The 51,302-nt window shown below is 40.4% G+C and overlaps 3 protein-coding genes across 5 annotated transcripts; all 3 read right to left on the bottom strand.

Annotated features, from left to right (window-relative positions):
- Positions 1 to 7,323: 7,323 nt before the first annotated feature.
- tars2 (threonyl-tRNA synthetase 2, mitochondrial) lies at positions 7,324 to 22,633 on the bottom strand. 2 transcript variants are annotated; one of them, XM_084943217.1, is made up of 18 exons: positions 22,525 to 22,633; positions 16,334 to 16,515; positions 16,139 to 16,253; positions 15,685 to 15,806; positions 15,204 to 15,312; positions 14,723 to 14,787; positions 14,560 to 14,638; positions 13,857 to 14,003; positions 13,676 to 13,774; positions 12,799 to 12,968; positions 12,560 to 12,722; positions 11,955 to 12,092; positions 11,461 to 11,538; positions 9,448 to 9,548; positions 8,128 to 8,229; positions 7,953 to 8,025; positions 7,691 to 7,805; positions 7,324 to 7,587 (listed from the first exon to the last, which is right to left on the bottom strand). In XM_084943217.1, the coding sequence occupies exons 1-18, from the start codon at positions 22,576 to 22,578 to the stop codon at positions 7,445 to 7,447; spliced, it is 2,055 nt and encodes a 684-aa protein (XP_084799343.1). In that variant the 5' UTR covers positions 22,579 to 22,633; the 3' UTR covers positions 7,324 to 7,444. The 2 variants fall into 2 exon arrangements, with proteins under 2 accessions (XP_084799343.1, XP_084799342.1); XM_084943216.1 differs by lacking the exon at positions 22,525 to 22,633 and adding an exon at positions 17,792 to 22,518.
- On the bottom strand, positions 22,602 to 39,050 carry rprd2b (regulation of nuclear pre-mRNA domain containing 2b). Its single transcript, XM_084943213.1, has 10 exons — positions 38,819 to 39,050; positions 30,583 to 30,712; positions 30,260 to 30,453; positions 29,114 to 29,166; positions 28,864 to 28,990; positions 27,402 to 27,577; positions 26,935 to 27,220; positions 26,535 to 26,792; positions 24,730 to 24,894; positions 22,602 to 24,637 (listed from the first exon to the last, which is right to left on the bottom strand). The coding sequence occupies exons 1-10, from the start codon at positions 39,012 to 39,014 to the stop codon at positions 22,602 to 22,604; spliced, it is 3,621 nt and encodes a 1,206-aa protein (XP_084799339.1). The 5' UTR covers positions 39,015 to 39,050.
- A 165-nt stretch (positions 39,051 to 39,215) lies between these two features.
- prpf3 (PRP3 pre-mRNA processing factor 3 homolog (yeast)) lies at positions 39,216 to 51,056 on the bottom strand. Of its 2 annotated transcripts, none has more exons than XM_084943214.1 (17): positions 50,876 to 51,056; positions 50,297 to 50,450; positions 49,613 to 49,743; positions 49,038 to 49,205; positions 48,844 to 48,930; positions 48,452 to 48,738; positions 48,214 to 48,332; positions 47,925 to 48,112; positions 47,655 to 47,821; positions 47,475 to 47,557; positions 44,958 to 45,101; positions 44,767 to 44,866; positions 44,559 to 44,672; positions 44,324 to 44,442; positions 40,201 to 40,278; positions 40,052 to 40,107; positions 39,216 to 39,953 (listed from the first exon to the last, which is right to left on the bottom strand). In XM_084943214.1, exons 2-17 carry the CDS (start codon positions 50,439 to 50,441, stop codon positions 39,804 to 39,806), a joined length of 2,136 nt encoding a protein of 711 aa, XP_084799340.1. In that variant the 5' UTR covers positions 50,442 to 50,450; positions 50,876 to 51,056; the 3' UTR covers positions 39,216 to 39,803. The 2 variants fall into 2 exon arrangements, with proteins under 2 accessions (XP_084799340.1, XP_084799341.1); XM_084943215.1 differs by having other exon boundaries at positions 48,452 to 48,714.
- Positions 51,057 to 51,302: the final 246 nt, after the last annotated feature.

Here is a 51,302-nt window from a genome sequence, read left to right as displayed (position 1 = left end):
CCGATGAGAAGCAGGATAGGAAATCAGGTCAGCAGTGTGCTGAGCATAGCAGGAATACTTTGGAGCAGTCCGAGGCCAGCCCGAGACTGTACGCCACTGTGCCGAGCTGCGAGCTATCTGTTTGTCTTTGCGAGTGTGACTTCCGCAGCTTGGCACAATTTGTCGGCTCGGTGCGAGTGTGTACATGCTGGAGCATCCATTACTTTGAAATTAGTCTAAAGCCAAGTGCAAGGGCACGTTTGAATCAAAGGCGAGAACGGCACACTGGCGGATTAGAGTGGAGCCCGGCTGACGGGTGGAGAGAGCAGCCAGCTCAAATAAGGATACCCAAAAACTCTTTGAGTGTAAACTAAGAGATGGCTCTTAGCTGAACAGAGTTACTGGACCCGGAAGAATTACTGGAAATGGAGATGGAGAGAAGAGAGAGCAGCCTGGGTGGGCTGAGGTTTTGGGGGTATCCAGTCAGAAGCAGAAAGCTTTCTGACAGTTTTATTCCGCTGTCCTATTAAGAAGTAACTTTTCTTTTTTATTTGATTGTTACTCAGCAGCGCACACAAGAAAACGAATCCCCTCCCCACCCGAGTGCATGATTTGCTTGCACCGATGCTGCAGTGCCGTCATATGTTTGCTTGAAACTTTTACCCCAATTGGCACACCTGTTGAACAGAGTATAGTACTAATGATCTAGGGATATTCCCTCAGGTGGTAATTTACAAGCCCCTATCCAAACATTAACATGACTCAAAGGCATGGGAGCATGCACGTGCACAGACGACGTGCAGTACTGAAGTGTGGAAATTGGAGGGAGTGGGAGTTTACTGCAGGTTAAAGACTCTAAACTGGGAATGTGTGTTAGGAGAAGTGGTTGGTCGAGGGTCTCGACCGCTGGGCTCCTGTCACCGTTTGGCTGTGAGCCTCACAGACCTCCTGTCATTGTTTTCAGTGGCTTCACTTTCTAAGAATGCTCTGGCAGTTCTCATATTTGTCTCCCTTTTCTTGCACACACTCTTTCTTTCTTACCACTGTCTAAAACACACACTAACATGAAATGCATGAACACAGGCTGCTCGCACATACACACACACACACACACACACACACACACACACACACACACACACACACACACACACACACACACACACACACACACACACACACACACACACACAGGTTATTTATAACAGGGTGGAAGGGAAAGGCAGCGCGGCCTTGCAGGGCCTATTTTGGGAAGTTGAGCCCTTCAATCACTCAGGCTGACAGCTTTTCAGTGATACCAGGAGAACAATACAGAGCAGCTTGTTTATCTTCCTCTAGCCGTCCTGTTAGACTCTGCCTCCATGCCTGGGTCACTGCCTCTCAGCCTGCCTGCCTCCCACCAGGGAAACGGGACTTCCAGGACAACGGCGATCTCCAAATCTGACATTTCACAACCACAAAGTGATTTTCCATTATTACCTCCCCCCAGCCCGGATGTTTACAGTAAGCAATGGCTTCAAACAAAAAACCAAAAAAAAACCCAAAACAAACATCTTTAAGTATTATTTAATAAAAGCTTAACGCAAAAACTAAATCTGCTTTTGGATCATATTGATCCAGCATTAGAGCTCCTGCAGATTAACTACCTTAGTGACCAAATTATGACCGTCGTCATTTCTCAGATGTGAGGATTGTCCTTGTCAAAAATGATTTCAAGTGAATCTCTTTGAGATTTTTGTCCAAAGATGTCACCTTGGGTTCTGGGAAACTATGTGAAGCATATTTTTTAATGTCGTTAGAGACCGATTCAAACGTCACTAAATCTTGATCAGACTTTAAATCGGTGAGAAGGAAGTCCACGTTATGTGACCTTACATCCAAACCCTGTTACTTATTTTAAGAAGATGGAGAAAAATGAAACAACTTTGAGTAGATGAATTAGATATGGACTGGCATTTAAACAGTGCTTTTCTAGTCTGAGTGAGAACATAAAGGTCTTTACATTACAGCACTTTCTTCTGGGAATTTTAGGATCTTTATCCAGCTCGCATCCACAGATACGGCCAAATCAGAGTCACCCATGAGCCTAACATGCGTGTCTTTAGACTCTGGAACAGATGGACAGTTCTTTATGACTTTCCCATCGGGCTTATTCCAACATTAAAATGCTGAAGATATCCGTTCATGTCATTATGAATGAATTCTCTTCACTGTCCTTCCAAAGCAAAAAGCTTTTCCGCAGCAGCCTTACTTGTGGTAAGTCTCTCTAGCTAAAAATAATTTCCTGTGAACTCTGTTCGACTCCACCAGTTGAATGAAGGATTGCTTTGTGTGTGTGTGAGAGCAGAGATAGTAATGATGGAGGATGGGCACAGTGGGGATGTGAGGAGTGCAACAGGAGGCTGATATAGTTATCTGGTAAAGATTAGAGCGGTGTTTACTGGAGTTAATGGCCTGTGTCATCACTACGCAACTACTGTGCAATGTTGGCCGGTGGCTGTGCCGTCTGGGTCGCATTTATCGCCCCATTTTGGACAAAGCTTCCAGCAAAGAGAGCCCAGCCTTGCAATAGACCTATAATCAACGTGATGAATACTGCAGGACATCTAGGATCGCAACTGTTTGAGTCACATTCGGACTATTCAGAGGTCTCATCAGTCTGACAAGTACAAAGATGTTCAGTTTTCTGTTATAAAAGGCAAAGGGACTTTTACAACTTCGGTTCAAAACCTGTGAATCAATAATCCAATAAAGCTGATTTTCTAATAAATGACTAACACAGTGTAGTGTCTCTGTGTAGCTGTCTGCTTTAAAAACAAACCAGACGCAAACGTATAAAACCCAAACGTCCTCTAATGTTAACTGTTATCATTAATCAACTATTCATTCCATGTTTTCAGACATTGTTTCAGCTGTATATCATGTCTGTGATATAATAACTGAGATTCAGGAGACAAACATGTTTGATAAATCCTGTAAAAGTACAGATTGAGTTTATGAGTCCATTTAGATCCGATTTAGGTAAAAATGGTATCTGCTGTATTGTAAGGCCGTCTGGTTCTCCGCTACAAGCAGCTACCATAATCATCTAAGAGGCTGATAAGTTGTTTAAACACAAGGACAAAGTACAGACTCCTTTTTTATCTCTTTTATGACTCAATATTTTTTTTTAAACTATGTATAATACTGAGTTTGTTGGTTTTCTATTCTTAAACAAAAAAAGAACAAAACAAACCCCCTAACATTTATCACATGTGTTATATCGATTATTCAGAGGACCAGGGACACATTGCTTCTGTTTAACCATTAGCTACACTTGCAGCATTGCTAATAAGATTGCCAGTCAATTCACCCAGGGGATGAATCTAAGTGACTTTGTTCTCTGACCTTCCTACAGGCACCAGCAGTAAATTATTTTTTAGCATCAATGTAAAATGCAGTCATGCAAAAAAAAAGTTTTCACAGGACTCTATGCAGCCCAGGGAAACTGCAAGAGTAAAGTGCACCCTTAGTGCAGAGGGTAAGTAGCAGCCAAGTGCTGCTAATCAACTGATCATCAGCACGCGTGAGCAGCTCTATAAAAGCTGATATTTTGGCAGGTTGAAGCATTCAGGTTTGTGGAAACACAATAAAACAATCCAGGAGCAGATGTCCCAACAAATTCCTCTCAAGGTCAGACCATGCAATGGTCAGAAGCTACTTTTGGCTGCTCCCTTCCCACAAAGGGTCACCACAATGGATAACTCTGAATTTTACACTGGATACTCATCAATGGTGACCTTTTGCTTGCTAGGCAAATGTTCAAACTATGGAGCCAGTGCAAGAAACCCAAAAACCTACGTGTCAGACTGTCAGTTAGCATGTTTAACGTTAGCGTTCACGACTGTACAATTAGATAAAGACTGAACAAACATGGCTTGTTTGCAAAGGTTTCCAGGAAAAGGTCTCGTCTCAGCACGACTTAGAGTTACAAAGCTACATCTGAAGAAAACATATCAGCAAAAAAACATCATACCAGCTGTCAAGCACGGTGGTGGAGGGGTGATGATTTTGGGCTTGTTTTGCAGGTATGGTCGACCATGAACTCCTCCATATACCAAATTATTCTAGAGCCATACGTAAAACCATCTGTCCAACAGCTAAAGCTAAAAACTGGGTCACGCAGCAGGACAGTGGCCCCAAGCACAACAGAATGCCTTAAAAATGAAAAGTACTGCAATGACCCAGTCAAAGTTTATTGCTCCTAAAACTGGTTCCAAGAGTTGTTGGGGTGCACAGTCCTGTGAAAACTTTCCCTTTCACATGACTCCGTTTCTCCACTTACTAGTTGGGCAAAAAGTTTGTGGGACAATGAAAGACTTTAAATTTGGCTATATGTAACGTAATAAATAGACACCATTGACATTTACTTTTTTATAATTCAACATTCCCAACTTCTCACAAGCATACAGTACCAGCCAAAGGTTTGCCAGTCACCTATTCTGACTCACTGCAAATGGAAGTTAAGCTTTCTTATTATTGTCTTATGTCTTTGTATTTCTCTTTAAGCCATTAGCTGTTATTTCAGCTGCTGCTCTGTCTGATAATCATTTTTGGGTCTCAGCGGGGATGCAGCCACAGCTCAGCACAGCTCTCTTTCAGCCACAGGTTTCTTATGAGACATGTTTACTTTTTAAAATAACAACCGGCAGAGATGTGTGACAAGAAGTAGGTGCAGCTCCGTAGAGCTGTCAGTGCGGCTGTCATTTTTCAAGGCTGTTAGCACAACAAAGGATATTTCCTTCACCTCCGTTGTATTAGAAAGGCCACAGATCTCAGATTTATATCTCAGCAATAAAAAAAAGAAGCAAAAATAACTAACTGGCAAAAAATGTGTTTAATGGTTTTTCTATGCAGTCTAATGGGATAAACGTTCCCATTAGAATCATTCTCTGTTGGGGTCACAGCAGCTTAGGTGGTAGAGCGGGTGGTCTATCATTCAGGAGGTCGGTAAATTGAATCCCAGCTTCTCCAGCCTGTCATACTGAACCCTAAGGTGTCACCGGTGCATCCATCTGTGTGTGAATGTCCCTGCATGAGTGAGACTTGTGGTAAAAAGTGTCTTGTGTGCTCTAATAAGCTCTACATAAGTACCAGCTAATTTACTATTTGATGCTCAAATTACCTGCCTATGTTTGCACTCTCGCTTCTAGTCAGATCTGTGCTTCAATTAAACGTACTTTCAAACCAGCTCCAGCAGAGAGCTTTTTTCAAATTTGCCCCAGCTTCCCTCTCTGCGGCCCACTAAGCGATGTCGGGAGGACCTGAACACGGTCACTCTACCTGTCTCACAGAGTGCTTTGTTGAAGCGGTTGTTTTTGTCCAGTCAACTCAGATTATTCTCTCGGGGCTCACACCTCCCACTCTCCCTCTGTGTCATTGTTGTGACTGATGTCTTTTCCATCCTGCTGCCCTCTCTCAATTAAAAAGGAAAAAACCTCCAATTCCTTTGACCTTTACCTTGACTTGGCTGTTTCCACTAAACACACATGAAAACACACAGCCCTGACACGGCTGCTCTCTCTCCTATTTTAGTCAAATCTCCCTCTGTGTCCTCCCTTTCTTCCAGTCTTTTAAAGGTATGCCCGGCTTTCTGCTCAGATAGCACCGCGCACACTTATATAAGCAGGAGGTTTGCACGTTTGATGGCTTATAGGGAACAAATTGCATTGGTAGCTGAGTAATGCCACAGCAGTATAATCTCTTCAGTTCAGTTCCTCCTTCCCCAAGGGACCGCTACCCTAGCCTTTACAACAGGTAGCTCCACCCAAGTGACTGACCCTTAAAGTCTAAACCTGGATAATCTCCATAAGAAACTATATAAAGAACATTTTAAGCATCCTGTTGAAGAAAAAGTGAGATTTGAAGAGTCTGGGGTTTCATCTGTACTTCTAAACTCATGGATGGGACACTGAATTTTAGCTTATGGCCTTTATCAGTATACCAGTTAATTTTAAAACTCATTTAGCTTTTCTAGACTCAACCCTGCTCTCATTACATTAAACTAGGCGAGGGCTTTTATTGTGGAAAGGTGTATCATTTATGTTTCTTTATGGGGTTTCCCCACTTTTCCAGGACTGTGTGCCAGTGGAGGCTCTTAACAGGTTGGTTCTTTTCCACTGTTCCCATTATTAGGCACTCTCATTCCTACTGCTTTTGCTGGACTTTCAGTTTTTCTCTGTTGTTTGCAGATGGCTTATGAGTCACTTATAGCAGGAAGTGTGCTGTGACCTTGTTATCCATCATTGTTCCAAGACTTTTAAATAGATGTGTGAGTCATCGAATGCAAATTGTTAATTATAGCATGTATTATTATTATCATTGTATTATTAATGAATGTGATATAGAGTAAAACTCAGAGAAAAGATGGAAATGTAGCTCTAGTGAAATTCATTCATTATCCACTTTGTTAGAGAAAATATCCAGTGAGCAGCAGTTTGAGGCAAAATGCTTTTTTGATGTCAGAGAATGGCCAGACCCATTTGAGCTGATAGTAAGAAAATATGACACATCATTTCATAAAGCTCATATCTCAAACTGGTGTCTTGAACATGACATTGAGTTCAATGTATGCAAATGGACTCCACAGTCACCAGATCGCAATCCAGTACAGCACCTTTGGGATGTAGTGGAACAGGAGATACACATCATGGAGGTGCAGCCAACAAACCTGCAGCATGTGTGATACAATCATGGACCAAAATCTCACATTTTGAATCTGTCATGAGGAATTAAAGCAGTTCTGAAAAGCAATAGTGGGGGTGGTGCAGGTACACACGTGTACCTTATCAAGTTCATTACTGTAAGTTTGTAATAAAAATGCTTAAAAAGAGCCAAAAACTGTAACACAAGTATAAAATTAAAAGGTTTCATTTTTTATGTGACATATTTTAAGTGTGTTAATTTCTTGGTTACTAGTGATTATACTGCAAACGGTTGTGTGTCCATGAGGATATAACCTACTATAACTCACACATTTTTGTGTAAACAGTAAGAAGTGTTGGATAGCACTGCCAGAGACGGGACTGAGTGTAACTTTTCACATTTCTTTTGTGTTATGTTTCCTCTCAAAAGGCTGACAAAAGGTTGGAGCAGAAACCACAAAGGGTTCTCCTATGGGAGCAGGTGGTAGGACTCTGTGCTTATAGTTGGCACCATTATTTCTAAGAGTGTGGCGATCCTTAAATAGCCTTAAATCTCTCTCTCTCTCTCTCTCCAGTCTCTTTTTTGCATGACTTTGCAGGACAGTTTAATCAGCAAATTCCATTAAAGGACAAAATCAGCAATGAGTGCAGAACATAAACATCAGTGTTTTATACTTTTATTCCAACTTTAACCAGCCGCTTCTTCAGACAAAGGCAAAGTGCAACAGGCTGAACATGTAAAACAAACATTTCATCAGTGAGTCATTATTTCCAGGACATTATCAAAACTCATCGAGGTTGCTTCTGGTGTCCCGTAGCTTTGTGAGGGACATCAGCACCTCCTCTGTCGGCCTCCTGCCCAGCTGTTTACCCCCTCTGCTCCTCACGTTCACTGTTCCACTCTCACGCTCCTTATCACCCACCACTGCACAGAAACACACACAAAAGACTGTCAAATATGTCAACAGTACTGAAAAACAGTCACAGTCTTTAGTATTTTAAGTAGCCTCTTAGTTATTCATCTTTACCAAATATGTAGTTATACTGGGCGAGCTGAGCAGAGCGGATCTTCTTATTTAAGGTGGCTCCCTCATCGTCATTCAGATCTGCCATAAAGCCAGCTTCATGGAACTGCTGGACCACCTTAACAGGAGAGAGAGAGAGGGATTCATTCTTTTAAGACTGTATCTGTAATCTAACTCTTATATTAAAGAACAAATTAATCATGGCAGGATGAAAGTTCACTTTGTCTGCTTATGCACCCGAAGCAAATTTCCATCAGACACTGACCTGCCTGCCGTACGACTCATTGTTGCCCCCCACAGGAATAACTGCGACCTGAGCCGGAGACAGCCACAGAGGCCTGGGTGAGGCACAGAGGGGGGTGACAGGTTAGCGTACAGCTACAGGACAATAATCCCACTAACGGGGTATATTCAGATTTTGTGCATTATCATCTTCTCACCATTTCCCTCCAAAGTTTTCAGCCAGTATGGCCATCATCCTCTCCAGCGATCCCAGCACTGCTCTGTGGATCATTACTGGTCTGTGCAACTGTCCGTCTCGTCTGAGAGAAAGGTTACAAAAAAAAGAGATCAGGAGGTGGTGCAGCGTGGCAAAGCTACAGACACAAATACTCTTCTTGACAGTATTGTGAACTTTACATTATACTGAAGTGAAGTAGCTGAGTGGAAGTAAATATGCAGATCTCTGTTGCTTATTTCTAACCTACTTTTCCTAAAAACTGTTCTACAATGTATGGAAGCCCGTTTCCGCCACTAAAAAAAAAAAAAAAAGGATCCATAACTCAAAATTCCGAGTTATTTTCTCGAAATTCCGAGTTATTTTCTCGAAATTCTGAGTTATTTTCTCGAAATTCTGAGTTACTTTCTCGAAATTTCAACATATTAACTCAAAATTTTGAGAAAAGTAACTCGAAATTTCTGCCAATCAGTAATCTACGTGAATGACGTCATTTCCTCGTTACCCGGAAGCTGAAGCCCTCAGCTACAAATGCTACAGCTAAGCTACCGGTATTACATCCAGTCGTGAATGCACAGATTGCTGAGTGTTTTCAGCCTGGCTTCACAAATGATGAAATCCCTGTGTTATTAGCTGAATCACATGGTGTTACTATCAGCAAACGTACTCGCGAAAGCGCCAATTTGTTGGGATCCGTTTTTGAGTGCGCGTTCCTCTGCGCCATATGCTTCCGGGTAACAAGAAAGCGCCTCATTCACGTATATTTTTGATTGGCAGAGCTAACTCGAAATTTCAAGAAAATAACTCGAAATTTCGAGTTATGGACACTAGCTGTTTTGTTTTTATTTAGTGGCGGAAACGGGCTTCCATAACAATGGGACACTAATCTATTGTTGAACATATAATCTAATCAGATTATAATCAAAAACACTTCAGTAGATGTGGACCAAAAGAAGTAAGGCAGACTAGTTGAGGGCAAACAGAAGATTCGACACACTTGAGCTGATAAATCCAATAAAGGGCTAATGTTTCATCATCAAATTAGCTCCCAAAGTTAGACTTGTGCCATCTTATCCTGAGTAATTACTGGATATATATATATATATATATATATATATATATACACACACACACACACACACACACACATACATATATACACACACACAAATATATATATTTGTGGATGCATTCTCAACAAAAAGAAGTGGCCAACTGTAAAGGAGTAGTGGTTTAAATCAGTGCAGATGCAGGAATGTTAAAGAGATTGAATGCCAACTACTGAAATTTATGAGTGACTCACCCGACGTACTGAAGGTCAAATCTGATTGGCAGCTGGAAGTCCAGCTGGATCGTGGCACACTGGTGCTGTCTGCCAATAGCATCTTTGATCAGGATGTCAATCTGATGAAACATGAAGGCGTGTGTTATTACCGGGCTTCACTTTTCCCTTCCAGTTTAGCGCTCTGAGACAAAGTACCTTTTTGTGCACTGAATCATTAGAAATGGGTTTCTGAGAGAAGCTGATTAGCTGCTTAGATTGTGGTTTAAAAATCCTGGATACACGTGCATTTGTTTCAACGAGCGGTTAAGCTCAACCTGACTTCACCCATCGCCTCCTCTCAGTGCTTCCACATGAGCACGCTGACGTTTATCTGAGGCCGACTTCTTCTTGGAAAGATAAATTAAGTCTCAAAAAAAAAAACCAACCCCCCCCAAAAAAGCCACATTGCCGCACTGTCGTTTCAATTTTATTTAAAAATAAACAAAAACAAACAAACAAAAACACACGCACACAAAACCTCTAAATATTCTGTGAACTACAATAATTTGTGTCTGTAGTTTCTCTGTGCAGAGCCGAAGCAGAACAAAGATGTCTTAATCTGCGTTGCAACATAAATAAATCCCCTTTAGAGGAATTGAAATCATTAAATCTAATTTTATTATTGTCAAAACTTGAGAAATGCACTTGTTTGTTGTTCTCCCAAGATTTCAGCGATAATGAAGAGAAAATGTAAGCTTGGCTCTGTATCAAATGGAAAAACAATCTACCTGCCAGCACCTCTAAGCTGATGAACACATTGTTACAGGCTTGTGAGAAACAAAGGTTTCACTGGACTACTGTGGAAAAAACTGAGTGCAGACCAGTATTCAGTAGCTGGTAGAGCAACAACTGTAGAGTCCTAGCCCACTCTCCTCTACACTGAGTTTCAATCAGGTTGAGGTCTGGACTTTAACTGGGGTATTGTAGATTTGCTGCTGTGCATTAAGTTGTTGTCCCGTTGCATCTGGTCATCTCAATAAGGGGCCCAGGCCCTGGGGCCCCAGAACAAGCCCAAATCATCACCCCTCCACCACCGAGCTCGACAGCTGCTATGAGGCGTTTGTGCTGATATGCTGCGTTCGGTATTTTGCAAATGTGCTGCCGAGCATTATGACCAAACATCTCCACTTTGGATTCTTCTGTCTAAAGGACATTGTTACAGAGGTCTCTGGTTTATTCAGAACTTTGCAAACTTAAGCATTGTTGTTTTGTTCTTTTTAGATAGAAGAGGCTTTCTAAACAAGTCATACTTGTTCAGTCTTTTTATAACTGTACTGTCACAACTTTTAACATTTAACATGCTAACTGAGGACCGTAGAGTCTGAGATGTAGACCTTGGGTTTTTCTGAACGTTGCATTGACTGACCCTGGGGTGAATTTCCTGGGACGTTCACTCCTATTGTGGCCAGACCAGCCAACTGTCAGGACTTCTGCTTTAAAAGAAGTGGCAACACTTTCTGATGATCAGTTAGTCAAGTGCATTTGATTAGCAACAACCCAGCTGTTAGACTTAGTTTTTAGTTGGACTGCATTAGAGTCATGTTTTTTTTTTTTCCCAGTTTGATGATACAAGTCAGGCAGTTAAGACTTGGAAGTTGCTATACCTGATAAAGAATTTTCCCACATGGAGACCACCCTAAAACCATTTCTTGGCTTGCTTTAGAGGTGCTGGTAGCTGTCCCAAAAGTAGCTGCTTCCACCATTTCTGAGTCAATATGCTAAGCTAATCAGCTCTCCTGGTAAATCAAATAATACTATCTTTAATAGTGCTTCAACATAAAAAACCCCAAACAAACAAAAAGACCCCCCCCCCCCCCCCCAAAAAAACAAAACAAAACAAAAAAAAAAAAACACACACATTCCCTTAAAGTTTTTTACATTAAGGAGGAACAGAGTGACTAAACTGATGTCACGATGCTTTGGTGTAAACAAACAGTGATAAACAACATTTACTCCTGAGTCCATTAAGTGCAAGTCTTCCTTCTCACTGACCTTTGGTCCGTAGAACGCTCCGTCTCCTGGGTTTAATTCCCAGCGTTCACCAAACTGCTGCAGACTCCTCTCTAACTGCTTCTCACACACACACACACACACACACACACACACCAAAGACCACAGTAAGCAAGTAGTTGCATGACAGAATATAAGTACATTAAAGCACATTATGATCACCATGTCTGTTTGAACTGTGCAGGCTCAGAACTGTTATGTTAAATTACACTCAATTGAATCAGCTTAGATTGCTGCTGTGCCCATTTAAAAGGTGCTCGGGGGATTTGGAGATATACATCTACCCAACAGCCTGGCGCAAAGAAGCTCTCGACTGGAAAGTACCACTTACATAACTGATAGGTTAAGTGGAAATGCCTCCCCCCTGGCTGCCACTCAAGAGTACACATATATACACACACGTTGAACAGCTGTGTCTGTGTAGGACTGCTTTTAGCACACAATATGATGGAGAGTGTGTCAACGTGTCTGTTTACCTGCTCAGCGGTGTCCCACTGTTCAGGCTCCCCCAGGCACGGCGTGGGTCGCGTAGACAGCAGGCAGTGAAAGGAAAACCCAAACACTTGATAGACGCTCCTCACAAAGTCCAAACAAGTCACAATCTCTTCTTCCAGCTGGGAAAAAAGAAAGAAAAGTCAGGAAGAGGTCAACATGAGGACATAATAATAACAGAAAAGTGTACACAGCTGAGAGACCAACAAGAACTGAGAGCGTAAAAATCAAACCAAGATCGAATTTCTCAGGCTGACATAGTGGTGATCATCATGTGACCACCGTCTCTGAATTAACAAGGTGCAAACAGAAAGGCTGAAGGAACAGTATCATGGGAAGGCTGCAGGACTCCATGTAGGGGATCAGATTTACTGCAGAGCCACAAAGGCTTACATACGGAGGTGCAAAGTCTGAAAAGGACAAAGACCTTCATTCATCCAGGCTAAAGCTTCCTGGAATGTCTCAGGAGTCATTTACACAGCCCATCTAATCACTGAAATGCGGTTCCACGTGGGTCTCGTTTACAGCGTCTGTCCCACTTAAACATGCCTTGGTTTACAAACGAGAGATCATCTGCCTGTTTGCGTACCTGTTCAGGTGTGCAAAATATGTGCGCGTCATCCTGGCAGAACCTGCGAACGCGAGTGAGACCTCCCAGAGCGCCGGAGAGCTCGTTACGATGCAGCGCCCCGAAGTCGGCCCATCGCAGAGGGAGCTCTCTCCACGAGCGAACGCGCTGCTCAAACATCAGGCTGAACACAACAAAGGAGAGTTAGTCTCTGCAAAGACACCCGAGCACAGGTAGGTAAGGTGTGTGTGTGTGTTCACCAGTGTGCAGGACAGTTCATGGGTTTAAGAGCGTAGGTCTGAGAGTCCTCTGATTTCACAGTGAACATGTTCTTGCTGTAGTGCTCCCAGTGGCCAGAGCGCTCCCATAACGCAGTGCTGTATAGCGTTGGGGTCACGACCTCAGTGAAGCCTCGCCTTCGGTATTCGCACTATGAGAGGTCAGGAAGGAAGGACTTGTGTGACAATGAGTGGAGGACAGGGTCAAATGGTCACAGGGTCAAACAGCATAGAGACTTTAGGCTAAAAAGGCTGACATCCTGACCACTGACATGAACACGTATGACCTCAGCATTACAATCAGCAGAGCACATGTTGATGCGTGTTATTACGTTTAAATGGACAACATTCAATAAATACACACACTCAATGAACAACTTCTTGCATAAGCGGCATTTTATCATTATATAAACTAAGGTCACAGTTGGATTTTGAATAATCAAATTAAAGCATGTGGGGGATTCTTTGGTTTTAGTTGCATAAGCGGTGCTGAAAAGGGCCGGAGCTCACTTAACAGGTTTTTTCTGCAAGCAGATAGTGGATTTGAACCGTTATACAGTTATTTCTTGATTTTTGATTAAACAACTTTTGATGTACCACAAACAGGCAAACTAACTAGAGAAAAAATGTTTCCTGTGTAATGCTGTGTTCATTCTTTAAAGCCAAAACTAAGCAGTGAGAGGCCCAGGCCAAATATGAGGTTTGATGACATGTTTATCTACGACCCTTTGTTTCCACTCACATAGTCCCTGCGCTATATTCATACAGTTTCTTATCTGTAATGCTTTCTACAGGTGTAACAAGGTTGTGATGGTGAAGTTCTAGGGGATTCAAATATAAGCTCAAACAAATAATACACCTTAATGAAGTCTGTGAGTGTGTTGTAGATGTGGGCTCCTTTAGGCAGAAAGAAACAACTTCCTGGACTGACTTCATTGAAGAAGAACAGCTCCTGGTCCTGTGTAAGAACATGAAAAGGTTCTTATTTCACTTTTTAAGATAGCATCATCTTCTGTACCCATGTACGGTTTCTGTCTTACTGTCCCGATGCGTCTGTGGTCCCGCCTCCTCGCTTCCTCCTGCTCCCTCTCCCACTCCTCCTTCTCTTTCTCACCTGGAAAGGCCACACCTAACAGTCGTGTCAAACCGGAGGACTCTGTCTGGTTGGCCAGGGTCACAGAGGACAGCTGGAATGGTACAGAGATGAAAAGTGGGGAGAAAATAATAGGTGAACATGGACGTGGCAAAAGAGAAAGTTATGAGAGGGACGGATGGCCGTGTGTTTCTAAGAGCCCAGAACAGAAATCTGGCCTCTGACAAACACAACATCCTGCTGCTGATATTTCCAGGCCCTTTCTGTTGTGGAATCCCAGTCTGCCCAGTGACAGCTTGGTATGGAAACTTTCCTCTCTCCCTGGATCAATATGGATGAGGAAAATTCCACTCACACAGCATGTGTCCCATCTGACAGAGAGCCACGAAGGTCCAAATAAAACAGATTTTAACTGATGAGATGGCACTGCCTCTTTCATTGTAGTCATATAGTGATTGAGTGTGAAAAATCATGATAGCACTGCCATATGAAATACAGTTTTCATAGGAATAGAACAAATTCTTGAGTTAAGAAAAACAAAACAATAAAATACATAAACTGGCTGTGAAACACAAAAAGAGAAAACAGAAAGACGAGAAAACAGAAAGACGAGCAAAGGACTGAATGGATACACAAACACAACCACATACCTGCAGCATCTTGAAGACTGTGAGGAGGCCTGTGTGTGGGAGGAGGGGGCCGTTGCAGACCGCTATAGTGTCTCCACACCTGAGCCACACAGAATGGTTGAAACCAGTTAATTTACTGGTGAGTGTTTTAAATCACTAGCAGGTAAGAAGTTTTCCTACGTGCCTGTATACTGTGACAGTGGCGCCATCCATCTGCTCTTCAGCAAACTGCAGCCTCAGCTTACTGCTCTGTAAGAAGAAAACACAGAAAACTGATTTTAAGTTCAACATGGACACGAGGACAGACAAATACCACAGCTGGATTAAAAACAGGAGTCACACTTAAAAAGCGAGTAACATAACTGCTATTCACATCCTATCAAAGGTTACTCAGATATGCTTCAAGCCAGCATGGCACAATGCTGCTACACCACCAGTGTTTTTTTTAAAGTGGAAATAAATATAAAATAATAAAACTTTCCTGCTTCCTGGTGTAATATAAGCTGGTGCATTGAAAGTGTGAGGAAGGAGCTTGAACAGCTATGCCACAGTGATTTGATAATTAAGACTTACCTCCTCTACATAAAGAATTAAAGAAAGATGTGTCAGCACTGAAAATGTCTGTCATCAATATTATATTATAACAAACAGAGCATGTTGCAGACCTGGAATAGCTCTTGGACCTCTTCTATACTCAGCTCCAGTCTAGAGAGAGGAAGTTTGAGTGCTGCCGCCTCCTTACACCTCGCCTCCACATCACTCAGAGACAAAAAACTGTAGATGAAGTCACATTCAGGCAAAACTTCAGCTGCAGTTTAGTCAGAATCAGGAGCATGCCATACAGGTCAAGCAGCCGGCACGAGTTACATAAGGTGGAAAAGGTGTCATTAAAGCAGCACATAATAATGAACAGCTATACACAGCATGCATATAAATAAAATTTAGGAACTAATTAAACTCATGAATAAAAAATATACACTTTATTTGAAAGGTCAGAATTTTTTTTCCTTTAAAACAAAAAGAAGCTGAAAAACTGAAATAACAACCATCATGTAACTACCACCACCTCTTTTGCGTTTGTGAGCACACAAAGATGAAGTTTTGACAGAGCTCATATCTGATAGACAACCTGGCAAAAGTAATCACCTGTTGTCCAACAGGTAATCACAGAAAAGCCCGAACTCTGATGTTCCTTCTCTGCACACCTCAGCACCAAACATGCCCTCCAAGACTCCACCGAGGACGCACGACCCTGTTCTCCAGGCTGCCTGTGAAATCAAGGGTCGTAATGAGTGAGCGCCAAAGACATCTACATGGTAATGTTGGGATGGTAGAGTAAAACAGCAAGGAAACACAAAGATGCTCTCATCCCACTACTGCTGGTCCCAGTTAAAGTGTCGTTTCAATTTTTGTTTGTCATGTTACATGGCATGTTAACATCTTTATTTATTTTCTAACTTATGATGATGCTGAATGAGGTGAGAAAATGTTTTTAAAAAAACCTTCAAAACTAATTTTTCATCAACATCACACTTACAGGTCAAATAGGGGAAACTGCACATACTTAAAGGAAGTTAACAGCGGGGAACTGTGTAATTACCTGCTTTCCCTCAGTTGTATCAAACCCCAGAAGTTGTAGTTCACAGTCTGCCTCTAGGGGTCGTCCAAGCTCCCAGAGTTCCCCATTCACCTTACTCACCAGGGCTCCTTTCAATCTGAAACAACACGTGCAAAAGCACAGTTATATCACGACAGTTAAACATATTAAACCAAACAGTATAAACTGGGTACTTACCTCACACTCCGAGCAACATAGAGCGGTGTGGTGACACCAGCTGTTCCCTTAACTATCCGGCCGTCAACCAGCCGGATACGGAGGGGCATTTCTGTCGATTCAAAACGCTTCCCATTTCCACGTTTTTCCCTGAGAGCCTCAAAGATCTGCAGTCGTTCAGATAAGGCAGGAGATGCATTCACCTGTAAAGCAAAAAATAAAGATTTGGTTTGAAATTATTTACAAGAAGCAAAAGGACAAAAGAACTAAAATCTGAAGATGACAGAAAACCAGTCAAATAAGACCTCCAGAAATTAAGTGCATATGCAGTAAAGCTAAGAGAGACAGACAAGCATTTAGGATTTTAGCAACACAATAATATATTCTGAACTTATCTTACTGCCCCAACAGAATGAGTAACATAATGCAAAGACATACACAGGCATAGCCCCTCAATATGTTTACCTTACTATTTAGCTTACACTGCACAGACTCATCACTAATATGCATGGGATGGACTAAATATTTGAAACACCTGTCAGTTTAACGCAGTGAAGGCTTTTCTAAACCAGCTGTAATAACACCTTAAGACAATTCTTCATCTATGAAGGGTATAAAGGACTACTTTATAAGACTATGCAGGTGTTGGCATGACATAATTAATGAACTGGAATGGATTTTAAACTTGTTCAATTAATTAATTAATTAATAAACCATAATACCTTTAATCACCATGGCCCCAAGGTAAAATTAAATAGAATTAACATTTTAGGAATAGCCTTAAAGAAAATCCAAAAGTTTTTACCCATGTATTATTATATCAGTACTTATTTTAGTTGGTTATAACAAAAACAAATGTAGTTAACTGACCGTAAACAAAAAAACTCTATAGACTTTTAGAAAAAACAAAAACTAACTTTTCTTACAAAATTTCCATAAAGTCCTCAGGAAGTCCACAAAGTTCTTTGTTTTAGTACTGAGCTGATTTGTCAACACAAAAAGCATCAGGACACTTTTTTTTTTAAGTTTATTGTAAATGAGTCTTGTTCGTATTGTAATACTGGTTTGTCTAAATCTTGTGTCAGAAAAACATGATTAATAATAATAACTAATAATAATAATGTTAACAAATATTTATATCAGCAAAAACTAAAGAGAAAAATCCAATCTCGACAATAGCTGATAATTCAATATGAAATAAATATTTTTAAGTTTAATTAAAAACAAAGTTAAAACTTTGCATTCATCACCATTTCCCATACATTAACAAACCGGGTATAGCTATCCAAAAAAGCCAAAACATGAAACAAAATTACGATAAAACCGAATTAAAAGCACATTAATCTTAGCTACCACACGACAAATGTGCCCATTAGCACATTTAACAGACAGGAGCATCAACAGCAGCTCACAACACTCACTGAAAACACAGTGCTGCTTGCTAACGTTAGCCTCACTCAGTGCACTGCTTTACCGCACCTTGCTGTACTTCCTCTGCGCGCAAAGGGTCGCACGAGCTGTCGAACGACAGGTAACAAGCCGAAGCAGCTGCGTCACCGCCATACCAAACACCCCTGCCTAAAACAACCGCTTCATTCACCATTACCACACATTACTGTCCCCTTCACTGCAAGCGGCCATAACACCGGAAAGCACGGGTTACTGGCAGCAGCGTTGACGTAAAGACTGAAAAGTTATGACGGAGCTCCGTCTCAGCGTGCGCGCTCCTGACGTCTACGCCAGGGCGCGCAATTAAACGCAGGGGAACTAGAAAGAGCGCGATGGGGGAAAACATCTCTAGCCTTCAAAAATAAAATTACGCACTGTCCGGTCAGGCGCTTCAGACTGGAGTCACATATGCTGAAATTTACACGAAACAGCGCATGCGTCGACAGTTCTCGTTTGTGGAGAACACTGCAAAACGGTGTTTGACAGCTTGCGTGCAAAACAAAGTAATTTCAGAGAAGCACCGACCTGCTGCATCACGACGGGCCCACAAGCTGAGCAGCAGAATCGGTGCTCTTAGCTTCCCGAGCCTGCTGCAAGTGTGCATCAGTTTAGTGCCCAAAGTACAAGTTTATTTTAAAACACGGAGGGAGGAAAGATGAATACAGTTTGACTTTCACCGAAAACCACATTCACTGCAGCTCTTATTAAAATAAGGGACATATTTTAAACCTCTACAGACTCGCTGTCAAAAGCTCTAAATAATTTTAATTATAAAACTATTCACTGGCCGTTTAATTTTGTGAACAGACTTAAAAAGCTGAGAATATTAATAAACAAACCAGCTGATTCTGAAAAGGAGCGTCATTATATTTTGGATTTAGAAATTGTGGGTAAAACAACCCAACGGAGAGATGGAGCGGCTTCATCAAGGACGACTTAAAGACTGCAGCAGCCGAAGTACTTCTGCTCTGCCGCTTGGGGGAGCTACAGCTCTATGAGAGAAATCTACTGGACTTTACAGTGTAAATACAGTGCATTCAGCTTTAAATTACCTCAGCCATTACTTGGTGACATCACCTTGATTAGCAGATTAAACCATATTATAGGTAAGGCTTTAAAACTGTGTTTAGTTTAACATCATGTCCATGTTAAAATTAGGTAAAAGCCTTTTGCAATTAAAATGCTCCACACGCAACAAGTCTGTTGGCCTCTATAAGGGCAAAAAGTCGATCTAGTATTTTCCCTAATGGTTCAGATGTCTTAATTAGCACTGAAGACCTTACATTTCAGCTGTATGACATTTTAAACGTGTTAGCAGCAGATTAACAGGAACAGGGGCCCTAATGTGTAGCAGAAAATATCCACAACAAGAATAAATTATCCTGCATCATGTTAAATTAAATAAATGTAAAAAATAATTATTTGCTGAACACTGTGCAGCCACTGATTGTAATTAATATGCCCACAGTAAGACCAGACTAGAGGTGAGTCATCACTCAGTCACAATGTCTCAAGTGAGCTCTGCAAATATGGTCCAGAAATAGGTACAGGGTTTTTAAATGAACTTGAGTGTAAAGTGTGGCTTTCCAGCAACAGTGTGTGGTGTAGTGTGCAAGTTTTGTTTTTTTTAACAGAATGAACCAAAACAACAACAAATACAGAAAATGGCAAATAGAGCAGACTGATTACAGTCTGTAAAGCAAAAGAAAAAAAAAAAAAAAAAAAGGTTTGCCAATATGTGAAGGCTGGTTTAAGTCAATTCATTAAAGCACTGAAAATGTTACCCCTCTAATAGTTTTGATCCTTAAAAATAATATTATAAGATATAGTTCCCCCCTTAAGTATGCATATATTCACTGTGACAAAAATAAAAGCTGCAGAATGTGTGCATGTTCATCACACCAGAAAAGATTGGACACTTAAAGGGCGGTGATATAGCATCATTGATGAGAACAGCAGTGAAAGCAGTTCAACTTATATATACACACACAAACAGGCTGGTAGTTTTGTCAGTCATTTTCAATTGGTCAAACCAAGTTATCTTAAGGTCACGAGGAAGGGACGAGAAGGTGAACTTGAAGATGTTTTACAATTATTCTGTGTGCAATGTGAACACTGCAAACTGATTATTAGCTGCTCCTACATGTGACTGTGAAGATAACAATTTACAGAGGGTGGTAACAGGCGTATAAACATTCAGGAAAACACCAGTGTGCCAACGCTGTAATGACAAATATGCTTTGTGGTTACATTTGGGTATATTTTTTAAACAATGTATTCAGAGGCTTTATGCAGGAAGGTTTTCAGCATATTGATAAAACTGTAATTTCACCACAGCTTCAACACACACTTGAATCAAACACTAGAGATGTGAGACCACTGCACCTCTGACTTGTAGAGGTAAACTACTACCAATGTATGAGAGAGGTCAGCATTATGGAAACAATTCCTGGACAAGAGGGAGCATTAAGGCCATCGTGCTAATCTTTTTCTTCGTTGTTATTTTACCTCTTAAAAGTGGTGAGAGGTTCACAAGTGTTTTAGGGTGAGGCCCATGTGAGCACAAGGTAAGCACAGACGCTTGAAAGCAAAAGCATGAAATTAGCAATATAGAGAAAAGGGCCAAAACAATTGGAAGTATTCAAATGAACCATTTTACATGCAATCCTAATTAGCTTAAACACCATCTGTGGGTTCCTACAAATGGAAAAGCACCAAGTCTACCTAGCAAGAAAGCACAGCTGAAAAACAAAGGCTTTAAATGTTAATGTAATGGTAGCTGTGCAAATGCATGAGAACAATCTGAAAGGTAAAGTCAAACAGCGCAATTCAAGTGATGGATCGTGACCAAATAAAAATACCTCCCCCTCCCAGTTGAATTGAAACTCTGGATTTTATTCAAGAGTACATATTGAAGCCTAGCAAGGGTGTGGTTCAAAGTCTAATACTCCCTCCCATCCCATCATCCACTACTGAGTATCTTCATGACTCAGTCTAATGTGAAGCGCGCACAGTAGACATTTATATATAGGAAATAAAAATGCATAATTATCTTCAGCCTCCTCTTCTGTGCGGTGGTTTCGCAAAAGGAGGACATAAACACATGATAGGTACTGGAGAGAAAATCTTCTGGGCTAAAGCTTATCCAAGGCCTCGATCACAGTAAAGACGGGGTGCGTGAACAACGATCACTGTCCTCATGTACAGAGATAATAGCTTTAAAAAAAAAAAAAGAGAGAGAGGGGGGGGGGCTATGTCAACTCAGTCTTTATATTTACAAGCTTAGAAATATACAGTGAGAGTGACAGAAGGGTGGAAAAAGGTTGAGCAGAAGAATATTATTTACAGCGGGTAGTTTGGAAATAAGTCTTAATCTCACCTGAAACACAAATCACTTCAAATCTCTCTCTCACACACACACACACACACACACACACACACACACACTCTCATTGAAGAAGAGATTACTGTCATGAATTCAAGCCGACATTTTTGTTTTTTTACTTTGACATTTTTGGGAAATGCAGTAATTCTTATTCATCTGTTAAATATGATGCAGACACAGATGAGCTTAGCAGAGTACAAAGACTGGAAGTACGGGCAAAACAGCTTGGACTTCTTGAAAAAATTGTGACTTCTTAGAGTTGTGCTGTTGCTGTGAAATTTATCTCAGAAGTCACTGCATGCTCATTATCCCCTGTAAAAGGTCCGTTTTGTATGGGTGAAAGAAATTAGATGTTTTTTCCTGATCTAGCTTTCCAACTGTTTACAGTTTTTATGTTAAGCGTCATCTACAGCATGCTGGAGATGAGTGATATTGAGCTTCATTACAAAACAAAAAAGCCAACAAACGCATTTCCCAAAAAGCCAAACTACTGCCCTGTTTTTCCTCAGTATCATGAGACCCATCTTTCTTTTATCCAGCATCTCTCTTCTCAGATTAAAAAAATAATAATAATAAAAAAAAATATCACACAGGAAAACTCTGAAGCCCCTTTCAGACACGCTCTCATTTTCAATTATTTGTAACTTGTTCGCTTCATGTCTGAATAAGCATTCTAGTCACTTTTCTATAATTTTACTAAGTGGGATCCAGTACAGTGGTAATATTCACAATTGCGCTATATAACATAGACATCGTATTTTAACTGGATTAACTTAGTTTCCAGCCTATGAGGGAGGGGCAGGAATAGCCATCACTTGCTACAGCACAGACATGGACATAAATATAAAGACCCCTATTTTAGGGAACAATGGCTAAGATAAGTAATCTTCATAAGTCTGTGGATAAGACTTCAATGGATGCACATAATAATCCAGTATGGCAATTCCCATGTAGCTCATGGTTATGTCCCTAAGCCATGAGGAACATCAACATTAAAAAAAAAGCGACCCATGTCTGAATGACAGAATGCCGTCACCGTAACAGACGAACGAAGCCACCAGCATGTCTGAAAGGGCTGAAATGTAGTTTCATTTTTCTTGAACTATTTTGCTTTTTTCTTCTTACAGGTATGCAATTCCTGCAACAGAGCGAATGAAACTTGTGCACGGAGAATTGTTGTGGGGAAAAAAGAAAAAAGATTATTGGTTGTTACATAACAATCTGCACTATGAAACTGATAACCTCTTAGCTTTACTGTGCAGTGTTAGATGACTGGCTACCTGGCTGAAGCAAGACAATTTAAATCAGCTATTTACACACAACCTAAGGTAGTTTTAATTCAAGCTAATTAACAGAGTAAAGATATCTGGGCTCATACCAGCAGGGCTAACACACACACTGCACTGCTAGATGTGTGGCTTGCACTTCTCATTCAGCTTGTCGCAGATGACCACTTCAGTAGCGTGGGGGTAGGAAAGGCCTCTTCTGTGCATGCAAGGGACCACCTGTGAACGGAGGCCCGGGACGCTTGCCCCCACGAAACCCCCCTATGGGTAGATCTTGATTATGCTGCTGAGGGTTTCGGCCTCGCAGCAGGGATCTCTGTGAGATGGGAACGGAGAGGATTGGAGGCCGAGGAGTAGGCAAGGTGAGGAGGGGAACAGGGTTAGGGTTTTGGTTGCGGGGCTGCCCTGGAGGACTAGCAGAAGGTTTCTGGAGAGGAAGGGCAGCGGACTGGGTAAGTGAGCGCGAAGGAGCAGTGTCAACTGCAGGGGAATTAGGTGTGGAGGGCGAGGTTGCAGATGATGTGGGAGAGGGAGACGGGGATGGAAGAGGTAGATTCAGAGGCTCCTTCACTCTACCCAATAAAGGTGGAGGAACACCAGGGGTACCTGGACGGTGGAGGGGGGGTGCATGGCAGAGAACAAAGGGCTCTTTTACTGTGCCGGGGCGGGGAAGCTTAGGGGGCTCGCCTAGCAACGATGACATGAGGGGTGGGGGGGGCACTTTGCCTCCTCTTGGCCCTACTCCACCTCTCTCTGCAGCTTCAGGTCTGACTGAGTGAGGAAGTGGCAGAGGCCGGTCAGCAGGGACCATCACCCCTCCTACCATGACTGCAGTGGGTACAGCAGGGTGAGTAGGTGGAGGGGAATGGCGCTGTGGTATTGGGGGTGGAGGGGGTCTAGGGATTGCTGGAGGTGTGCTGAAGAAGGGAGATGTAGGAGGAGGAACTTGGTGGAGGTGTGATGGAGGAGGAGTCTGGATGTTCTCTGTGTGGTAAGGCAACTGATACTGAGTTTGAGGAAGATGAGGAAGGGGCGGAGGAGGGTGAAGATGTGGGGGGAGTAGGAGATGTGGGGGAGGAGGAGGCATAGAGGGGGTCATGTCCTCTGTGCCCCCTGGGCCAATGTTAAGAGGAGGGGGGACAAGTTGTGGTGAGGGAGGCTGAGCTTCCAGGTATCCTTCCTCTTCATACCACATGGCTCCTCCTGGTCGACTTCCAGGTCCTCCTCCCCGTCGAGAGCCTCGACCAATCACGCGTATGCTCTCTACTGTCTTTATGCGCTCTCCAGTGAGCGGTCTATTAGAGTAGCCTAGAGTTTGAATGGGTGCCCCTTCGGTGCAGGGTGACACGAGTGTCTCAATACGATGGTATTGCCCCTCCTTCCCATCTCCACTTGGAGACATTTGACCTTTTAACTTGTCTTCTTTTTTTCCACACTGACCTCCTTCATCTGAACCAATGCTTGCCTTACGAGAGCCGGCACAGGGCCTCCTCTCTCCCATTGCTCTGTTGTTTCCCATCATCCTTAGCTGACTTTGCTGATCATCCTTCTTACCCTTCATGTCATTACTAGGAGAAGAGGAGACCAGCTTCCTCACATGCATCACTTCATTGTCTTTTAATTTTGTGCCGCTCTTTCTTCCAGCGCCATATCGGGAGGTGGGCAGGAAGTCTCCATCATTGCCGCTTCCCGACGGGGTGATAGCTGCATCCCAGGGTTCATTGCGGTAGGCTGTGGGTGAGAGGTTATGACCTCCAGATGAGCCCACAGATTCTGGCACACTTGCAGGTGTGTCCATAATCTCATCCTGGGTTGGGGTGCCGGCTGCCTCGTCTCTCACTGGGGTCCCATCCACCCCATCAGGACTAACATCACCAAGAGCGAGACTAAAACCTGGATTACCCTGCAGGAAACTGTTGATTTTGGATTCTAAGCTGGGGGGAGAGACAGAAGGAGCTGAGGGGCGAGGGGGGGGAGGCGGTGGAGGAGGAGGGGACAGTTGTCTCTCTCTCCCCCAGTCTCTGATTCTTCCAGGTGTTTCTCGCTTGTGGCTGTTCCCCAGACCAGCTTTCGTTTTTGGGGTAGTTGGGGTGGTCGGGGTGCTGGTGTGCAGAGCTTTAGAAGGTGCTGATTCTGGGGAGGTTCGTGTACCAGCAGCAGCACCAGGGGTGGTGTTAGTCACACTATGCAGGAAAGAGGACAAACCTGACAAAAACAAAGTGTGACAAATATTGAAACAAGGTCACTTCATTAGTTATTCTTAAAGAAATTCAATAAGCCAAATATATGGATCTTACCTGTTGTGTTGGTTTTAGACAGAGCATTAAGTATCCCTTCAGGTGTGATATCAACACGTGACAGGATACTGGCCAAGGCAGGGCTTGGAGGGGTTCCTTTGGAGGCTGCTGATTGGCCAGATGGGGTTGTGGGTGTCCCAGGAGATGGACGAGGTGATGGGCTTGCTGCAGAGAGAAAGATCAAAGCAGCCCCAGAAATTTAACAAAAAATTTTTAAATGTACTGAATCAAACAAAAAGTCTTAAACTGGAAAAAATGTTCTGTGTTCCAACAATAAATTGAAAACAACATTAAAGTTAACCAGCAAGTATGAGCTGCATGGTCAACAACTGACTTTGCTCATTAGTCTGTTCCACAGAGATCCCCTGTTGTCCAGACATAATTAAAAAAACAAATCATTGAGCTACGCTGGATGATGTGTGTCTTCTTTACACAGAAAAATGTAATGGCGGCTTATTTGGAAATGGCTCCACAGATAATTAACCACAACCACTTTTACAGTTTCCAAGAGAGTTGTTCATGTAATGCGGAGGTCATTACATATTCCTGGAAATACTGTTAACACTGCTTCACTAACCCATTGCAGGCTCTTGAGGGAGGGCTAAAATGAGTGAGAAACATAAGCACATTTGTTGATAATATTCAAAAGACTAAAAATCTGCAGTCTTATGCTTTCACTTGGCTCCAAGACCTTGCATCATTTAGTGGAAGTTTCAGAAAGATTTTTTTTCCAGGATGGATCACGCCAGTTAGTCTGTTATTTCAATTAGCATTTCATATTTTGTGAGCACAGTCAGGGTTGAATAACATCTAGATTCAAGTCTGAAAAGATAAGTGATCAATGTAGTTAATTCTAGCACATTCAATTGAAAATGTTGCAATGAATACAAATTATTATAAAACAAAAAGTACAATCAGAAAGTTCTAGAATTAAGCACATGGGGAAAAAAATAACAAAAATAAATAGTGGCAGCTGCCAGTTCTACCCTTCAGCTTCCTAGTAAATGCACCTATGCTATGAACTGGAAAATCAGGTGATTTTCAGATAACCTGACCACTGACCCTTAACCTTGATGTCAAGGTCACTGACATTAAAACTCATCTGAGCTTTTCAGTAAATGCACCTACAGTATGAACTCATTCTCGAGTTATTGCATTCACAAACTTGGGTTTCTAAACCACCTGCCCGCTCAGCGGAGTGAGAATGAAGCTTTTATAGCTGAGAGGCTTTAAAAAAACAAAACAAACAAACAAACAAAGAACCTAAAAATCTTCCTGCATTTAAAATCTCCCTTTCAAAAATCATATTCTCATCCATAGCTGATCATCTTTTAGGTCAGAACTTGAAGTCCAGGTCTGTCCCCTTAAACGGCTCTTCTGGTATGTATGGCCGACGGTGAACACACCACAGTTCAGTTCACGGCGCTTGCGCTAATGTTTTCCTTGACATGCCCTAAAATGTTAGAGCAGAACTTCACATTGACTCTCTGAAGTTCACAGTGCACAAACCTGTAACTGTCCTGATCTTACAAGTTTCGATATCATAGTCTCATCACCACAGATGATGGCCCACAAATGATGTTTGCTGTTGATGTGGAAAGTAGTCTGGAGGCACATAAGAAGCTGATCTTAGAAGGAAGATGGCCTAAATTAATATCAAGTAACACTTTTAAAGCCCGTCTAGTCCTGGATTTTTTTTCTCCTTTTTTTCACAAAACAGAACAGTTTGTCTTGTTTTTTTTTAATTTTGTCTAATAACCACCAAGCATAACACAGAAAGTCTTGTCCCTCTTCCACAAACATACCTGTATTCTTCATGGCGGAGGTTAGCGAGCTGAGAATGGAGGTAATCTTTCCCAGGTCCACCTTGGCCAGATTGACACCCAGAGGGGTGGCTGGGGTACTTGTAGGAGTAGCAGATGTGGGAGTCACTGGGGTGGTTGTGGTGGTAGTAGCAGAAGCATTGTTCTTAGAGGCCTTCGCAGGCGGATTTGGAAGCTTTGAAGGCGCATCTGACTTTGCAGCCTTAGACATGGCAGCGGCTGGCTTTTCTTTCTTATCATCTGAGAATGAAGGAAATTCAAAGAGCTCATAGATTCTCAAAATTGAAACACAAGTCTGCAGCTTTGCAACTTAACTTTCTAATGAATTAATTTGGAGACAAAAAATTATATCATAGCACAACCACAGATCTAGGACACTCACCCCCTGCAGTTGCAGCATCAGTCTCTTCGTCAGACATATCCATGTCCTCCATGTCTCTGTTGTCACTCTGCATTTCTCCTTCATCCATGGCCTTTCCATCCAGATCTGGATCGAGCTGGGCTCTGCTAGCCGCCATTGCCATAAAGGGTGAGTCAGAGCCAGTGGGGGAGGGGGCATCTTCAGATGGTGAGGGGATGGGAGAGTCCTCAGGTCCAGGTAGAGTGGACTTGAGGGAATCCAATTTCCTTTTAAGACTGGCCACACGATTGGCAAATGCGTTGTAAGCCTGAGGAGAACGTCGAAGAGAGAAACAAAATTAAGCTCAAACAGTGGAATAGCTGGATCACCAATCAATGAAATAAATTAGTTTTAATGTTTTAAAAGCAAATGCTTGAATATTTCCACTTTAAGACCAACTAACTCTAATTGTTTGGATATCATTACATCTTACAAAAGACAACACCTACATTGGCCACAATCTTAACTTCCTTGTACTGCATCTCGTAGAAAATATCTGCGTTTCCCAGAGCCTCCAGCAGAGGAGGTCCTGCTTTCAACTCTTTCTCCAGGAAGCTGACAAACTCCTGCAGCTTCAGGCTGCCATCCTCAAAGTCCTTGGCAAATTTGTTCCCCCCTGCCTTATCTAACACAAGAGACAGTTGACAAGCAAGCCATTAAACACAAGGTTTACTCAATTTTTAAAAAGTTAAATCAGAAAAAAAGCTAACAGAACAGTCAGAAGGTCAGTGCTGATGCCGAATGCATCAGGGGAAAAATAAATAACACACTTTTTTTTCAGAGAACTGCATCCAGCTTAACAAGAATAATCCATTGACCTATCCATGAACCCTTTTCACCGATGCCATTCTCAGAAATGGTACATGGGCCTTTTCAGAAATAAGATGCAAAGACTTAACAGCCATTGTTTACGGTGTGTGTTTAATGTGTGTACTGGCTGTACAAGAGCTTTCAGCTGAGGCAAGAGAAAAACTTACCAGTACTAAAAAACATTTCAAATACATGTGGAGAATTCAAATCTCCTCCACATGTGATTTGTTTAAATTATTTCATGTATAAGCTCAGATATCAGGGAACTAAGCACAGTTCATTAGTGAGTTTTGCACTGAGACAGATGTTTAAAACAAACAAACAAACAAAACCTGGTGATAAAGCTGAGCTGATGCATTTCAGAATGTGAGAACACAAATGTCTGTCCCAGTCAGACTGGTCATTACTTGGGTTTTTAACCTGCACTGTGGTTTCAGATTGTGTCAATATGCAAGCAGCACAACTAATAGTCCCGTATGTCCACCACAAGCTAGTGCTAATCACGTGTTCTGCTGCCCGCACACTACATCAGGGAGCACCCTCGCTTAAGATAAGATAGATTTCTCTTATTATGAGCATGTCTTAAGCAAGCAGTTTCCTTCAGTGTGCTGCATGTCATAAAGGACAAATGTTGAAAGATGAGACTAAATTTTTAGATTCTGTAACATAGCTGAAGCAGACTAATTTACAATAAAATACAAAAGTAAAAGCAACACAGCAAATATCAGATGAAAATGAATTGGTTCACTTTAACAAGTGCAACAATTTGAGTTGTTGATATGAGTATAAAGTGTTGTGACAGTGAGGGATGTGTTGTCTTGTAGAGAACTATTTTTAAAAGGACTTTAGGTACAATTAAAGTACAGGTGTGTTGTCTAAAACCATCACAAGTCCATGTTTTTATTGTTTGTTTTTAACTTTACCCTCCATGCCCACACCAAAGGCCTGTAACAAGCCAGGAAGACCCCTGCTAGTGATATGTATACTTGTTTTGACAGGCTATGCCAAGGACATAAAAATCCAGTATGTTTGAGACTTAAGACAAAGTACAGAAGACAACAGGTGTGCACTGATGTACAAATAAGCCCAGTGACATCTGACCTTTAAGTCTCTTGAGGGCCTCCGTGCTGCAGACATCCACCCGGAGAGCTGACAGCTGCTTTTCTTGAAACTCTTCTTCGGCAACAGCTTGCCTATATTTTAACAATTGTTCAATGAGGGAGTGGGGCTAGAAGAGAGAGAGTGCAGATGATTTAACATCACAAGATGTTGTTATATCGTGGTTGATTTTCAGGCTTTTTAGAAAAGAAAAGAAAAGAGAAAAATCCAGGAAAACACAAAGAAGGCCTACCGTGAACTCCGCCACAATCTTGGACTTCAGGGCAGCTTTGGAATTAGCAGGAGCTAGAGAGTAAAAATAAATTACTTTAAAAACACTGTAAGGTATCTGGAAATATTCCAAACAGACAGCGTTAACTTAAGGATGATTTAGTAACCAATGCCCACACTAATATGTTTTCAGTAGTGCCCACACTACCTCAGTATTTTAGCACCTCAAACAGACTTTTCGTTAAACTGCTGACTTTCAGTTTTCTTTGAACAGCGTTTTCCCACACACATACTTTATTCAGCAGCGCCACCAAGTTATATTTTAAAATTTATTGAAGCATTTTTAAAATTTATATTGTTCATCAATGTACAAATTTAATAACTAACAAACTACAACACTCCCAATTACCAGAAGGTTGACCAGAGGAGTGTACTACCAAACAGGAATTGAATTTATTGAGGTAGGTCAAAGTCACTGAGACTTTAGTTTTTAGTTTGAAAAAGTTTCGAAAATCCTAGGTGACTATTTCTCAAGTTATCGCATTCACAAACTTGGGAGTTCATGTTGCCTGCCCACCTGCCCAGTAGGGTGCCGACAATATCCTATCAGCTTCTTATGGATGAGGGGTAAAAAAAACTGGCTGGGTTGCAGGGGCAGCAGCTTAAGCCAAACCCAATACCAACTGTAATTAATCATATTCTCCCATGTCTTAACAATGTGTCTTCATACTCGAATAACTTGCAGTCAGCAATTTTGCTTCACTTTCCTTCGTCGTTTCAAATAACCACGAAGTGAATAACTGACTTTAAAACCAACTAATTAAACCTCCAGTATTTACAGCATAATATTTACAGCATTGCACTGAGATTGTTAATTTCCTGTTTCCTGCTACCATGATGACCTTATAAATATATTTAATATATTCTAATATTTTGAAAAACATTTTTACCTTGTCATCATTTCAAGTAAAGAAAGTTCTGGTCTTTTTTTTTCTGGACATTGCTGTTCTTCCTAAGTAGTCATTTCTACATCTACCATACGTAACACAGTCATGCAATAAGAGTTTCCTGGCATGTTAGTAAAGAATAATATATAGTTTGGTTTTAAAAAACAAAAAAAACCAAAAAAAAAAAAAACACTGACAAAACTCTGAAGTGACAAACTGACCATTTGCAGGTGTAGCCTCTTTTTCCTTTTCCTTTTCCTTTTCTTTTTCCTTTTCTTTTTCCTTCTGCTTCTCTCGCTCCTTTTCCTTTTTATTCAAGTTGGCTTTGAACTGGGCAATGACCTCCTCGGGATACACACTTCTTTCTTCCCAAATGGAAAAGATCCTTTCCACTGACCTGCGAACCTTCCCATCTCTAACAGAGTAAAATGATAAACAACACACAGACCTTAATACCTTTTCAGTGATAGGCATGACGGGTTAAAAGAGAAACAAAATGCAGTGATGGCTGGACAGTACCGTAGAATAAACACTATGTACTTACTTGATGAGCTGAGCAGCATTAGGAAGGACCTCTGAGAAGGCTGAACGAAAAACGATGGCATTCTTTCTTTTGCAGTTTTGTATCACATCGTTGGCAAGGTAGAAAAGATTCAAGCGGTGATTGTTATCAGCTGAAAAAAAGAAAAGCAGAGAAATAAAGGACTCAATCTGGAGTTTAGATCACTATTAGCCTATTTACACTAGTTTCTACTTGGTTTGACCAGATTCAATTTTGGTTGTTTTCCATTGCAATTGAGTACCACCTGAGGTGCGTGGGGTTATGATGTCATTTGTATGCAACACAAATGGCACAACAAAGGAGGACATTGAGGTGATGTACGAGTTCCCTCGTTGCAGGGTTTCAAAAATGGCGTTTTTGATTTTTGTCACAGACATGTTGTCACGATTCATCAAGTTACACCACTGACTAGCCAGAGTTCAACCACTCTGGTGACTCGGTTACTGCAACTTTGCAACTGTTACCTTAACACAAAATTTCTACTTTTGTGGAAACATGCACATCCAGTGAAAGCTGCTGCTGGATGTGAATGCAAGCCAACATTAGATACTGTGCTTACAGATGAAAGCAGTATACTTGAACGCCAACAAGGGAAAAACAATTCAGTCATTTATTTGATAAACAACAAGGTATAGTCTTAGCCTCAGGAGCTAGCATTGCCCTCTTTTGCAGAAACGACTTCTGTACGTGTTTATTCACCAGTCTTTGAAAATTTTAACAAGCTTAAGTCAAAGTCTTCCAGTAAAAAATTTCTTGCATGTATATCCAATTTCAAATCTCAATAAAACATTTAAAAATAAATCAAATAGGATTCAATTATTTTTCATGTCACTTTTTAATCGCTCTTTAGTGAATTTTCCGACTCTGCTAACTATCATCTTCCTGCTGAAAGGCCGACCAATTTAGTCAACTTGAACTTTTGGACAGATGACCCGTGAAAGCCATCTGCAGTCTACACCAAACATCTCTACTGTTTCTCTGGCTAAACCACAACATCTCTGACTTATTTTACCGCATTATTGTAAGAGGCCTGGAAAACTGGAAAACTTTCAGTTACTATCACTGTAGAGAAACTATAGCTACAGCAAAAAGCTGAAGATCGTTTCTTCTTGTGATGGTCTGGATTAGTCAACTTATGCATACGTCTCCATTTCAAGAAGGAATACAATAGTGGCAAGGACACAATGAGTTTTGCTTCTTTAGGGAGTAAACAATACTACAGGTTAAATTCTGGATTTTGGGAAATAAATGTCGTATCTAAAAATATCTAAACCTCTTAATATGTTTTTTTACATTTGAATTAGACTGGATTATCACCTCAGTCTAAAACAGAAGCAGCCTTTTATAAACACAATAATTTAAAGGTTAATCTACCAGTAAATTAACTTTGTCAAAAATAAATAAATAACAACAACAATAAACAAGAAGAAAAGGAGGTGAAAGTATTTCCTCTGCCTCAGCTCTCACCTTGTTACCTTTCATATATATATATATATATATATATATATATATATATATATATATATATATATATATAGCAAGCTGTGCCAAGATAACTTTTTGAGTTACTGACCTTTTAATTAAACCCCCACAAGTCCGCAAATTTTAGGCTGCTAAAACAAACCTTTAAAACCCCTTTTTTTTTTTTTTTTTTTTTTTTAAGTAGTTTCTTAATAGCAATAATTAACATACAAAACACAATATTATGCATTCAAATTTAATTTGAAACTATTAAATCAGTTCCATCATAATATCAATTTTAAATATCAGTGAAACCTGTGGCACAACAGTAAAGACACAGAGTGTCAGTCTGTGACTAAGCACGAGGAGCTTGAGCAGCCTTCTTTCACTGCATCTTAACTGCATCCTGCTGCAGAATGCTTTACAAATTTCTCCATTCAAGTGATTATATACCAGTTTACTCTGACACAACCATTCATTTTTCTACACTGAAACAGTGCTTGTTTACAACTTCTCATTAGTCTGGTGGTGGGTGACCTTGTAACATTTTAAAACCAACCTTTACTTATTGTTTTAATCCAATATTAATAACTTTAACCCAGTAGTAATTCATGTGGCCATTAGTGAGGTCAGTTAACTAGCTCTACATTGCCCTGATTTGAAGGAGAGATGAGCTGTATAAAAAGGTCTTTAAAAATCTTTAATAATAGCTGTTCAACCAGAAGTCAAACTCAAAACACTCATCTCACTAATAAAAGGAATCTCTGTGTGCATGTGTGGGATCATCTGTTTTTGCATACTGTTGTATGATCTACTTTGAACTTGGTATGTTTTTAAATAAGCAGCTCTCTCCCTCTTCCTTTTATATATTTAAAAGATGTTTTCTGTTTTTCTTGCACAGCTAAAGTATTACCTATAGGTGAGGTGTTCAGGAAATTCTACATCAGTACCACCTATTAACACAAATAAGTCTCAACCTGTGGAAACTGAGGTTGTGGCTTAGTTAAATCTCTGCATGTGCATTCCCAGTAGTGCTGTGACAGCAAGGAAGGTGAGTTTAACCACCAATTAATTAATTCTCCTTTCACAACCAATGCCGTGCATTTTAGGAACGTGTAAATTGTAGGAACACAACTTAAGGGACAACATCTTTGTATGAAAATTTGTGAAAACACCCAAACAGCAAACAAATCAAATTTTAATTTGTGTGACAGGAGATCTTTCTTCAATCAAACTCCGCTCTAAATCATACATTAAAACTTTATTTATGAGAGACTTGCGTGTGAAATAATAAAAATATCACTAAGTAGGACAAAGTATACATACTGCTATTCAACATCATGATGTTAGTTGTTATCCTTTAATAACACAAGTATTGTTGGGCAGAAAACTGAGGAAGATTGATTTTTGAATCTATATTATTCATGATTAGACAAGATAAAGGGACAATGAATATTTAATTAATGTAATACTGTTTCACCGTGTTCAATTTTTTCATCTTCTTTGTTTCTACTTTAGAAGTGATTTTCCCCCACTTGTTTTTAACTTTAACTGAATTGAGAATTTACTCAGTCATGTTCCTTTTGAATTTCACATTACCTTTTTTTGTCATGTCAAATTTATTTAAATAGCACATTTAACACAGAGTTGACCACAGTGCTGTACATTAAAGTATAGGAAGTATACACACTTCCTATAATTTATAATCTCTTCTGCTATTTGCACATTTTTTACTGTAAGTTAAATCTGTAAATTTTGTAATAACCTGTAAATTGTAAATACTGTAAAACCACTGTCATTTAATGGTCGGGCATTGCACAGCTACAAGCATTTCACCTCATGTCATACTGTGTATGGTTGTGTGTGAGACAAATAAAATTTGAATTTGAATTTATAGAGCCTGCTCCCAGAACTACATTAAAATACTTTGCGTATTATAGATCAAGATGTGTGTCTATAATGTATTAAATTACAATTAGGTAAAAGATACAGTGTTAAGCCCAAAAGTTGGAAAATTACAACAACAACAAAAATACTCAAAGTCTACAAAAATTCAATATGACAACAAAGCTTAAGAGTTTAAAATAAGCAGAACTGAACAGAAAAGTGAGACAAAACTGAGTTAAAAAAAAAAAAAACCAACTAAAATATAAATAAAATAAAACAGGTATCACCGTTTGACAGATTTCCTTTCTTAAAACTTGGCATAAAAACTGAATCAGCCTGAAAACAAAAAAACAAAACTCTACTGCCTGTTTTCTATGTGGTGCAGTAGTTGGTCTGAATTATCCATGACAGACACTTTTGCATCTTAAAAAAGGTCCATCAAGCATTTTTATCATCGTCCACTCAGATCACACTGAAAAATGTTACTCATTACATGTATTGTGCTGCCTCACTCAAATGAGTAGTGAAGTAGTTAAGATGGGTTGACCTCTCCATGACAGAGAGCATCTTTAGCATGGTTATCAGCAGCTGGGAACATTATCTCAAAGATAAGAGCAAGCCTCACTCCGGAGCATGTCCTCTACAAACGTGTATTTATGAACCGAATCATCTGTAAAATTTGGAAACTTGTCATTTTGGACCGGAAAAAGAATATTTTTGATTTAATTTGAAGCTTGATTTGTGCTTATGGACAAAAGCCATTTGGGTTTCCTTTTTGCACATTATTATTTTTTTGTTTGAATACTACTAGCACTTTAATTTTTATTATCTAATATTTTTATTTATTATTTTCAAATTCATATGTTTCCTGGGTAATTATTTGAATTTCCTGTGGGATGAGACAACAGGATGATAGTCACAGGTGGGCAGACTTGAGCAGGTGAGGCACTGGAGCCTAGAAGAGGAGGTCTGCCCAACAGGAAGAGGAGATGAGAGTTACTGAAATAATCATTGACTAATCAAAGAAAAATTGGCAGATTATTCAACTACCAAAATAATCTTTAGTTGCAGCCCTACAACAAAGTCCCTTCTGATCAGTTTGCTCTGGTCTCCATCAGCACACAAAAGCTCAAATGGCACACAGCAGCTCATTTGTATTGTCAGCATAAGCTAATCTCATCATTGTTCTGTGGGCAGCGATGCAGGGTGGGAATTATAAAAAAAAAGAAAAAGAAAAGGAAAATGCCCACATAGTAACTGGACTTAGCCACTGAAACAGAACGTCCCATTGGACAGATTAGCTTTCTAAAACACAGGGCCTGAGCCTGCAAAAGAAGAGCCTGCAGAAATAGTGTGTCTGCTGATTTTGTGTGTTTTCAGCACTTTTCTTTCTTTCTTTATTTTCATACCAATAGATCACATGCTCAAGATTAGAAAACATGCTTAAATACTGACGGTTCATTTCAGCTTTCTAAATTTTAGTTCATGCTAACTTTCTTGCTGGAGTTTATGACTACTAGGGCTTCATGATAACACTGGTACAAATTCTGAAATGATATATTACTACAGAAACATCATTTGTTTTCTATTACAGAGTGTGCCCAACAACAGCTGAAGCCCAGGCATGTCTGAGAGTGAAAGCAATTGTTAGGATGATTAAGATTTAGTATGTGAAAAATTAGCTTCAACAACCTCCAACAATCTACAGTACTTTGCAATATATGCAAGAAAACTGTTTCCACTAAACGTGGAACACACACACACACGTTTTTCTACTTGGGGAAAAAAAACAAAACAAAACAAAAAAAACAACACCATAAAGTACAACAACAGAATTAAAGAGGACCTGCTAGCAGCTGTGATGCTTCAACCAAATATAAACAAATGTCTCCACCGAGCATTGCTGAAACACTCGCTAGTTGCACTCCATATGACAGGATGAATATTACTTAGGCCGTTAAGCAGTTGGCTAAAAACCTAAACAGAGATAACATCCCAGGTAGAAAATATTCTTCAGTTTTATTATGCAGCAACTGAAGAGTTACAAAGATACGTTTACTTAAAAAAATAACTACACTAAATGTTAAGTAGTTATGTTACTTACAGTTTCCAGGAAAAACACTACCCAGGGTACATACGGGTTTACATGTTACTTATGCTGTGTCACTGGCTATAATGCTGTGAACTACAATGCTGCTACTACAATGACAGTAGCTCATTAAAACATTCCTGAAAGGTGCAGTGAACATTCCTGAAAGGATCAAGAAAGTCATCAACCAGGAACCAAATTTGGTTTGTGAATCTGAACAATCTACAACAGAAACAACAACACAGAAGCACTATTTCAATATGACTTTACCAGCACTTCAAGCATCCATTTCATTTAATCATGCATGCACCAACATAAATAAAGAAGCACAGAATATGTAGGGCAGTTGGCCTGCCTTGTTCTTCCCACACAACTCTACAAAGCTGATGAAATTTATTTACTGCAGGCTTAAAAATAACAATCAGCCCATAACCCATCAAAACCTATACAAATACAGATAAAGGCAGCAAATGTATTTCTAATAGCAATGGATAAGGAGGGAGAGACTTATCAAATGTACTGTAGACACTTAAGGGGCACAAATTAAAGAAATGGGAGTGAAAAAAATGAAGTATATTGCAGAGACTTTGACTAGCTCTAAATAATACAAACAGGTGCAAATTTATATGGACTTGAGGGAAAATTTTAAAAACAGCGTTACTACATTTTCAACACATGATTCGGTTTGTTTGCTTGTTTGGGGGTTTTTTTTAAGCAAAGAATCAAAGTTTTCAAAACACATCTCATCATCATCCATGAGAATCTGTCACAAAAAGCTCACCTAGCAACTGACCAAAATGCATAATCCTCCTCGGCTTTTGGGTGAGCTGTCGTCAGTAATACAAGTCTTTTTGTTAGCAAGATTACGCAAACAAACTACCAGGTCAAGGTGGAAAATAGGAAAAGGAAGAAGCCATTACATTTAGTGCTGATCTGAATTCGTTTCTTTAAAAACGCACGGTTTGGCATTGGCAGACAAGTGTGCTGATTATCTGCCCTTCCACTGAATTGCTCCATACTGCGATCACGGCTGGTCTTATTAGATTTATTATGCAGGAGGATTCATAAAAACTCATAAGATACAAGTACATGGAGGGAGTAGAGATAAGAGTGCCGCCTTGAAATGTCAACATGGTGTTAGGAGTGCAAAAGCAGAGATGACTGCAGTGACTAAGGAAATGCTTTCAAGGCTACAACTCTTCATAACTCCCTCTTGATAACTTGTTCTATTATGGAGGGCTCTTTTAACATTTAATCAACACAACTAACTAGCAGCTATTTATTTTTTATTATTTGGCCATGACATGTTTTGGGATCTAGAATTACATCCAATTTAGGGTTTTGGGGAGTACTGAAGCCTACACCAGATGTCACCAGACCTTAATAATGTGAGTCCTTGGCAGGTTGCCAGTCCATAACAGGGCAAACACACAGAGACAAAACCATCCACACACACATCCAGTTTAAAACCACAAGTTAACCCAGCATGTATGTCTTTGGACTGTGGGAGGAAGTTTTAGTACCGACAAAGAACCAACGCATCCACAAGGGGAACATACAAAGTTAATAAAAAGCATAAGACATAAAAAGCAAGATCTATGAGCAATTGTGTTTCCAATATATCTGACATATTAACAAAATATTTCTGATGTAGCAAAATAATTAGTATATGTTGATTTAAGAAAGCTACAGTGATAAGACTCATGCCTCTTATGAGACCTCTTTACACTCTCAACATCTTAAATCAGAATTACTGGTACAGATATAAATTTTATTATTTAAAAGTGCATTTCAGATATCTAGCATGGAGCTTGAAAGGCACAAAATTACATCCTTACTAGATAAAAGTTTAACCTAACTAGACAGGATTTAATATCAAACAACGTAACTTCTACTTCTAATGTAAGAACTGTTGCGCACGTGTACTCTGCTACTTAAGATATAATTAATTAGAAACCAGTCTAAACACGTTATGGAAATGTCAACGGGGATTATAACACGTCAGAACTAAATAATAACTATCTAACACATTTTAAACAGAAGCCAATAGTAAAGGGTGAGGTGCTGTAATTAAAGTGTATTACACGACATCTACACTGCACATACCCACTATATGGCATTATCGTTAATACTAATCTGACAGGAGATAAATGAAGTGTAGATAGTTTAAACGACGTTATCACCGTTTGTTTGGAAAATTTGGAACTACAGCTAGTCGAGTTAATTTTGCACTTTTAGTATAAATGTTAAATGAGCTTGTCGGTAAAAATTAATAATATAATAACAATGAAAGGGACATACGAGCTTAATTTAAGTGGATCGCTCCTTTATCGCTTCACGCGTCCCATAAATAAACTATGCTCGATACGACCAGCCGTCAGGAACAACTCAAACCACCATGCACCAACTAAAGCTAACATGCAGCTGATTAAATCCGTCTAAAAATAATCTTTTTTATCATGTTTGCTCTTCGGCTTAAAAGCGCAGTGCCGTGAACCCCGGGAGGCCCGACTGTAAACATCGCTAGCAGTAGCTTTGCTAACATTAGCAGCTAATTTCAAGCAACGGCAGCGTTAGCTTATAAATATGCTGCATATCAAAAAACTTGAACTTTGTTCAGGGGGTAAATTATTGCTCTTTTGTGCACTGAACAACTTTGTCCCTAACGCAATAAACTGCAGCCGAGTTTTGCAAACTGGTAGCTGGTCCAGACAGAAATGCATTTGAAAAATGGCTAAAATACGCTAGCTAGCGGATTAGCTTCAGTGACAAGCTACTCACATTTCTTGAGCCACTTCATCCAGTAGCGGACGATAAGGCTGTGATGTTTCTTGTTTTCAATGCACCAAGCTGAAAGTCCTTGTATTGACTCCATAGTGTTTGAAACTCCCTGAAAACGCCGGTCCAAAGACGCTTCCAGAGCAGCGGTGGAGCTGCGTGAGCCGTGACCGCTTGCAGCCCCTGAACCGGCCGCCATCTTTCCAACTCTGTGGTGCTGCTGGGGATGGAGGAGCTAAACTAATGAGGACTGCTGGGGGTAAAACACGCCCCCCTGTTTTACTTTATTAGGAGAGCAAAACTAGAGCTACAAGCACAAGCGCAAAAGAAAACAGTGCACTACCAAAACCTAATATATAGTTTATATATTAATAAAATAATTCAGTTACAGAAAATGTGGTGGAGGCGGCGCTTAAAGTTGGTTTATTTAAGATGGTCACTGTACAGAGAAATATAGCAACAACTGAATCAAACTCCTCCTTTTACCTAAACAAAAAAAACAAAACACATTGAGGCATTTTAAACTGTGAAAGATAGTTTTCTCTAAATGTGTGGGGCATCTCTTTATTGAAGTGCTTTAGTCAAAGCAGTTTTATTTTCACCAAACTTCAATCTTTACGTAACCTGACAGTTTCTCGTCATCTCATCACGTCTCATGTAATGATTTCCATAACATAATACAATCTGCCAGACTGTATTCAATAATACAGGAAATATCTAACAGAAGACTCTACTAGCCAAAAAGATGAACACTGATGCAGACCTACATACATACTGTTCCTACACACATCCTGATCGGTCACACATTCTCACAAAAATATCCACACAGGGTCACTGTTCCTTGTTTTCAATGTTCAAGTCTCTTGATATTGCCTCTTTCCCCTGCAGCAGACAGTCAGCAGTGAAGGCTGGCTAGCTGTGAGGCTGTTGATCTGGAGGTTTGTAGGAAGAGAGCCCTGACTGAAACTAGATACTCCGCTGACAAGTTTCAGTCGTCTGTGGTCTCCAACACACTCTGGCTCAGCGCTAGGTCCCAGTAGTGTTCAGTCCCGTGCTTCTTGAAGTGTTCTCTGGCCATGCTCTCTGTGGGGCACTGCTTGAACTTAATCTCTCCATAGCTACGCTCTTTAGCTGTTCCCTAAAGAACCAAAAGGAATCATTACACTTGAGCAACATCACAAAAAACAAATTGTAATTAAAAGTGAGTACGCAACAGAAGGCAAAATGTTCACTCACCTCCCAAATCAACCAACACTTGTTGTTCCTCTTCGTATCATCATCACCATCTGGATCTAATTAGGAATAAAAGGCAGAGATTTTCATCTCACTAAAATACTGTATATGCTTGCATTTGCATAAAGAATCAAAATTCAAAACAATCTCACCATCTCTCTTGCTGTTGTGTTCCTCCCATTTGATTCTGTGCATCATCAGCCTCTTGAACTTTTTCTGCGATTTGGGCCCTAAAAGGAGGGGGAAATGTAGACTTAGGCCCAATTCCAATCCAGTCCTCTTCTCATTCTATTCATTGTTTTGAAATGAAGGGTCTAATACATTAAAGCACTATTTTAAGCCAACTACTTGTAAGTCCCAAAGAGATTTGTCTCTCCTCCTGGGATTAAGCTGCAGATCTTTCATTTGTGGGGCAAACGCATAAACCCCAACACTATGGAGCCACTCATTCCATGACAGTGTCAAAGTAAATAGCTCTTCTGGTAAATTTGTACATCACTTTATATATATTTTATGAAAGCGCTTCCTAATTTATTCATTGTTTTTATTTTTGTTGTGATGATGCACTGGCAAACTGTCCTTTGTACACCACCTCCCACCCTGTGTTAGCAGAGATAGGCCCTTACATTACTTTGACTCGGATACATCATTAAAATGCTAATAGTGAATAATAATAATTTTAAAAGAGATACGAATGTCAAAAATTAGGAGGATTTCAGAAACGCCGTTTTAAGCGCTAGGCACATTTTTTAGTAAACTATGGATATGAATGCAAACTTAAGAGGTTGTGGACATGGGCTAGCAAAATGCATGTAGAAGAGGGTAAGAAGCAATACATAAAGAAAAACTTTATTGCTTGACTGACGTGTTTTTGACTTGTAGCTTCCATCATAAAACATTGCAGACAACTTTTTATGACCTTAACAATCTAACAGTTGTAGGTTGAAGATGACACGGCCAAACAGAAGGAAAAGAAGAAGCTACAGAGACAATTTATGGATGTAATGAAGGAGGACATGCAAAGGGTTGGTATGACAGAGGAGGACCCCTAGGACAGGGATAGAGGCAGATGATCTGGTGTGGAGACCCCAAAAGGGAGCAACCAAAAAGATGATGAGGAGAAGAAGCACAAAGCATGCAGCTGTCTATCCCAAACCTTCATTATGAAATCCTTTAGCAGCCCCAAATGTAATACACCGAGTAGTGGATAGAACAGACCTTAAACTCTGACTGCGTTTATCCCATTGCTTTAATTTCTGAAGCAGTACCAGGAAAGAAATTTTGTAGAACCCAATTAATTGCCTTCTACATGATTTCAGTAGTTTAGAACCAAAGGGAACAACTTCAAGAATTAAATGATTACATTCATACACTGGGCTCTCACTAACATTTCACACCCTAGCAGTTAGGCAAATTAGCACTGGGGAAAAGCTTGTGATTAAGGGCTCATGAGCAGCTTTATAACAAATGATCTACAGATTACTTTTAAAAAGAGCTTTGCAGAAACTTCAGATTCAGAATAGACGATTTTAATTGCATTTCTGGTTCTCATTCTATATTCTAGCTGTAACATGCACATGCAAAAGCAGATAGTAAATGTCTGGAAATTTGCATAGCTTAACAAATAGAATTCTAGTCAAAATCCTTTTCATAAAAAGAAATACATATAGCTGTACAGTTTTTATGGAGACCGTTAGGGGTGGGCGGTATAAACGGTATATGGTAGAGACGATATAAATTTGGCCAACGGTAGAGATTTTGACTATACCCCTCTACCGCTATAGCGCATGTTGAGGGTGTCATCGAGCTGCACTGCACCTGTTTTGGTCAAAAGCATTGCAGCGGCTGCAAACAACATCATCTGCAAATTACTGCGCTTCCTCCACTTCCATACCATTGATTCATTAATGCTGAATTCTCTCGCTGCTGCTCTATTCCCATGTTGTTGCAGTATATTAATGACTAACCTCTTACTGTGGATGGATTATCTCAGTTGTTCTCCTGACTGAAGTTTGGTCCGCTTATAGCATCCTGCAATGCAATTGCATTTGTCCCTAACCACCAGAATCCCTCCCGTTAACTTTTATCGAGTGGAAAAAAGTTAGCGTTCATCCGTCAGCTTTACTGTGCTAATGTTATGCTAACGTTTTGCTAGCGATCACGTAGGACATCATTATATACCAGCTAGTCTGATTTCAGTAACCCTACAAAAGTCACTGCTGTTTACTTTTCTGTCTTCATTTATGTTGGAAGTGATAGCAGAGCTGTACGTTTTAAATTTTTTTTTTATTAATCTCTCAGTCAGAACATGGCATATCATGTTTAGGTGGAAACTAGCAGGCTAACTTCCTGCTAACTTCTAACTCCGTTGAATTTAATAAATTCTGTTTTCATGGATGCCTGGATGTTAAACTTAATTGTTACACCTGGTAAAGCAGCAACACTGATCATTTTATTAAAGATGAAAGAATTTAGACAGTTTTTAATTCTCAGTGATGCCGCAGTGTTCCTTTGACTTTGGGACCTGAAGGAGATGGAGTTTTGGACTAGGGCTGCCACAAACGATTATTTTGATAGTCGACTAGTCACCGATTATTTTTGCGATTAGTCGACTAATCAAATCCATTGGACGTAAAACGTACAACTTATTGCACCAGCACCCATCTGCTCTCATATAACTATCATTAGCTTGCAGCTTTAAGTGTTTAAGGTATGTGCTAACTAAAAATAAAGGCAAAATGATAGTTTATTAAATTTTAATGAAATTTGCAGATTGTTTCGGTGAAGTTTAATAAACTCCTTGCTATCTAAAATATAACAGGACACCAGAGTAAATTCTCGAGCATCTCACACTTCTGATGATCAGTTGTCTGCTTGATGTTTATTCAGCTGTGTAAAAACTATAACTTTAATCTCAGCCAAACCGATTCACTCAGGAACAAATAAAATACTAAAAAAAGCCAAACAATAACATAACAAGTTATCTAAGTGACTTATATATCATGTTTAACCTGAGTAGCGAAAGACGGCGGTGGGCTTGAAAACGATTTGCCAGGAGTCCGGTGTTCTCACGGGCTCTAGTGAGCCTTTCCCCCAGCTAGCTATCGTGCTAGTGGGTAACAGACGTCTCCGAAAACGTCGGAGCGCTTTTGAAAGTATGTGGTGCCTTGACAAACTGAGCAGATATTTGAAGTTTACACAGCTACATTCTCGCCTGAAAATATGTTAAACTTTATTTTGTGACCCAAAAAGAATAATAAGAGTAATATTAAAACTAACTAGCTGCCGCCATTGTTGGAAACTGAGCTGGGCTGCGCTATGAATTCTGGGACACACCTTCTTCTTCTTCGGGGTTTAACAGCAGCTGGCATCCTTGTACATGCAGTGCTGCCATCTTCTGTTTCAGTGCGTTATTACACTCTTAAATCCTACTACTTATTCCTGCGTCTTTTGGGATCTTACAAAGCTTCAAACGACGCGTCGACTATTAAATTAGTCGTCGACGATTTTAATAGTCGACGTAATCGTGACTAGTCGACTAATCGTGGCAGCCCTATTTTGGACCCAGATTACTCCACAAGGCTCCTGACTATGGTAGCTGTAATGCTCAGACAATCCATCAAGCGGTGCGCCTTCATAGCTTACCAAAGTCGTACTAAAACATTTTTCTGTAAAACAGATTTTTGCTCGCCGTGTAACACATAAAATCGGTTCGAGGTCAGTAAGCACAACCAGAATTCATACATAAGGCACACTGTCAATTTTTGAGATAATTAAAGGGTTTTAAGTGTGCCTTATAGTGTGTAAAATCCGTTATACAGAAGAAAAGACTATATCGCGATATATATCGTTACCGCACATGCTTCAAATTATACCGCGATATGGATTTTAAGCCATATCACCCAGCCCTAGAGACCGTTCATGAGAGCAAACCAATGCAGAACCAGACATGTATTTATAGATACAAGAATCTGTTCATTAAGGGCTAAGTGACACAGGCTTAGAACAGTTGGAGACTCACCAGCAGTTGCTGGGAGTCACAAGGGGGCACTGGTTACAAAAAGGTATACTGTGCTCCAGCAAAAACATTCTTGTGACTGCTTTGGTTACTAACAGGCTGCTGCAGTTGCATGTAGTTTGCATGGAAGAAGCCAACTTGTCTGCAAACGCTTGCTAAACACTCTGTGAGGAATAGGGAAACTTGAAAATTGTTTATTACATTAAGGGTAATAAACTATAAAACATGTCTTGGCATCTGTCGGTGTCATCACTTACCTCCTTCCACCACAACAATGTTGACATCTTTGTGCAGAACAACTGTGCCTGTCAGGTATAGCTGGTTGGCATTGGCTTCCACTTTAAACTTCTTAGAAGGATTTTGCAGGTTTCGAATCCTGAGTAGGGAAGATGCTTAAATCAGTCACACTTCCTAACAAACATACTTAGCATTATACATTTTACTATTAACTACTGTATTGTACTTATGAGCTCGCTCCCTTTAAACACACACCTGTACACTGCGATGTGAACACCATTAGTGAGGTCTTCTTTTAACTTCTTGACCTTCTTCTCTTTTCTTTGCTCTGCTGTGAGCTTGCGAGCTGCATTGGCCTCCTCGTGGGCCCTGAAATGCAGAGGGCAATGTTAGACAAAACCTAAGGAAAGCCTCTACAAACATAAACAAAAGGATAAATATGGAAATTATCTGTGTTACTGACTTTTGCCTCTTGGCCATCTGCGCTCTAACATGTGCTTCTACTTTTGTGGGGTCCTGAACCGCCTCCGTCCCCAAGACTCTCATCAGGTTGGAGATCCGCACTGAAAATAATCAAAGCAAACATCAGTTGAATTCTGTTTAATCTTTCATTATAATAACTTTTATTTATTGTGGTGATTTGTACATGCATACCTTTGGGCTCTGGTGGAGGCATCAGTCCTAGACGAACCTTCTCTTGCAATTCTTTCTGTCCTTCCCTCCGTGTCTGCCGTCTAAGTTTCTTTTGTTCTTTCTTCGTCAAGTATACACCTAGAGTTACTGGCTTATCTGTGTCAACTAAAGGGGAAAAAAGAAAGGAATATATATAACAGCTAGTGATACATAAACACCACTAAGATATTTGAAAGGTGTGTGATTATGTTAAGAATTATTATTTTTTATTATTATTTAATTTATTATGTATTAATGTTTTTCAAGTATGTTCTTAAAAAAATACAATGAAATAAAAAAAACTAAAACCTACAGCAGATGAACAAACTGTCAAGAAGCGATTAATAAGGAATGAAAACAGGGATAGGCTGAAGTATGCCAAATTACACACGAACTGGACTGAAAATCAGCAACAGATCTTATGGCGTGATGAATCCAAATTTGAAATGAGTAGGTCATATCAACATCTATATGCACAGAGAAGATCAGGGGAGAGGTGGTGTCCAATGTTCCCTCTAATTTTTCATATGTCTGAGCGAACACAAACTCCTTGAGCGGTCCCTTGGACCACTGTGAGCAACAGTAGATGTGTGCACTGTGGTCACACCAGCATCAAATCCATCCAAGTTACATGGAGTCATGTAACTCTGTCTGCAAAATACAGTATATAATGACCAATGTTGGGCAATTTAATTATATAGTTACTTCTAAAAAAAAGTAACTGAGTTATGCAAACAACAAAGGTTTTTGCAGCTGTTTACCTAAAAATGCAGCCAAGGTGTTTTTTTAAATAAACATTTCAAACTATTTACAGAACAATCAGCTGTTCTGCATCAAATTTGATGCCACACAAATTATTTGTGCCACTCCAAAAAGTAATTTCTATCCACTATGAGATAAAGAAGAACAACAGCCTGATTCCTGCAGGCCTGACAACAGGAGATGTATCACTCCTGTAACACCTGTAACATTCAGCAGTCGCCTCATTGTTCTGACACACACAACAAAACTATTGACTACACTACACACTAACTACACAAGATTTACGCTAAATGTTGCAAATCTCTCACATCTCAAAACACCGCCGTCACTCCTAAAACTTCCCCCTTCCTAAACAACTAAATGCCATGTTGCCATATCATTTTTTGATTGGTCGACATGGTACATTTTTCGACCAATAGGAAAGGGTGTGGTTTTTTTGGTTTTGTCTTTGCTCACAGGCGGAGAGTGCTTTCGAGCGTTTTCCTTATAAAACGCAGTTTTTACAGTTTCTTCCCGCAGTAAATATAAACAACGATAGTATTCAGGAAGAAAACCAAATATTGCAGATATTTTTATCATAACACTGGTTTTACGTGGCCTATCAACACAATTTAAAAACTGGTATAAAGTCCACATTTTTTCCGTCAATTGTTCCGTCTGTCCCGCTCACATCTCCAATGGTTGTACATGTTGTCTTTAACGTGGCTTCACTCCACACCAGCCACGCCGCTTTGCCAGCTAAAACACCGGTGTCGGCGCATAAGGACGCTGTCATAGCCTGTCAACGACGTTGATTAGCTGCGTATATACGAATGTGAATCTGATCATTGGCTGAACTATGGGATAAGGTGGCATCGTTCTAATCCCATACGGGAGCAGCCAGTCACTCACTGACTAACACTGCAAAACAGAATTGTTAAAGTTTTAATTTCAATTCAGGTTAGATTTTTTTGTGCGCAACGCAGATTTTCTGTGCGCAGAGACCGTGCCAGCAGAGCGCAATTGCGCACGCGCGCAGCTTAGAGGGAACATTGGTGGTGTCTACATCCATCTGTAAAACACGGTGGAGGCTCTGTTATGGTTTGAAGCTGTATTTCAGTCTGTGGTGCTGGAAAATTCCATTCGTAAACTGATGGAATTACGAACACAGAAAACTGCTGAGATTTTGATAGACTATGAATGTGCCATCTGGAAAGCATGTTACTGACAACAGCTTTATTTTTCAGCATGACAATGCTGACAAACACGCTGCCAATGCAGCAAAAGCTGGACAGAAAAAGACACAGTGGAACACCATCAGTCATTAACTGGACTCCCCAAAGCCCCATCCTCAACATTATCGGAGCAGTGTGGCATCATCTTGACAAGAGAGCAGAACAAAAGACAGCCAACATCCAAAGAAGAGCTTTGAATATCCTTCAAGAACCCTGGAGAACTTTTCCTGAAGACTAGTTGCAAGTTGCTCATACCACATATTGACCTTCAAGCCTATTAGAATTGTAAAGCCTGTGTTTAGCCCTAATATACTGTATTTGTATGTATGGTTGCACAAGTTTCAATGACTCACTGTACCCATTTACCATTTTAATAGCTAAATATATTAATATTAATTAATTAAACTGAGTGGTGGCTCAAGACTTCTGCACATTACGGCGTAAGGACATTTTTAACAGTTAATAATGATTTTGTAGGACAAAATCTCTTTTAACTTACACATTTTACCTCCTATAGACTTACCTGGTGGGCTCATTTGGGCAGGATGTTCCACCAGGCTGGTCACACCAAACAGCTCTAACGCTTCAAATTTTGTGTCTGAATTTCTTAAAATAAAAAACAAAACAAAAAACATTATTGCCATGTATTCCACACATTCCTGATAGCAAACTCAATGTTTAAGATCAAATTTTGATTTCTTACATGTCTATGTTGGAAGGCAGGATGAAAGAGTCCCACCACTCAATATTGGGAACCTGTCCCTCTCCAATCTCCTTTTTAGGAGCAATCAGTGCTAGCTTGGTTGAAGCCTGGATTCCTGTCTTCTTTGCTGCCTGGGCAATCTCATTCTGCAACCTTTCCAACTGGGCCTGATCCATACAAGAGAGACAAGAGACATATGATAACTTTCTTTTTCTTTTTCTTAAATTCTAAATATTCTCTTTCAAACAACTGGGACAGGGTTGTACCAACCTTAGTTCTAATTCTCTGAGCAATCTTCTCAAAGCGTCCCTGGTCATGGAATTTGAAAGTCCTGCGTGCACGCTGAGCTGGAGGAACAGGCACGCGCTGGTCGAAGTAGGATGTGGACTCCAAGTCATCTCCGGGCTTCTCCTTCAGCTGCTGGCGGAACTGCTCTCTCTTTACTGCTCGAATGTTAGCTACACAGGGAAAGAAAAATGTTTTGTGGAATATCAAAACAAAGAAAACACATTGTGTATGTTTGTGTACAAATACTGGATCAGTGTATCCATGTATGTACCTTTGAGCGTAGGCATGCGGTGTGTGAGTTCAACCTCTTTGCCACTGGCATCTACAGTTCTTCCCTTCTCATCCAGGATAAGAGGTGTCGGTTTGTTCACCTCCTTGGGTTCTACTTTGCTGTAGTTACACATAAAGAGAAAGCAGTTCAATGTCAATTGAGCACAAAGACATCACCTACTTTTTTCATGTCTTGTGCACATTTTAAAATCGTATATTTATAGTCTGACATCACTTACGGTGGAGCAATCCCCATGGCATGTAGATTAGCTAGTGCCACAAAGTTTTGTGGCCCAGTGTTCCCCAAAACTCCGAGGATGCCAGGTTTCATAGCTAACTGGGACTGAATGCGAGCCTGTAGCTCAGCGGCTTTACGGGCCTTCTCAATTGCATCATTCATGAAGCTGGCAGCCTGGTAGGGAGCGATGGATGACCCACCACCAGCTGCTGCAGCACCAGCAGTGCCAAGAAGTCGAGAGAGTGGAGGGCCATCCAGCTGTGACTGTGGAGTGGGAACAGGCAACCGCTAGAGTCAGAAAGAAATTAGAAAGGTTTTAAATAGAATTTAAAACCTGAAAAGACTGCAGTTCTTTATTCAGTATGTATTTTTATGGGAAAGAAATCTCATTACTGTTGTAGCAGGAGCTGGAGCAGTAAAGCTTAGTTGTTTCTTCCTTTCTTCGATCTGTTTTGTGGCTGCTTCCATCATCTGTTTGATCTGTTAGGACAGCAAAAGGATTCAGAGGTGACTGACGAAGAAAATAAACCGACTATACTTACACATATATATATTGTCTACTGTCTATTGCACCAAGTATTATGCACCTGTATTTTGGTGAGCATGCCGGGGCTCTCTGATGGAGGTCCTGGTATCACCTCAGGTTGCTCCACCTCCTCAAAACGGGGGACTCGTTTCCTCTTTGCCGTTGTGCCATCTGTTGGCTCGGGAGTTTCTCGCACTGCGCCTGTGTCAGCCTCTTCACCAAACACATCCTGAGTACAGCCGGCAAACACACAAACACCAATAAAAATAAAAAAATAAATATCTTATGCAGCAATTAAAGTTTACGTAAGAATAATCAGTATTGTATCAGTGCAGTCCATGTAGAACTAAAGTTAAGTGCCATCTGAGTGAAACCTCAATTAAGCTTAATGCAGGAGTAAATCAAGTGTAAGGGGATGTTTACATTGAGGTTTAAGTTAATCAAACTGAGGCTTAACACAATCAGTCTAATCACTGCATGCATTGAATGTAATGTATTTATTTTTCTTTAAACGGGTCACTTTTGCATGTTAATATAGTCTGTTTTCTTGTCAGAAAACTCCCCACCTTCAGATCTAGTTATTCAGTTATATAATGATAATATAAAGCATGAACATTTACTATGATGTTAGGCTACCTTAAGTTCTCTCTTGCGGTTTTTTTCTCCAGATCCTTTGTTCCCACGTGTGCTGCGGCTCTCCTCGAGGGCTTCAAAAAGTCGCTCTACAAAGCCTCCAGCAGAGTCATCGAGAAAAGGACGCAGCTGGTCTGAGGACAATAAATATGAAATAAGTAACACCCTGAAAAGAAAATAATGTTACCACAGAATGGCTTAAATACCCACATAAAAATACACACTATGAAAACCCAATACTGACATTTAAACTACAGCACCTGCAGAAGTCACAGTCTAACAGACCGAGCAATTATTTCCCAGACAGATGAAATAAATAAATAAACAACCAAACAAATAAAAGCAATAGGCAGCTTTCTTTGTACTCACAATCTTTCATTTGAATGAACAAATGACATGAGTATTTTAACTGGACAGCAAATCTATTACCTTTGCAAACAAGCCCTGCTGATAGCTACATCGCAGATCTTCACACCATCATTTTGTGGGCTGGCTGTCTGCACTATGTTAAGAACCCACAGCTTGGTAGTCATGCCAAATACTCCTAAGAAGGCCAGATAGGTTTTCAGACAGCTGTTGGACTCGTTTCTCTTCAATGATGGGTGCATTTTGTAACCCGGTAAAACAAATCACCCTGGGATATACCTCTGATGTCAGAGGCACTTTTGGCTGGTTCTCCGAACTTACCTATGGTCTTCCTTTTGTCTAGTCCCTTTCCCACACAGTGCAATGCTGCAGTCACCACAGTGGGCTCCGAGAAACCCAGCACCTTCTTCACAGTGCGTTCCACCCATGGCCTCAACTCCTCCACCTCCCGCTTTGGAAGAGACATCCTCCAATCCTGCAGAACATCAAATACTTATGTCATGGATTATCGCTACTGAGCATGGTTATCACTTAAATATCTTCGTGATTTCTGGCCATGATTAGTCATATATCACACAAATGTGATAGTCCCAAACATGAGCTCCAAAACCCGCCGTCCTTTATCCACTTAGCTACAGCTGCTCTGACACAGACGTTCACCAGTTTCCAACTAATAAAAACTCCCACATCAACAGTCAGTCACTCCGACCTTGCTGCACTTTGTTAGTTGATGAGTGTTAAGTCAGACTGATTAAATTAAAGCGCCAGCCCGTAGCAACATACATTGCTAAATCAATCACATCCGCCAAACCTCCCTGGTTAGATGCTAACTAACGTTAGCACACCGCTGTACGCGAGCTACCATCACCGGGGAATAACTACTTCATGAGGCTTACAAACCTTAGATTACTCTTCTGTCGTAGTCAGCCCGTTTAAGCCGTGGAGGTCAAATAAAAACGATGAAGACTTAGACGTGTAAAACACTCAACGTGCCAAGTTTTCTGCAAAACTTTCTGTTTAGTCGCGCGTCCGCACGACGTTTCTGTTTCAAGCCCCGGAACAGGAAATGGATGCAGCTTCTTCTTCGTGGACTTTTTCGCAGAGTCGTTTCGTTTCAAGTGTGCGGTGTTTCCACCTATCTGCACATGTATGGAAATAGCCATGTTCTCCACAAGGTAAAACGTATTTCTCCCAAATAGTTTTGAAACAGTTTGGAATTTATTTATCAGTTAAAGTTCGTCCTTGACTACGTTAACATTGTGTCGTTATAGCATTATGCCCATAGCTCAGGGTTTTTCTAGAATTAAAACTGTCCTGTGGGTGTGAC

The sequence above is a fragment of the Perissodus microlepis genome, chromosome 11 (genome assembly GCF_051167445.1).
Source record: "Perissodus microlepis isolate ML-2025 ecotype Zambia chromosome 11, ASM5116744v1, whole genome shotgun sequence".
Classification (NCBI taxonomy): Eukaryota; Metazoa; Chordata; class Actinopteri; order Cichliformes; family Cichlidae; genus Perissodus; species Perissodus microlepis.
This window is presented reverse-complemented; position numbering and strand designations above follow the sequence as displayed.

Excerpts from the sequence above, each read along its gene's own strand:
- tars2 (XM_084943216.1), bottom strand. The coding sequence starts at position 17,875 with ATGGCGGTGACGCAGCTGCTTCGGCTTGTTACCTGTCGTTCGACAGCT. Across the intron at positions 12,723-12,798 it reads ATGAACTGTCCTGCACACTG|CCTGATGTTTGAGCAGCGCG; the intron begins GTGAACACACAC and ends TGTTGTGTTCAG. Across the intron at positions 8,026-8,127 it reads GAAAACTTTGGAGGGAAATG|GCCTCTGTGGCTGTCTCCGG; the intron begins GTGAGAAGATGA and ends TGCCTCACCCAG.
- rprd2b (XM_084943213.1), bottom strand. The coding sequence starts at position 39,014 with ATGGCGGCCGGTTCAGGGGCTGCAAGCGGTCACGGCTCACGCAGCTCC. Across the intron at positions 29,167-30,259 it reads AGAGGCTACACCTGCAAATG|CTCCTGCTAATTCCAAAGCT; the intron begins GTCAGTTTGTCA and ends TTTACTCTCTAG. Across the intron at positions 28,991-29,113 it reads AGATTGTGGCGGAGTTCACG|CCCCACTCCCTCATTGAACA; the intron begins GTAGGCCTTCTT and ends TCTCTCTTCTAG.
- prpf3 (XM_084943214.1), bottom strand. The coding sequence starts at position 50,441 with ATGTCTCTTCCAAAGCGGGAGGTGGAGGAGTTGAGGCCATGGGTGGAA. Across the intron at positions 49,744-50,296 it reads AGACAAAAGGAAGACCATAG|ACCAGCTGCGTCCTTTTCTC; the intron begins GTAAGTTCGGAG and ends TATTGTCCTCAG. Across the intron at positions 40,279-44,323 it reads CATTGTTGTGGTGGAAGGAG|GGCCCAAATCGCAGAAAAAG; the intron begins GTAAGTGATGAC and ends CCCTCCTTTTAG.